At 30.8% G+C, this 72,089-nt stretch overlaps 4 protein-coding genes across 7 annotated transcripts in view; 2 read left to right on the forward strand and 2 right to left on the reverse strand.

The window, feature by feature from the left end:
- Window positions 1–5,298: 5,298 nt before the first annotated feature.
- LOC105206942 (probable cytosolic Fe-S cluster assembly factor CPIJ010948) lies at window positions 5,299–10,486 on the reverse strand. The gene is given in 5 exon segments (XM_039456500.1): window positions 5,299–6,175; window positions 6,245–6,365; window positions 6,368–6,492; window positions 6,556–6,826; window positions 10,400–10,486. Coding segments are annotated over 5 exon segments (993 nt in total). The 3' UTR covers window positions 5,299–5,786.
- On the forward strand, window positions 10,375–30,454 carry LOC105197021 (tyrosine--tRNA ligase, cytoplasmic). 4 transcript variants are annotated; one of them, XM_026139883.2, is made up of 8 exons: window positions 10,375–10,517; window positions 14,530–14,948; window positions 19,974–20,236; window positions 20,328–20,543; window positions 23,573–23,767; window positions 25,259–25,526; window positions 27,080–27,221; window positions 29,332–30,454. In XM_026139883.2, the coding sequence occupies exons 2-8, from the start codon at window positions 14,575–14,577 to the stop codon at window positions 29,443–29,445; spliced, it is 1,572 nt and encodes a 523-aa protein (XP_025995668.1). In that variant the 5' UTR covers window positions 10,375–10,517; window positions 14,530–14,574; the 3' UTR covers window positions 29,446–30,454. The 4 variants fall into 4 exon arrangements, with proteins under 4 accessions (XP_025995668.1, XP_025995669.1, XP_039312889.1 ...); XM_026139884.2 differs by having other exon boundaries at window positions 10,394–10,509; XM_039456955.1 differs by lacking the exon at window positions 10,375–10,517 and adding an exon at window positions 10,681–10,701.
- Window positions 30,455–30,674: 220 nt separating this feature from the next.
- On the reverse strand, window positions 30,675–42,289 carry LOC105197030. The gene is made up of 4 exons (XM_039456956.1): window positions 42,037–42,289; window positions 37,721–37,833; window positions 36,451–36,696; window positions 30,675–31,149 (listed from the first exon to the last, which is right to left on the reverse strand). Exons 1-4 carry the CDS (start codon window positions 42,205–42,207, stop codon window positions 31,035–31,037), a joined length of 645 nt encoding a protein of 214 aa, XP_039312890.1. The 5' UTR covers window positions 42,208–42,289; the 3' UTR covers window positions 30,675–31,034.
- Window positions 42,290–69,205: 26,916 nt separating this feature from the next.
- The window catches only part of LOC105197022 (DAZ-associated protein 2), a 22,126-nt gene continuing 19,242 nt past the window's right edge, over window positions 69,206–72,089 (forward strand). The window contains exon 1 of the mRNA XM_026139894.2: window positions 69,206–69,360. Within this exon, the coding sequence (XP_025995679.1) occupies window positions 69,345–69,360 (16 nt within the window). The 5' untranslated portion in view covers window positions 69,206–69,344. The remainder of the gene's footprint in view (window positions 69,361–72,089) is intronic.

Consider the following 72,089-nt stretch of genomic DNA (forward strand, 5'->3'; position numbering starts at 1 on the left):
TTTGCTCTCTCTCTCTTTCTCCCACCCCCCCTTTCTCTCTCTCCGTGCCAAAAAAGTACTACTGTTTCTAAAAACTCGAGATATAAATATTTTTGTAGATTTCGTGCAATTCTTTGTTCGAGTCTTCGACTGTACAAAAAATTTCCTGGCACTTCTCTTATTAAAATCATTAAAATTAAGATGAAAATTAATTACATTTTTAAGTTAAAGCTAGCATTGTGATGTGACAAAGAGAAAAAGAGAGAGAGAGAGTGAGAAGGGAGAAATACTTGTGTGTTATATCAGCTGAGCGCAGCAGGCACCTCACGACACACCCGCGCGTAACGGTGAGTGCGCCGCCCCTGCGTACCATCTGTATTCGACCCTTGATACGCTAACTTAATCGGTTGATATTTTAAAATCTAAGCGTCTGACAAATTTTTGGCAAAGGAAAAATCGTCTTAGAATTCGACCAGGAATACGTCCCTTAAAAGACAACGGGTTATTCTGAATCACCCTGTATAATAATTATATAATTTTTTAAAATATGTCTTTAATAATAAAATGTGTATATTTTATATTTATTTCCTTTTACTTTAGTAAAATTAATTCTTATTTTACAGAAATATAATCGCATATTTTGGAGTAAACGTATAAATTCAAAGCGATATATTGTATTCCGTCTCTTTCTTTTCTGATCTACTATTGCTGTCTTGCTTTTTTGTTTCACATTTCTGCCACTTAGGAGATGGAAACGTTGCAGATCTTTCTTACACAAAAACAGGCCTATGGCCCGTATTCATAGTCGGAACTTATTCTTAAGATCACCTTAAGTTTAATCTTAAGGTGCCCTCTAGATTCATAGTCGAAAAACAAGGCAGGATTTAAGCAAATGCTCAAGGCTTACCTTGTTCAAGATGATCTTATTTGAGAATGTCTTAATGTGATTCATAAACACATCTAAGCATCTGCTTAAGGCTACCTTGTTAGTCATTAATTCATAGTCATTTAAGACTGTCTTATTTCACGCACACATTTATAAATAAGACGATCTTTGCGAAGACGTGTCCGAGGACGTATTAAGCAAGGCTTTTGGAGGTTAAATGGTTCGCGTGCTCCAGTCATAGGCCTAGTTTACATCGAGCACTTGATACGCGTACTAACTCGTAACTTTCTATTAATTTATCTTACTGTCGACAATACGTGTATACATAATACATATATTTAATTATCTTGATTCATATTATACCAACTTAATATACTATTTTTTAAATTTATTGCCAAAATCAAGACAATTTAATAGAAAATTATTAGTTAGTACGCGTATCAAGTGCTCGGTGTAAACAAGGGCCTAGTTTACACCGAGCACTTGATACGCGTACTAACTCGTAACTTTCTATTAAATTATCTTACTTTCGACGATGCATGTATACATGATACATATATTTAATTATCTCGATTTATATTGTACCAGCTTAGTATATTATTCTTTAAATTTATTGCCTAAATTAAAATAATTTAATAGAAAATTACTAGTTAGTACGTGTATCAAGTACTCGGTGTAAACTAGGCCAAGGTCATACTTTTAATTGATCTGAAGTAAAATCTGAGGGTCAATCATGAAACTTTTTCCCTAAGGCGGAAACGTGAAAAGTGAAAAATTTCTTCATTAACTTCAATGGTAAAAATGTTCACTTTTCACGTTTCAGCCCTAGGGAAAAAGTTTCATGATTGACCCCCTGTAGTGATAATAAAAAAGTTCTGCATTCTTAAGGCTGGTTTATAATTACTTAAAGTAGGTTTATAATAGCCGTAACCGTAAGAAATTGACCAATCATAGTTAATTTATAAGAAAATAATCGACGATTAACCAATTTCTTACGGTTACGGCTATTATAAACTTTAAGTGTAGTATTAAATTTTAAACTATTAATATCAATAATGACACAAATCAGAAAAAAACTGTTCTGCGGTACATTGCATTACAACAATAAATTTATTTTTCAGAAGGACGGTGTGAACATAAGCAGATATATATATATGTATATATATATATATATATATGTATATATATATATATATATATATATTTATACAGCTCAGCTAGTCAGCTAGTCGCTGAATTGTCATCATCACCTTGGTTTATCTTGAGCGCCTACTCATGCAGAAATAATATCGGCTAACTAGAAACGAATTGTGCTGGAGGCTATTTTATTGCCAATTTTATCAGGCAGTGTAAAATGTGGATCACTCGCAAAAACTGAGAGACATCACGGTGAAAGACGAATTTAAATATGCTTATCATAAGGATTTCTTTGTGCTCGAGCAAAATACTCTAGGCCATCCCTGGTATATTTGCAATATTTAATATTAATTAATAATACTTAACAATTACCTGCCGATTCCGTTAGGCTGATAGCAGAAAGCGAGATGTAAGTGCTTATGTCTAACGATAGTCTGATAATATTTAGTTATAACCCATTAAAATAATATTTTAATATTACTCATCTTGTCTGTTCGCGCATTTAATAAATGAAACATTCAACATAACACATGCCTCTTCAGTTCAAATAAAATTAAAATCATAGCTTAATAATATATAAGATAATATTACAGTATACAAAAATTACTTAAATGCAACGTTTCTATTGGAGGAGTCCTAGGGAATATTACGAAAATAGCCAAACGGCAAATAAGTAAAATCTTAAGATCAACTTCGCCAAGTCGATGTCAACTCAAATAAGAATTACTTGAGCAAAATCTTCTTCGCGAAGGTCACCTTATTTGGCGACTATGAATTCTTATGACTTAAGACGATCTTGATTGAATAAGATGGTCTTGGCCAAGACGATCTTAAGCGCTGCCTCTGGAGCTTGGACTATGAATACGGCCCATAGAAAAAGTGAGGGCTACTAGGGCCCGTATTCATAGTCGTGACTTATTTTCAAGATCGTCTTAAGTACGGTCTTAAGTTGCTCTCTAGATTCATAGTCATGAATCAAGCAAATGCTTGAGTAAAATCTCAAGTCAAGACTTGTCCAAAACGATCTTGTTTGGAAACGTCTTCTTCGGTCTCAACATGATTCATAGACAGATCTTATTCAAAATAAGAACAGACTTAAGACTATCTTATTAGTCATGAATTCATAGTCGTAATAAGACGTCTTGTATGACGTATGTACACCCAAGGACTTTGATTCTGTCCACGGGGAAATTTTCCAAACTGAGAAGTCACCACTTTCTACATACTCGCAGTTCATGGTTAATGAAACGACTAGAGCTTATTGGTCGTTACGTTAATCATGAACTGTAAGTATGTAGAAAAATAGCGACTTCTTAGTTTGGAAAATTTCCCCATGGACAGAATCAAAGTCGCTGGGTGTACACCCAAGGACTTTGATTCTGTCCATGGGGAAATTTTCCAAACTGAGAAGTCGCTATCTTTCTACATATTTACAGTTTATGATTAACGTAACGGCCAATAAGCTCTAGTTGTTTCATTAATCATGAACTGCGAGTATGTAGAAAGTGATGACTTCTCAGTTTGAAAAATTTCCCCATGGACAGAATCAAAGTCCTTGGGTGTACACCCAAGGACTTTGATTCTGTCCATGGGGAAATTTTTCAAACTGAAAAGTCGCTATCTTTCTACATACTTACAGTTTATGATTAACGTAACAACCAATAAGCTCTAGTTGTTTCATTAATCATGAACTGCGAGTATGTAGAAAGTGGTGACTTCTCAGTTTGGAAAATTTCCCCATGGACAGAATCAAAGTCCTTGGGTGTACAGCTAAACAAGACGATCTTCGCCAAGTCGAGGTCGAAGTAGACTTGAGCAAAGCTGTAGAGTACTATTCTAACCTCAAATTAATGTTTGCCGAAGTTGAAATACTTAAATTTTAAAGAATGACAGCAAAGACGAGACTAGGGCTGTGTTCCGTTTTTACTGGCAGTGCAGTAAATGTGACGTCATGACAGTACACTGTCACAACTGTTCCAATATTACTGCATTACTGCCAGCACTGCTATAGCATCGTATTTCGGAACAGCATAGTAGCCATATTGCACTGTAGCTACCTCACCTTGGAAGCTGCAGTAGTCACAGTGGCAATATGGCTACCATTCATGACGTCATTGATGTTACTAGATGCTGTCGCAGTGCGCTGCGTACCAATAACGGAACGGATTTTTCATCACTGCCAGTACTGGCAGTTATATCGGAACACAGCCTAGTTACTCGTAGATTTTTAATTCCTTTATTCTTGTAAAAACATGACTGGTATTAGAAAAAAATATAAAAAATATAAAAGATATTTTTAGTTTTTTTACACCACTTACATTAATATACTCTTTATGCAGTTCTTCGGTCTGTGCAAAAATTGCATAAAATAGCTGTTAAAATTTATAAATTATCTGTAATTTTTATTATGTAAATTTTTACTACTTAAAATATAAGAGTGATTTAATTGAAATAATATAAATGTATTTATATAATCAATAATATTCTTTGATAGGAAGAAATATATTAAAAATGTTAAATATATTAAAAATTACCGCGGACACGCAATTTCGGCAGCGGACAATAACATTTTATTGATTTATCGAGACGATAAATATCTATCAGTATTAAGTAATATTTGAATTAAACATTAATGGATATTAAGTAAATATTAAATAAATGTAAAATAAATATGCAATTAATGTTAAATTAATGTTTTTAAAATTATTGTTTCAAATAAAAGATTAATGCAAAATAAATATTAAATTAATTAAAAAGAATGTTAAATATATATTTCTAATTATTCTTAATTAAATATTATTATTGCAATTAAATTATTAATGTAATATAAATATTAAATAAATGTTGAATAAACGTTAAATAAACGTTAAATAAACATTTTCCCAAATCATTATTTTAAATAAGTAATTAATGAAATATAAATGTTAAATAAATATTTAATAAATTTTTAATAAATATTATTGTTATAATGAATTGTACAATGAATAATTAATAAATATTAAAAAAAGCATTTAAAAATTATTGTGTGCTGATTAAGATATACTTTAATAATCAAAAAACTCAACTTTAATAAATAATCTTACATTTTATAACGTTCTTCCTATTTTCAATCATATTTTTTAAGGATTTTATCCTTCATTACTTTTAATTTATATGATCCTGCATTGTAGAATTTTTGGAGATAATTAGTTGTATCTTATTTTCTATTAAATAAATAAAATTTTTTGATTATTATTTTAATTGTTTACAATTAATGTAAGCTATGTATATATAAGGTGATATTAAATAGACATATATAAGAACATAAAATTTATTTATATAACATGCTGGTATATATTTTAAGTCATGGCTTTAAGTGGGCGTCAAATAATTAATTAGTAATTTATTTATTTTTGTTATATTGCAAAAATAGAGTCAATCAGCCAATGAACTTACTGTACAAAAAAATATAGATTATACAAGTAATGATATATATAACATAGTTTACATCACCACTTTATTGCGAGTGCTGTGTTCATTTTTTATATTTCGTAATATCGTGTATTAAAATACGCGTAAACTTTGTACGTTCTTCTAACCAAGTTTTGTACAAATTCTGTACAACTGTATTTTCTTCAGAGATTTACTTAGCGGGAGTTTACGATACATATTTTCCAATGCCAATGCAAGTTCTTGGGGTTGAATGTTTCCATCGGGTCTCACTTGCGCCTCGCCGTTTAGGCAACCCAATAAAAGTAATTATATTAAATTTAATTATTTATTACATGCATCGTGTTAATACATTTTAAATAAAACAATTACTACACGGGCATGTTTCGACATGGTCGTAAACGCACTTGCCGTTTTTCATTTTTTGAACTATGTTCTGTATATTCCTGAAGCCATTAATAATAGCAAATTTTAATAACACTTGGTCATTTCTCTTCAATTCTGCTTCCTGGAAGTAGAGATTTCTAAGACTTTTAAAATCCACTGTGACATCTTCATCGAAAAGATTCTTCGCTGCGTAACAAAAAGTGAAGTCTGAGTAACCATCTGATCCTGAGCCACTATGACTGCATAATTTAGTTCCAATTTCCTCACTGTAGGAACGAAATGGTTGTTTAATTTCACCTTCGTTTATTTTATTTAATACTAATTAACCGTCTTCATTCAGCATCTGTTCCAATTCAACTGAAAATTGATACCATAATTTATATTTAAATGTTAATTCTAAGGTTTAATATGGATATATGTATATACTTGACGTTATGACAGAATCTACGTCTCTCGTTTTTCTCTGCTGATTGTAAAAATCTTTGGAAACTTCCAACTGTTTGTCATAGCAGGGCATTACAGTTACGTGATATATCTGTTCTGTTGCAATAGACCCATAATTTTAGCTAAGTAGTACTTTACTAATGACCCCATAATTTGTTGAGGTGATTTTGTAACGCTTATATGTGGCAATATAAAATTTCCATGAGTTTTCTCAGCGTAACACACCCAACCTGATATAGAAACAAGAACATTATAAATTTTTAATTGATTGTTTTCATAAATATTTATTTTACCTAGACACAAAGAGGACAGCAATGGTAATTGATTTTTCGTGCCCTCCTTACTAGCTTTATAACGCTCAATAAATTCTTTGACGGTGTCCAATAGAACAAAATCATCAGCCATTATCATATCTAATACTGCATCAGCTCCCAATCGATAAAAAAATCTTGTCAATTTAGAAAGAGTTTGCTCGAGGGTAAATTCATAATGTTGTACCAGAGACAATACAGGTTGCACCGATAGAATAACTATTATATATTTGGAATTTGTACTTCCTATATTCTGCAACAATATAAAATATACATTTTCAATTAACAAACAAGATAAATTAATCCTATATGCATACAATGAAGTAATTTGCATATTTGTTTTCTTTAAAAAACTAAGTAATTAGTTATAACATTTAAATACAATTTTTTAAATAAACAATTATACAAATACTTTCTAGAGATGTCAAAGTATATATAAGAATTATTGAAAATTTTTTTTATATTTGCATATAAAATTATTATATGCATGTAAGCTTTGTGTAATAAAATTTCTACTTTTCAATTAGCCAAATAACATATAATTATAAATATATGATTTTAAGACTAGATAAAATAAAAACAAATCTTTCTTTTTTAACTTGTTTGTTACTTTTAAAAATAAACCAACTCAAGCTCAAATACCTGTATTTATTATAACCTCAATAATAAACTTAAGAATTTCGATTATCTAACGAAGTTCGTAATTCTGATTCTCTTGCGCAATGTAAAAAGCGCAATGTAAAAATTAATTCTACTGAATCTCCAGAATTAATTTTTATGATTTTTACACTGTGTGAAAGAATCAGGATAACAAACTTCGTTAGACAGTCGAGATTCTCGTATCTACTGTTGAGGTTATAATATAAAAGCAGGTATAATACTTAAGTTTGTTGTTTTTAGTAATTTTATAAAAATTAGCAATTTCCGAATATGTTGTTTTCTAATTAATATTACATACCTGAGTATTTTTCTTTTAATCTTTATGCTAAATTAATGTAATTAATTCGTTGCACTGATTGACAGAATGTTACAGATACAATAGAATATTGAGTCTGTTCCATTTAGCTCAATGTATGCAATATTCCCATTGGAAGATTCAAAAGAAATATCACGGAACAGCCGATTCATAAATAAGCATTGGGTGTTTACGATAACTAATCGGATCTCGGATTGGATTGAACAATGGTACTCAACGTAAGTATAGAAAATTTCCCTAGGCTAATCGGATTGACGATCTCTGTCTCAAATGTGATCCGATTGATGACGAAAGCGTGGAGACGCAGAAGCATGCTTGAAAAGTAAGTCTCTTTATTTTTTTAAATAATAACACAAAAAATCAAAGATACAGTTAAAAAAAATGATTTGAATTTAGATTTATTGTAATTTATTTTGTCTAAACACTGGATTTCGTTTAAATTTCTGTTTGTAAAAATTAATTAATCTATTCTAAAGTTTGTGGTTATATCGGAAACAAATCAAAATTAATAAAACAATTATTAATTGTTAGATACAAATTAAAACATAATATTTTAAGCATATCATATAAAATTTCTGTTTATTATAAACTTAGTAAAAATAACTTTGAAATCATTCAACTACATTACACATTAATCAATATTAATTTATATGTTAAAAATTAATAATGTTTCTAAAAATGTTCTTTTTATTCTTTTCCAGATCGTAAATAAACTTCAATTCCATGAATAAATAAAAATTACTGGAAAATGGATTTATATGAAGAGGGCATTATTGAACAATATCAATTTGTGCTAACTTAAAATTTGTAAAATCTACTTTTCTTTATTAGTTGTTTATTAGAGAGTAATAATATAAAAATGGAATATACGCATCATATATGCATACAATTATTTGAATTTTATTTATGTATATTCCGTTCTTATATTATTACTCTCTAATGAACAACTAACAAGGAATAGCAGATTTTACAAATTTTAAGTTAGCACAAATTAATATTGTTCAATAATGTCCTTTTCATGTCAATCCATTTTCCAATAATTTTTATTTATTCTTGGAGTTGAAGTTCATTTACGATCTGGAAAAGAATAAAAAAAACATTTTCAGAGACATTATTGATTTTTAACATATAAATTAATATTGATTAATGTGTAATATAGTTGAATAATTTCAAAGTTATGTTTACTAAGTTTATAATAAACAGGAATTCTATATGATATGCTTGAAATATTATATGCTTTAATATGTACCTAACAATTAATAATTGTTTTATTAATTTTGATTTGTTTCCGATATAACCACAAACTTTAGAATAGATTTATTAATTTTTACAAACAGAAATTTAAACGAAATCCAGTGTTTAGACAAAAAAAATTACAATAAATCTAAATTCAAATCATTCTTTTTAACTTTATCTTTGATTTTTTGTGTTATTATTTAAAAAAATAAAGAGACTTACTTTTCAAGCATGCTTCTCGGTCTTCACGCTTTCGTCATCAATCGGATTACATTTGAGACAGCAATCGTCAATCCGATTAGCCTAGGGAAATTTTCTATACCTACGTTGAGTACCATTGTTTAATCCAATCCGAGATCCGATTAGTTATCGTAAATACCCAGCTTGAGCATTGCTTCGCGAAGACGATCTTATATCAAATAAGCACAACTTGAGCAAGAACTTCTTCGCCAAGCTCGCCTCAAGTCATGACTATGAAATGTACTACTATTGAGACGATCTTATTCGAAGGGGTGCGCACGATTGGACACCACCACTCACAGCGGCCGATGCCTAGAGTTTTTCCGTTGGTTTGGTTAGATAAGTCAAGATGATTGGTTGGTGTCCAATCGTGCTGTGTCCAAAAGAGTGTCACCCTTATTCGAACAAGACGATCTTCGCCAAGACGGTCTTAAGTGCTGACTTGAGACTCGACTATGAATACCGGCCTAGCAGTCCATATTTATATAGTCAAAGTACTACGCTGTGTTCCGTAATGCAAGTTGAATTTGTAATTATCCTTGGCTTCCAAAGATCAACAGAGAGGTTAGTTTAATATCTTGTATTTTAATTATTTATAAAATAATTGTCATTATGTATTATTGATTAAAATATTATTTACTGACAATAATTTTGATTTTAAAATAGGAATTGAAGAGCACAAGAACTTTCAAAGACTGAAAATTGACTGCAAAGTTTGTAGGATAAATTTTTTTATATTGCCAATATTGATATTATTTTTTTATAATCTTACTTTTATTTGATTTTGTATGAAATAAGTATGAAATTATATTATGATAATATTTAATAAAAGTCTAACATTTATAAGCATGCCAGCTATAAGCTACTGTAGGTTCTCCGACTACTTAAATAGAATAAATTTTATCATGCACTATTAGTGTACACAACGGATATAATTTAATTTACTTACAATTAATAATTTAAAATTAATCAGAACTTGCAATTTTTAGCTTCACGGAATTTTTGGAAATCCATTTTTTGCTTAATTCCTATTTTGAAATAAAAATAATTGTTAGTAATTATTATTTTAATAATACATAATTAGAATTATTTTAATAAATAATACGTCATTAAAATTATTTTATAAATAATTAAATTACAAGAAATTAAACTAATTTCTCCGATGGTCTTTGCAAGCTAACAAAATCACAAACTCAACTTTTATTACGGAACACAACGTAGTTATTTACAGTGTGACCAACTTTATTATTAAAAGGGATATTTTCGATAGAACTTTCGGAATACATTTCGTATATTGTTCTGGGGTGTGCATATGCAGGTTTGCGGAACGCCGTCTTGAATGCATATTTGCGATCTGCGCGATGTGCACATTACGGGAAGCAACCACTGTAATACGGTTTTGGAACGCAGTCCGGAGGGATGAGTACCGGGTTCGGACCGTGGTGGAAGGATTCCTTCCATTCCTTCCGAGTATCACACTATTGGTGAGTAGGTGAGTGTTGATCAAGAAAGTTAATTTTTATCATGTTAGGTGGACTAAACGTCTTGAAATAAGTTTTAAACGTAAACTGACTTGTAAAAATATGTTTTTGGACTAATTTGATTTTAACTTCTCGCACAATATTGTAAGCAAATGGCGAAAAGAAATTACGAAAATGAATCCATATGATGTTAAGGTTACTTCATGTTTAATGTTTCACTATTAAAAAGTTTGACAGATGTTTCTTGTATGTGAGAAAAAGTAGATTTATAAATTATATTAGACACACTTTTAATAGTAATTTAGTTTACGGATTTTACCGCATATGTTGAAAATATTAAAAATAATTTCTCTTTTGCATTAAAACGCAAAGTTGCATGAAATTTCAAAGAAAATATGTTAAAAAAGCAATTATTTAGAATGCGGCCTTCACCGGAAATATTGATAAATATTATATTTATTTGACGCGTTTGAAACAAAATCTGGCAGAAAGAAACGCGATGTGCTTCGCGAGGCAAATTATTAAGTGTTAATTTTAAGCTTTTTGAAGATCAAGATATCGAGCAAATCGACAAAATGTGACATGCCTGAATGATGAAGGAATTTCAATTTTAGTTTCAAATCAGAAATCGCGACATGATGCATGCCAACGTGGTCAATCTAAAATTGAGTTTGGGTTAGGTTGGGTTATATTTTTCGAATGTAATCCTGACGCACAAGAAAGAGGGATGGAACCTTCACATGTACTTTACAAATTTACATGATTTTTTTTAATACTTTAATTTGCTTGTTGTTTTTTTTGACAGATTTTATTGTTTTATATCAAAACAATGATTTTTTCAGTGAAATATATATTCTAAATACTACTTTAATATTTTTTTTTATTTTATGTAACTTTGCAATTTTAATATAAAATAGGATAAATATTTAGTTTACAGTTTTTCTTTTATATTTTGGTAAAAATGTAATCTATCAATGCGTTATTGTACAAAATGAAAAAATTTGTCAGAGTGTCAAATTTGTTCATTTTGTACAATAACATATTGATAGATTACATTTTTACCAAAATTTTTTCATTTAGAGAAATCACTATTAGTGTTATTTGTGTTTTTTTATCTTTATTATTCATTAGATATAGACAAGGATAGAATGATGCAAATAATATTAATAACGTTTCCCTGAGAAAAGCATCACTCTGCTTTGGGAAGCAATATATATATATATATATATATATATATATATATATATATATATTAATGCTTAAAGTTAATAGTTATCCCAATTAGGATATTTGTCAATTGAATGAAATCTAATGATATTTAAACAAGCTCCATGGCCATTTGCACATGCTTTACAATCACATATGGTTGTGAAAAGTGAGCAAATTTGAAAAGTATACTTATAATATATCATTTGGATTTTAATATAAATAATTAATACATCTATTATAAATCTTTGCCTCAAATAAATGAGTCTACAATACTAAAAATGGTTACTAAAAAGATTAGCAAAACTTCTACACAAAGGTGTGAACTTAAAACAAAAACATATATGTTAAATTATATCTAGTAAAGCTTTGCCTTACTAATGGATGAGTCTACAATATATTAAAAGTAATGGATGCTGAAAAGATTATTAATTTTTATGCAAAGAATGATGTATTATAAATCATGAGCAAAAGCATCATATGCTACATTTACACAGCCCGATTTACACTTAAATTGTAACATTAGTGTTATGTTACTTGTCAATCATAACTATTCTTTTGAAGATTGGAAAGATTGTGATTGGCTAGTTTCATAATATGTTATAACTTTGACATAAATCAAACCATATAAATGTAGACATAGTCACTTTAACTTGTTGGACTTTTTTTTTATTTATTTCTGGGTTATGACCAATATTGATATTTGTACTGTTTAGGAGTTTTCTATTTCTATAATAAACATTAGTTCTATGATGGATGAGAGAAAGGATAAAAAGCAGCTCTTGGACAGTGTAAGTATTAATATTGTCATAATCCAAAAACAAATAATGGGAGAAACAAGAAAGATTTTATAATTAAAGTAATATGTGATATGATGCTTTTATTTATGTATTTTTTTAGTCGCAATTTTTTTGCGCTCCTGTAGTACAAATCATACATTTTTTGTCCGATTGGATGATTTTTATTTTTTTCAATATAAAAAGAAAAGTGTCTAGTTATCAGACGTAAAAGATGAAATAATTGAGGTCTACAGATTTACCATGATATTTACAATAATATTTTTAATTAGTTGTACTTTGAAATCAGAAAACGATGGATTTAGATTTCTTATTTTGAATAGAAGCATCAAAAACGAAAATAATGTTTCAAATTCTATGAGCTTTAAATGAGTTTCAAATGACTATAAGCGAATGCGACTCTAAAAAGTTGAAAACCGCCACTAAGTATGATGAAAATGAGTGATCATATACTAGGTGACCCATTTTAAAGAATCCCTAAGAATATCTCGAAAACTAAGCATTTTAGGAAAAAGTGTTTTAGATAAAAGTTGTAGGGTTTCAAAAGATCTATTTACTGATCTTATCAGTTTGACCTTGGATAGCATCGCCAAGATCAGATCGAAGTCACATCAACTTTTTTAAATGGAACACCCTATTTTTGATTCCAGAATTTAATAGCTGGTGTCAAGAGCTTTTCAAAACACTGTAATAAAGTTATTTTTTTCTTTTTAAGTACTTTTTGATTTATGAGGTTTGAAAGTTAATTTCTCAAGAAATACATTTTAGATAAAGAAATTAAAAAACAGGTATTTGATATTTTTTGAAAAGCAGTCTAATGATGGCTATATTTTTTCATCATACCGCCGGCTTTAGCGTTGCCCGATGTACACCGCGAAGAGGTAGCACGGTCGGATTTTGTACATCATGTAGCCTTTAAAAGGACTGATGTTATAGTTGATGTTTTTAAGCAATATGGTGCTCAAAAGTGGCACCGTTAACCTGTTAACAAAGCTGGATTCAGCGTTTAAAGTGCGTAACAGTATGCAAAAGTGTGTCGCGTGTAATATTATTGCACGCTATTCAAATTCTTTGAATCATGTCGACTCTGGTGATTGGTCTTTCTCGATAAACAGAATCTTTGAGGAAGCCTCCCAAGTAGAAGTCAGGAGTCAAGCCAAAAAATATGGCTATTAGTTTTTTAAAAATATTAAACGCTTGTTTTTTAATTTTTTTATCTAAAGTATATTTTTTGAGAAATTTAACTTTCAAACCTCATAAATCGAAAAGTACTTAAAAAAAAACTTTATTATAGTGTTTTGAAAAGCTCTTGACACCAGCTATTACATTCTAGAATCAAAAATAGGGTGTTTTACTTCAAAAAGTTAATGTGATTTTGATCTGACCTTGGCGACGCCATCTAAGGTCAAACTGATAATATTAGTAAATAGATCTTTTAAAACCCTACAACTTTTATCTGAAACACTTTTTCCTAAAATGTTTAGTTTTCGAGATATTCTTGGGAATTCTTTAAAATGGGTCACTATATATAGGGTATATCAAAATGTAGAGCGTAAAATCAAATTAATATTTTTTAATAAATAAAATATTTAAAATAATACTTTATTAAAAAATATTAATTTGTCCTTGAGATATTCAAGTTGCTATATATGTATAGTACGATGGTCATTAACCGGTTAAGTCAATTATTGTGTCTAATTTCTGCTAGAAGAAATGGCATAATTTAAATAACTTTACCTGCTAATTTTTATAAATTTAATTAAATAATGTTTTCTTATATGTACACACGAACAAGTGTTGGCTCTGAATTGGCATTATTCTATATTCTGAAGTATTTTTATATTTCATGTTGAAATATACATAGAATAAAATATAAAATATCTCGTGAACTATAGATTATTCTATATTCTAATATTTTTATTTCTATTTCATATTTTTATATTTTTCGAAATTTTTGCTTAGAGCAAAATAGGATATCTTATATGCAAAATAGCTTAAGTTGTTTTAATGATTTATTTAGGTAATTTCAAAGAATAGTTAACTGCACATACAAAAAAGAGCAATAATGGCTTTAGCATGGACCGAGAAGTATAAGCTTATTACCAGAAATCTAGCCGAATGGTTAGGAGATGAGAAACTGAAGAATATTTTAAAAGAACGTGATCTAAGACTGTATTGGGGTACAGCTACAACAGGAAAACCTCATATTGGCTATTTTGCTCCTATGTCTAAGATAGCTGATTTCTTACGGGCCAGCACCGAGGTGACAATTCTCTTTGCAGACCTTCATGCATATTTAGATAACATGAAAGCACCTTGGGAGCTTTTAGAGCTTCGTACTCAATATTATGAGGCTATGATCAAAGCGATGTTGAAATCAATCGATGTACCATTAGATAAATTAAAATTTGTTAAAGGCACAGACTACCAATTAACTAAGTAAGTATTAAATAAACTTATTATTTTATTATCTTGTGTTTATCTTTATCCTTTTGGTTTGATATATTGTCTACACAACACATTGAAAGAACATCGCTGAAACGTAATAATGTTAAATTAAAGTGTTTCAACAGATGATATTTGATTACCCACGTCGCTAATTGGCTAAATTAATATAAATAATATATTCCCACCAAACACAAATTTACATGTAACGTAAATGTTAGTTGTAATTTTCCACTCAACAATGTAACTGTTATATAACGAGTGTATTATATAACAGTTATATTATTGAGTGGGAAATTACAACTAACATTTACGTTACATGTAACGTGGTGTTTGCTGGATTCTGATTAGTTGTTTCAAGAGAAAAATTGCACTGTAAGTGGCTGTAGTCAATTGCAATGTGGTTAAACGGGACGCTCATGTTTCATCAAGAGGTATAGAATTTATTTTTTTAATAAAACAAGAATTGCAATGATTAAGATTTGTTTATTTCGTTATAGAGTAGAAACACATAGATCATGTGTGGAATAGTATATTATCCAAATGTCGTTTCTTCTTGCAGCCTCTCATTCTTTTTTTGAAGTTTTTGATAATTTTTTTTTGCAAATAAAACTGATCATTTTTTTGATCAGTTTTATTTGCAAAGATGCGGTTATATTTCAGCGGCTTTGATTTTACCATATCTGGTGCTTCGAAAATCTGCGTGTGATTTAGGACAAGCTAATGCATCCGGAACATACGAGTTTAGTGCGGATTTTGATTGAGTGTTATTTGACCTTACTTTTTTGAAAACGATGCTGAAAGAGCTGTTACAGTGAATGGAGTATGCTATAGAGATATATTGACTGACTTTTTATAGTCTGAGAATATGGACACGATAAACTTCTATTTCCAACAAGATGGGACCACATGCTATATAATCGTTTTATTGCGTTTTAAGTTTTCTAGTTATTTAATTTTGTAAAATAGCGACAACAATTGGCCATCAAGATCATGCGATTTAACACTGTTATGTCTTTCTTTTTGGCTACGTTAAAGGGAAAATCTGCGTTAATAATTCATAGATAATTAATGATTTTGAAGTCAACATCAAGATTGCCGTTGCTAAAATACAGCTGCATTTTTGCGAAAAATTAATCTTCGAGTAAAGAGGTCGAATTTGCAAGAAGAGCCCAAACGACCATGTGGATGTAGTACAATTAGTACTATTTCACAGGTAATCTTAATGTTGCTACTCTAAAAGTGGAATGAGAAAATTTTAATTATCGCAATTCTTCGTTGTTTTGTTAAAAAAATAAATCTTACACCTTTTGTTAAAACATTCTGAATGTTTTATTAATTGAATTTATATTAATTGTTCTCCATCGATTGTTAATGTTGCTGCAATGTTAAAACAATATTGAACAAATTATTTTTTGAAAATTGAAAAGAAAGTATATACAGGGTATCCCGTAAGGCTTCATAAATATTTCAGGGAGCGAAAGAGGACGAAATTTTGAACTAAATGTTTTTTTGCCAATTTTGGTTCAGATTATTATTTACTGAGTTATTAACGGTTAAAGTTGATCAATCAGATTGCGCTCAGCCGGAACGCCCAGAAGCGTAACTTGCCGTGGGACTCCTCGCGCTTACTGTAAACATTCTTCCGATTAAAATTTTATTCTAATTCTTTATATTAATAAATAAATCAGTCAATCAATAAATGGGTAAATAAATAATCAAATAAATAGGTAAATGAGTAAGAATATATTACAATTGGAAATGTATTCAATTTTTGATTATTTTTTATTCTTATTTACTATTTATTTATTTGTAGTTTAATTCAATTATTTAATTAATTTGTTCATTCAGTTACTTAATTTCCATGGCTAACCTTGTAGCGATGGGGAAAAATTAACTACGAGATGTTTGTCATGGGTATAAAAGAAGATTATTGAAAAAAAAGTTATCATAATAAATTGTATAATAAATAATTTGTTAAACATCTTCTTCAAAAAATGTTTTGACATGTATCACGCATGATTATTTTGTTTTATTGTCGTAGAAACCGATGAAGCTATCCGTTTTTATTTAAAGTCTTTTTTTTTTAAGAAATTGTTTAATTTGTTTGAAGAGAAATTGTTTAACAAATTGCTGTAAACTATTTATTTTGATTATTTTTTGTTAGCATTCTAATATTGGTATGTAACGTAGAATTCTATCTTCTTTTTCTTTACAATTTGATCACATTATTAACGTACAATTCTATCTTTTTTTCTTTACAATCACGTTATTATTTTAAATCAAAAATTAAAATTTACAAATACGTAATTAATTCCATTCTTGTCATTTACATAGTAAACAATTTTTTTCTAAATTTAACATACATATTTTATTGTATACGAAACAGTTCACCCAAATTTTTTTGTTAATTGAACTCAAGATAAATACATATGTTAAGGCTCCTGAGTACTCGCCGCGGCCATATTGAAGTCGTGACGTCAGAAGCGAGAAATTGCGTGAAATGACACGTAATTTTGTCAAACGTGCCATTTGTAAATAAAATCAATTTCAATAAAACAGACTAAGCAGATGACTTTAAAACACTTCTAAATATCGGTCACGACTATCCTCTTTTCGCCTAGCAGTCAGTAAATAGTCGTAAAAAGCACGTAAAGTAACGTCTATTCAGACAAGAAAACACACGGATAGCTATTGAAAGGAATGAAAAATGTACTTTTATGTATAAAATTCAAAGAAATTTTACTTGCCGTCTATTTTTACGAATTTGATAAATACAAGACAAGTCATATTTTCACAATGAAACACATAATAACAAAATGACATGCACAACATCTTATCGTAATCTGTTACGTTTCACATGTATTAGTTCTAATTTTGTCTGCGAGGGAATGTCGCTACCGTCAGTTCTCGGCTGAGGAGTCAGGAGCCTTAAAAATGCGGAGTTTTTGGCTGAGGAGTCAGGAGCCTTAAAAAGTAACACAAATATTATGTAAAAAATTAACACAAAGAAAATATAGTAATGACATAATTTGGAAACAAATTGTGGAAACATATTTCTTCAGTAAAATTAACAATAATGTCAACAGGTGTTTTTTATTAATTTATCTTACAATTTACATTTTAAAGCTACATTATTTTAATATTATTTGTTCATTTATCTGTAAATGTTATTTTAGTTTTAAGAAATGTAAAATACCAAACACAAAGTATAACACAATTTTAATACAAAATATTCAAATAATATAGTTACAAAATGTTAAATTATTGTTAATTTTACTGAAGAAATGCGTTTCCAAAATTTGTTTCTAAATTATGTCATTGCTATATTTTCTTTGTATTAATTTTTTACATAATATTTGTGTTATTTTTTAACATATGTATTTATCTTGAGTTCAATTAACAAAAAAATTTGGGTGAACTGTTTGGTACACAATAAAATATGTATGTTAAATTTAGCCAAAAATTGTTTACTGTGTAAATGACATTCAAGAATTTAATTAATTACGTATTTGTATATTTTAATTTTTGATTTAAAATAATAACGTAATTATGAGGAAAAGAGATAGAATTATACGTTAATAACATGATTGAATTGTAAGGAAAAAGATGGAATTCTACGTTACATACTAATATTAGGATGCTAACAAGAAATAATCAAAATAAATAGGTTACAAGCAATTTGTTAAACAGTTTCTCTTCAAACAAATTAAACAGTTTCTTAAAAAAGTGATTTTAAATAAAAACGGATAGCTTCATTGGTTTCTAAGACAATAAAACGAAATAATCATGCGTGATACATGTCAAAACATTTTTTGAAGAAGATGTTTAATAAATTATTTATTATACAATTTATTTTGATGTTTTTTTTTTAATAATCTTTTATACCCATGACAAACATCTCGTAGTTAATTTTTCCCTATCGCTACGAGGTTAGCCATAAAAATTAAGTAACTGAATGAACAAATCAATTAAATAATTTAATTAAACTACAAATAAATAAATAGTAAATAAGAATAAAAAATAATCAAATATTGAATACATTTCCAATTGTAATATATTCTTACTCGTTTATCTATTTATTTGATTATTTATTTACCTATTTATTGATTGATTGACTAATTTATTTATTATGAAGATTTATTAATATGAAGAATTAGAATAAAATTTTAATTGGGAGAATGTTTACAGTAAGCGCGAGGAGTCCCACAACACCTTACGCTTTTGGGCGCTCCGGTTGAGCGCAATCTGATTGATCAACTTTAATTGTTAATAACTCGGTAAATAATGATCTGAGCCAAAATTGGCAAAGAAACTTTTAGTTTAAAACTTCATCTTCTTTCGCTACCTGAAATATTTATGAAGCGTTACGAGACACTCTGTGTACATATACAATAAGTATCTTAAATAACGTTTACTAATTATACATATAGCATTATTCTTTGTGAAAAACTGAGTTAAAAATTTTATTTTTTTTTATAATGCATAATAAAGTAGTAATTATTGAATAAACTAATCCAATCAATGCGGTCCTTTAGATAAGCTTAGTGAGCTGCGCAATTGATAGTGTGCGTGCGCGTGCGAGTGCTCCATTACTACGTCATTGTTTACCCAAATGGTATACAATATTTATAAATATTTGTTGAAATATTTTATAGATATTTTTATGATTTTAGATTAAACAGATCATAAATATTTATCATAAATGTTATGATAAATATTGTATAAAATATTTAGTTTACATTTTAATATTTTATACAATATTTGTGATAAATATTTATAATCTGTTTATGTTTGTGAATGCTGAACTGCAATGTCTGCAAGATATTCGTTAGGCGTACAACGAACATTTGACATTTCTACAATGTTTTTTCAACGTTAAATTTATATTTTTATAATTATATTAAAATTTAATTTAATATTTGCAATGTTGTAATTTAACATTTTTAAGTTAATGTTTGTGTGTTGTATATGTATCTAGATATTATAATTAATTAAAATAATTTTTTTTTTTTTAAGGGAATATACCTTAGATGTATATCGTTTGAGCTCGTTGGTAACTGAGCATGATGCGAAGAAAGCTGGTGCCGAAGTCGTTAAACAAGTCGCTAATCCACTGTTATCAGGTCTTCTCTACCCGGGCTTACAAGCGCTTGATGAACATCACTTAAAGGTGGACGCGCAATTTGGTGGTGTAGATCAGAGAAAGATTTTCACTTTCTCAGAGAAATATCTACCTATGTTAGGTTACGAAAAACACATCCATCTGATGAATCCAATGAGTCAGTATTGAGCAGAGAAATGGATTTAATTTTTTTGCACTTAAATACAACGCAATTATTTGCAACATTTTTACGTTTGTCTTTTATTTAGTTCCCGGTTTGGCAGGTGCTAAAATGTCTTCATCGGAAGAAGATTCAAAGATTGATTTATTAGATAATCCTGCGGCAGTGAAAAAGAAGCTAAAGAAAGCGTTTTGCGAACCTGGAAACATCACAGATAATGGAGTTTTAGCATTCACCAAACACGTTATATTCCCATTATTCAAAGATGGCGAAGTTTTCAACGTACCAAGAACTGCAGAATTTGGTATATGGTTTACTTTATGCAAGGTGTTTTATTTAAATTTCTTCAGGCAGATATTTTGGAAACTACGCAAGATGCGAAAAAAATGTTTGCAACAAAAGTTGTATGGCGCAGAAGAGCTCAGAAAATAGTAACCATTGATTTGATCTTATGTGGCATGATCAAGGTCAAGTCAAGGTCATATTGATTTTTTTTAAATATTAGGAGTACAAATTGAAAACCGCCGTTTTCCAGTAGATGGCGCCAGCGGTAAATGCTGGCGCCAAACGTTAGATCAAAAATTTTAAATGTAAGGTTGGGTATCTGGCAACAATTCCTTATAATTGCAGTTGTGAATTTTTATCGGCGTTATATATTTTTTTGTGATCGAAAATGTCGAAATTTGTGCCCAATAAGCGTCATTTGCGGGAAGTTTTGCTTTTTGCCTTCAATTCGAAAAAATCTGCGGCTGAGGCGCGTCGAATGATTGTAAAAACTTATGGTGAGGCTTCCATTAGTGAAAGAACGTGTCGAGAATGGTTCCAACGCTTCAAAAGTGGTGATTTCGGCGTAGAAGACAAGGAGCGTCCCGGACAGGTGAAAAAGTTTGAAGACGCACAATTGGAAACATTACTGAATGAAGATTCATCTCAAACGCAACAGGAGCTTGCAGATTTATTGGGCATGACTCAACAAGCTATTTCACATCGTTTGAAAACCATGGGAATGATCCAAAAGCATGGACACTGGGTGCCATACGAATTAAAGCCGAGAGACGTCGAACGGCGTTTTTTCGCGTGCGAACAGCTGCTCCAACGGCAAAAACGGAAGGGTTTTCTGCATCGCATTGTAACCGGCGATGAAAAGTGGATCCATTATGATAATCCAAAGCGAAAAAATCGTGGGGCTACCGCGGCCATACATCAACATCGACGGCCAAGCCAAACATCCATGGCTCGAAGCTCATGCTGTGTATTTGGTGGGACCAGCTCGGCGTGATTTATTATGAGTTGGTGCAACCGGGTGAAACCATCACAGGAGCTCGCTACCGAACACAACTAATGCGTTTGAGCCGAGCATTGCAGGAAAAACGGCCACAATACGAGCAAAGACACGAAAAAGTGATGTTGCTGCACGACAACGCTCGGCCACATGTTGCTCAGGTCGTTAAAACCTATCTGGAAACATTGAAATGGGACGTCTTACCTCATCCGCCGTATTCTCCTGACATCGCCCCTTCAGATTACCACTTGTTCCGATCAATGGCGCATGGCCTGGCTGAGCAACACTTCCATTATTACGAAGAGGCCAAAAACTGGGTCGATTCGTGGATCGCCGCAAAAGACGAGCAGTTTTTTCGACGCGGGATTCGTATGCTGCCCGAAAGGTGGGAGAAAGTAGTGGCCAGCGATGGACAATACTTTCAAGAATAAGTATGTAACCATTTTTCAACAATCAATCCTCAAATTTTGACAAAAAACGGCGGTTTTCAATTTGTACTCCTAATAGGACACCCTACTTTTGATTCTAATAATTAGTGTCACAAGTTTTTCAAAACATAATTTTATTTTATTAAGCACTTTCTGAATTATGAGACTCGAAAGTTGCAGTATTTTGACCTAATTCAAAATATCTTATAAAACATTCAGTTTTCGATAATCTTACCTTAATACTTTTATTTACAGAATAGTATGAATCAATTGATGTTGAGAAAACATATTTGCTTTGATATTTTATATTTTATGTCACAACACTGTAATTTTGAGTCTTATAACTCAAAAAGAACTTAATGAAAATAAACTTTATTATAGTGTTTTTAAAAGTTCTTGACACTAGCTATTAAATTCTGAAATAAAAAATTGATATTTCATTTAAAAAATTAATATTTTCTCGCCATCGTAATTTTTTGTTCCGCACTAGTGGAATCACTTGCGTTTTATGCTTTTATTAAAGGATATAATAAGATAATTTTTGACCGTAATTTTACTTAATTTTAATCTTTTAGTGCACGAATAAAAAGTGAAATGGCAAAAACAATTGGTGAAACTATGTATTTTGTCCAATAAGTGAACAAAGGTACGACAAATGCAGAGTAATTTTTGAAAAATCATAACTTGTTTAAAAATTATTGTAAAGTTAAAAAAAGAAATTAAAGTTGAAGAATCATATTTTTATTTTAAAAAATATTCCGTAGGTTTGAATTTATAATTTAAAGTTAAATTTACAACATGAATAATGCTTATTTTTATGATATCAAATTAGCGGATAATATGGAACTTTTGATAGATGTAGCTTCAATTTTGTAAGTTTATTGAATTTTAATACGAATTTAGTGTTGGAAAGTAAAAATTACATCTTTATATTTTTTTTATACTACATATATGTTATACATATGATGCGACATTTCTATAATAACATAAAGATCAAATACTTTTATTAATAAGAAGTTAAAAACTGGAAATATTGTGCAAATATATTGATAAAATGCAATATTGTAAAAAATTTAAAAATTCCAATTTTAGCCCCTTCACCAACCAAGCTCCCCAGATAGAAGTGATAATGGAATCGACGTTAAATCGACATCGAAATCATCATTTTGATGTCGATTTGACGTCGATTCCATTATTATTTCTTGCTGGAAGCTGCTAGTTGTGCACTGTGAATTTTTCATACTGACCTAACTATTGAAATAACGGCTATTAAAAAGCGCCACTGTGGCACCGCATTTCCCCACCAACGAAGTTTTTTTTAGGCGGTGTATAGGCGTGTGCAGCACATATGAAATTTTGCTCGGACGTGAGTGACCCCACAATGGCTAGTAAGGGTTAATGTGACCTTGACCTGACCTTGACCACGTTACTCAAGGTTAAATCATTAGTTCTTATGTTCCCCTTTGAGCCGTATAACTTTGGTTTGAAACATTTTTTTGTATTTTGCGTAGTTTCTAAAATATCCGCTTGGGAAAATTAAAATAAAATATCTTATATTGTACAGATAATTTAAAGGAAAAAGAAATATATTTTATTACATTTTTTGTACTTTTGTGATTTCAGGCGGTGATGTGTGCTTCTCTAAATATGCGGATTTAGAAGTTGCCTATGCGAACCAAGAAATACATCCTGGTGACTTAAAAAATGCCGTAGAGGTGCACATCAATAAACTTCTTGATCCAATAAGAAAGGAATTTGAATCAAATTCGAAACTGAAATCGCTTGCAAACAAAGCATATCCTCCTCCACAGAAACAAAGTAATTTAGCTTTGTAGAGTTATTTGTACCATTTAATGAACAAATAAGAAACCAGTCAGTTGAATTAGTCAATGAACAAATAAGAACAATTTAATATAATTACATTTTCAATAAAAAATATTTTAATATCTATATAAAAATTAGATTTAAAAAAATATTAATTTGCAATTAGTTTGAAATTTAATTATTTTAATATTTTTTTTAAATACTTATTAGTGAGTTAGCGACTGATGCTGTGACTCATATTTAATCTACTTAAGTATATATTTAACAGAATTAGGAAGTTACGCAATTTGTAACCTTGTTACCATAATTTTTTTTTGTAATAGTTATTTTTTTTTATTTATGAAGGTAACTGTAACGAATCGTTTCTTTCAACGTACAATATGTATAGACTATATAGTAATTGATTAAAACTATTCTAGATTTCGTGTTGAACTAATCAAATATACTCAATTCATTGAAAGAAAACTCCAGGCGTTGGAGAAAAATTTGTGCAGGTTTTGCCCATAGAACGATTGCGAAACTTTCTCCATTGCTAGCTCAGGCCCGTATAAACTTGTAATACTAGCAGGTTCTTTTTGATGCGGGTGGTATCAGAATATATCATTGCGATTATTGATTCACATTATAAATACCGTCAAATAATTTGATTTAATATTTTTGAGGGAAGTGAGCAATTTAAATATATTAAGATTTCGATTTAATATTACATTGAAATGTAGAAATTACTTCATCCTCTCAATTTTCTAAACCTGGGTCTGAACGTGCCGTATTTACGTACACGGTACTGGGTAATAACACGCTACGCTCTTCCTACTATGCTGAACTCTAACCATATGCGCGACCATGGAGTTTCCTCTCAGTGAATTGGATATAGTAACATAGACAGTTGCATGCCATTTAAAAAGAGATCATCAAAATTTCATGAAAAAATAATGGAAACAGTAACAAATCGTTACTTTCTAAGTAACGAAAATGTATAACTTTTATGAACTAATATTTTCAATCCTGTTAACAATAAATTATTTTATCATTTGTTGCCGTTAACAAGCAGGAATGGAAAGTTATTACTTTACCGTTACTTTACTGTTTTATTTTTTAAATAACAATTTGGTAATAATGTTACAATTTTTCATAACAGTAATAGTAATGTCAAAGTAAGAAATAATTACTTGTGACAAGCAACTCGTTATTATACATTACTCATTGAATAAAGTAACTCGTTGATTTGTTACGTAATGAGTAAAGTTAAAGTTACAAATTTTAGTATTTTTCAATGAGTAACGTATAAGTTGATTGTCAAAAGTGATTATTCTAATCCTAGCCTTATTATTACTATTATAAAAAATTGTAATATTATTACCAAATTATAAAAAAATATAAAAAAAAATAACGATTAATGACGTTAGTTATTGTAACTTGCCATTTCGCTTAAGAGGTATACAAGAATTGTTTTGTATTGCAATTGCGATTCTTGTTATTATCCAGAAGTTGCGGAAGTGGAAATTGTTCCTTCAAGGCTAGATATTCGAGTGGGCAAAATAGTCGAAGTGAAGAAACATCCCGATGCCGACTCATTATACGTTGAAAAAATAGATTTAGGTGAATCAAATGGTCCACGTACTATAGTCAGCGGCTTAGTTAATTTTGTGCCTCTGAACGAGATGGAAAATAGGATGGTAGTAGTTCTTGCTAATCTGAAGCCAGCAAATCTCAGAGGAATCTCATCACATGGAATGGTTCTCTGTGCCTCAGTGTAAGTGTCACGTTATATAAGTATCATTTTCAAGTTTATATCCACTATCGCTTAAAAGATTCAGCATAATTGAAATTTTTTTATTGATAGGAGAGACTATAGACATTTGAAGATTTTCTGTTCATTCAAATTTTGGCTAAAATACTAAAACATTATGCTATCATTCGTAAACTGAAACATCTTTAGTAATTCGTTATTTGTTTTTGAAAAAAAACCAAGTAAAATAAAAATTTATTCTAATATTACTCGAAATGTATTATAGTGCATTTGAGATTATTTTATTTATATAGATTATTTTATTTATTATAATGTTTTAAAGATTAAATTGCAAAATTTGACTCTATAGCAGGTTTTTTAGCTTTATAAAATATACAACCAAGAAAGAGCTCGTGAATATAACTTGTATGAGACAAAAGATGAGCAAATATTAATGTATTTGCACTACAAGTAAGGAACAAATAATGTTATTGTTTATATTTTAAAAACGAAATTGTAAAATTTAGTTTCAAAAACAGGTTCTGTAGCTTCATAAAACATAAGTCAAAAAGTTTGTGACAAAATATTGTTTCTATGAGATAAACATTTTTCTCTTTTTTTTTATAAATATTTTACTTGTTAATAAATGTGCGTCACGATAACGTTGCGACGTCAAATACATAAAAAAGGCGACGTGTGGCATGATAATACAATATTGTTGCTCAGGCAATTATGTCGTAACACGATCCAGCCTATCTAGAATTCCCATGTCAAACAAACTTTCAATTAAAATATCTTGGAAATTAAAACCCTAATTAAAAATCTAATTATAAGTTTATCATATAATATTAATACGAGCTTTTAATTGCAACTAATCCTATTAAAATTGTTACACTCAGCCCTGTAATTTCGAAATCTTTTACTTGAGAAAGAGCATTTAATTTTTTCCCCAAGTATAAATTAATGCCATAAAAGCCAACACTGGATGTTAGCGTGTAACATAATATATTACCAGAAATTACAAATAAATGTTTCAATCCTCAGTTTTGGATTATCAGTATAAATAAAAAAAGAGACTTATTGAATAAATATATATTGCAAATTAAAGCATGCTATATTGAGAACTTGGAGTTTATGTTTTTGAGCTCTAATAAATTTATTTAATTTATTTAAGCCTATATATAAAATGCAAATAGTGGGGTCATTTTTAGAAAGATTTTTAAATTTTTTGGAGATTATATTGATGTAATGCATAATAAAAAAAAAAAACAGGAACTTTCTTAATTGTATCTTGTTGTATATTGTTATTAACATTGCCCAAATTTTTGTGTTTTTAATGTACAAAACATTAACTGAAATTTTTTTTAAAACTTTTTTAAGGTATTTTGGTCTTTCCATAAAAATGTTACTCTGTATATGTATTATATATCTTCAATGTGTAGACATTTTTGTGATAAGTCTTGCTCTTTATTATTTAATTCAACAAAAATTAAATATGAACAAATTGCACAAATAAAAATAAAAATATTGTGTGATAAGATTAATAACTATTACAATAAACGATATATTTTATACAGTGAAGAACCAATTAGGCAAGTGGAGCCTTTAAGGCCTCCTCTAGATAGCAAGCCTGGCGATAAAATTGTTATCGACGGACACGAAAATGGAGTTGCGGATGAAGTGCTAAATCCAAAGAAAAAAGTGTGGGAGAAATTGCAGGTATGTTTAAAGATTAATTACTTAAATTAATAAATAGCTTGTACTAATTGTAAGTCTTTGTGCGTACATCCGCTCATATTTTGGTAACGTTTATTTAATTAACTCTTAAACACTACATTTCTGGCTAACTGTAAACTGCATTACACTAGGTGTTTTTTAGGAAATTTATGCGTAGTGTAACTTTGAGAAGTTAGTTTTGGTTTTAATTAATATTTTTCAACAAATTTAAAAAAAAATAAAAGTTTAATCTCAGAAATGTAATAGTATAAACAGCATTACCGAAATAGATCATTTGTGAAATTATTAAGGATATGATATTAAGGCTCTTGACTCCTGCCGAGAGCCGAGAACTCCGCATTGACGGTAGCGACATTCCGTCGCAGACAAAATTAGAACTAATACACGTGAAACGTGACAGATTGACGATAAGATGTTGTGCATGTCATTTTGTTATTATGTGTTTCATTGTGAAAATATGACTTGTCTTGTATTTATCAAATTCGTAAAAATAGACGGCAAGTAAAATTTCTTTGAATTTTATACATAAAAGTACATTTTTCACTTCTTTCAATAGCTATCCGTGTATTTTTCTGTCTGAATAGACGTCACTTTATATGCTTTTTACGACTATTTACTGACTGCTAAGCGAAAACAGGATAATTGTGACCGATATTTAGAAGTGTTTTAAAGCCATTTAATTAGTCTGTTTTATCCAAATTGGCATTATTTAGAAATGGCACGTCGGATAAAATTACGTGCCCATGTGTTTTTCTGTTTCAGTAGCTTCACTTTACATGCTTTTTACAACTATTTACTGATTGTTAGGCGGAAAAAGAATAGTCGTGACCGATATTTAGTCTTAAAGTCATCTGCTTAGTCTGTTTTATTCATAATGGCTTTATTTACAAATGACATGTTGGACAAAATTACGTGTTATTTTACGCAATTTCTCGTTTCTGACGTCATGACTTCAATATGGCCGCGGCGAGTACTTAGAAGCCTTAAGCGAAAAAAAGATTTGTAAAAAATTTATTTTTAAATTAAATCGTATTTTTGCAACAAAAAACTTAAGGACTTTATAATACGGCATTTTAAAATAAAGATATTTTTTAGAAAAAGTTATGGCATTTTTATTCCTTTTATATATTACACATATACGTATGTATATACATATATACAGGGTAGGGAAAAAGTACCAGAACAAAATATCTCGAAAACTAAGCATTTTAGAAAAAAGTGTTTCAGATAAAAGTTGTAGGGTTTTAAAAGATCTATTTACTAATATTATTACCTTTGACCTTGAATGGCGTCGCCAAGGTCAGATCAAAATCACATTAACTTTGTAAATAGAACACCCGATTTTTGATTCCAGAATCTAATAGCTGGTGTTAAAATCTTTTCAAAACCCTACAAAAAAGTTTATTTTCGTTAAGTACTTTGTGAGGCTTGAAAGCTACAGTACACTGTAGATTTCAAACCTCACAACGTAATAATATTAGTAAATAGGTCTTTTAAAACTCTACAACTTTTATCTGAAACACTTTTTTCTAAAATGCTTAGTTTTCGAGATATTTTGCTGTTCCTGTACTTTTCCCCTACTCTGTACACACACGCACGCACGCACGCACGCACGCACGCACGCACGCACGCACGCACGCACGCACGCACGCACGCACGCACGCACGCGCACGCACGCCCGCCCGCCCGCCCGCCCGCACGCCCGCACGCACGCACGCACGCCCGCACGCCCGCCCGCCCGCCCGCACGCCCGCCCGCCCGCCCGCTCGCACGCACGCACGCACGCACGCACGCACGCACGCACGCACGCACGCACGCACGCACGCACGCACGCACGCACGCACGCACGCACGCACGCACGCACGCACGCACGAACGCCCGCACGCACGCACACACACACACACACACACACACACGTATTATATTTTATAAAATATAATTATGTAACAATGAAAATATGATGATATAATAAACCTTTACTTTCATGCTGTTTGAATTTTTAGGACAGGGTTTTTCAAACTCAGTGTAGTGTTTAGGAGTTGAAGAAGTGAAAATAAAAAGTATACTTTGTAATAAAATAATATGTTATTAGGTGGATCTTCTAGTGAATGGAAATGGTATCGCTTGTTGGAATGGAAATCCACTGCTTACCTCAACGAACGGCAAAATAACATGTGACACATTAAAAAATGTTCCGATTAAATAATGCATTTATATTTAATTTTATTGTTTATAATATTTAATTAGACTGCTAATGTTTATATTTTTGCGAAATATCTTGTTTTTTTCATATTTTTTCAACATTTAACGAATATGAACATAATAGAAATATCAATAAAAAAATTTGACCAAATTAGAAAATATTTTAATAGATTTAATAAATAGTTGCTTTCATTGTCATTTTTTAAAATACAAAAAATGTTGGCCTTATCATATAATACAAATTTTTCAATTAATTTTCAAATTGCAATCAACATTCAATGTTGTATAGTGGCTTTTGTTCTTTGATAACTTTCTTGTAACTTTCCTTTCAATTAAAAGCTTTAAATGACGAAATTTTCAAAATCAACCGAATTTGCTTGAAACATTGTTACCCGTGAGTTTTGAAGATTGTTGATTACGAATCCGATTTAAAATAGAAAATTTAAAATGGCGAATCCAATAATGGAGGCCATAATTTTCAAGCAAATTCGGACAATTTTGAAAATTACGTTTGTCATGTAAGTCCGCCATATTATATCTGGCATTTTTAATTTTGTATTTTTGATTGAATTCGTAATTAGCAACCGTCAAAATTCTCGAGTAACAAGTTTTAACTCAAGCAGAACAACAAGTCAAAATGACATCAAAGTGATTCACAATTGTGTCAAAATGATATCAAAGTGAATCGTAAAGTGATCAAAAAGTGATTTTTAATGATCATTTTGCAGTCATTTTGACTTTATTTTGACGTCGTGATGACTCTCTGTTCTGCTTGGGAATCGAATTCGGTTGATTTTGAAAATTTTGTTTGTTATATTGAATCCGCGATTTTGAATTTTGTATTTTTTACACCGGATTCATACTCGGCGACCTCAAAAACTCCCAGATAATAAGTTTCACAACATTATCTTCATTATTTCTTCACCAGAAGATATAACAGTGTTGTTAATGGATAATGATATAAAATAAACTTTTTAAAACTCTTAAAAAAATAAAATAGTAATTATAAATAATCAAAGTTTTCTTTCCTTTATCCAAGTACTTACTATCGATTTAGAATATTTTTGAGACTTATGACAGGAAAAGGGAAAGGTTTATCCAGGATGTCTTTAAAATAGTTTTTGTTTATTTTGTCTGGGCTGGTTACCTACATATTAATATAAATGTGTAATATAATGTATAATATTAATATAAAAAACGTTCAACGTCAGTGAACATCATTTTATTTTTAAGTGAATTACATAACAAATTTTGTTTTATATTGTTTTACATAAGGGGACGTATCCTGTTTGGACACATACGATTAAACACTATATTATTGAATAACGTTCGAATAAACGTCTTTTGCTGTACAAATTGATTTGAGTTAGGTTAGATTATATTTTTTGAATGCAATCCGCCCGTAAGAGGGAGAGGAAGGGGATAAATGTGTACATTCATGCATGTATTTTGCAATGCAAGGTATATAATCATGCGTTGTTATGCGTTTAATGATTATGTGTCCAAACGGAGGTCATATAACAAATATGTTTGTAATGTAATTGTTCTTCATACATTTTGTTGTTACACTATTTTTTCACTAAAATCTAATTATTACGCCACTATGCGAATGTCAGAGCAAGTTTTGAAAGTTTCTTGTGGTCCGCAACCCATCTTGTGACTGCCATCTTCACACTTGCCCCAATTATTTGCAGCAACATATTCCCACCTAAAAATAAAATAAATATATACAGGAATTATATAACATAAGAATTATAAATAATTAAAAAATGGAACATTTACAAAAAAAAATTTTAAACAAAAATTATGCAATTTTATGGGGGAAGTAAAATGGGTTTGAATTAATTTTGATGATGTCATTTTTTGATTATCTATACAGCACCGAAATTTTTTAGAGACGTCTCAGAAGTATTTATGTGAAAAAATGAAACATTTCAGAAATGTTTCGAAATATCTCTGCAACATTTCAGAGAAATCTCTGGCATAATAAAATGTCCGCGATTCTTGCACTTGAAACCTTTTAGAAATATTGCTGAAAGGTTATTAAAAATATTTGAAACTTTTCTGAAATTTTTCTAAAATATTATATCAAAAAGTTGAACAAGTTAGTAAAAATTTTCTGAAATATTACTGCTTGTGTGTAATCCTCTGAATATAATAAATTTAAATATTACTTCTGAAGTACTTTTAAATCTAAAGCATACTTTAAAGTACTTCAAAACATTATTTAAATTAATTATGTTCCAACTACGATTCCAATCAATAATATTTCAAAAATATTTTAGTAACTTTTCTTTATTTTTAATTTAAAGTAGTTTAGAAACAATATTTAAATTTATTATATTTATAGGATTACATTTATAAAAAGATTATATAATATATATATATATATATATATATATACAATAAAAATTATATATTGAACTTGAGAAAAGGATATAAAATTACACAAACAATACAAGCACGAAGCTGACCGTAGAAAGCATTCTTGTTCAATTTGTATTGATACAGCAACGGTCAAAATATCTCTCTCTACTACTTTGAAAGTCACGCTGCCTTGGAAAGCGTTGTAACTCGATTATTGCAAAATATCATCACAGCCTCAGTGGTCGAGTTGGCTAAGCCACCCGTACCGGAGATTCGGAAGGTTCCAGATTCAAACCCTGGCTAAGGTGATATTTTTCGCAATAATTTCTTTATAGTTTTTTCAGGGAGGAAAAAGGTTAATATTTAATAATACGTGATATTACTTAATCTTGTTCAATTTAGAATTGTGTTATAACTGAAAATTAATTCGGCGCGCATTGAACTTGAGGAAAGTACATAAAATCACACAAACAATACAAGCACGAAGACCTAGCTGCGACCGTTGAAGGAATTTTTGTTCAATTTGTGAAAATTATATATATAATTAGTGTTTTTATTATTTACAAATTGATTAATATAACAAATGTAAATACGATTTCTGAAATATTTAATAAAACATAATATACAGGGTACGGTCAGGTGTTTTGTGCTATAGATGTTTTGTACAACTCTAATTTTTCTAGTCGATGTAGTAGATAGAATGTAGTAGATAGAAGCTGCTGTCGTTCTGTCTAGTATGTTAGGTTGTCATTCTAATATGCATTAGATTACGAAGTAGGGCTTTTGTAATTACTTTTAACTAAGAAGATTTGAAGCTTCGAAAGAATTTGAAGCTTCGAAAGAATTTGAAGCTTCGAAAGAATTTGAAGCTTCGAAGTTAACTTTGATCTTTTAAAGTTTAAGGCGTCTTCGAAGCTTTGAAGTTAACTTCGAAGCTTTGAGGTTAACTTCGAAGCTTCGAAGTTTCAAAAAATATGTTTGTGCAAATTAAACGATTAGTACAATTACAATGTAGTAGAACATGTTTTAAAAACTTGCATTATATAACATATATTCTAAAAAAATATATATTTCAATTTGTTTTCAATCGCACCGTAACATTGAAATTTTTCATAAAATTATTGTTAAAATCTTTCTTTACTAAATTGATGAGTATAAAACACATTAAATTCAAGCAGGCAACAAATGTCTGCTTTACAACAAAATTAACTTTTACTAACAAGGAAACACAGGGAAGTGTCCGCCTCAGATTAAAACGAGCTTTTAATATGTTGTAGTACAGATAAAAATAAGAGACACGTATTTTTTTATACGTGCCCATACGCACTTTAAGGGGGTGAAACACCCCTTTGAAGAAAATCGGTTTTTTTCTTTTAAAGCGTATACCATCGAAATTATAAAAGATAGAAAAAAATGTTTTAAATGAAAGTTGCTCGAAGAGTTTATAACAGCAGAAAAAAAATTAAAAAAAAATTTTTTTTATTACTTCCCCCACTACTTACTTATTTTTTTCAAAATTTTTGTTTCTTTATAAGCAAAATAAAGCTTATTTTATTACGAATTCAACGGTATATGATAAAGTTACAATAAAACATTCTAATTTTCTAAAAATAATTAAAAACCTCTCTATACGCACGGTACGCGCACCTGTCCGCGCGTTTGTGCGCTACGGAAGTGACTCCCTCCGATTTCGACGTGCCTTGAACATGTTGTACAGATTAAAATAAGGGATACGTATTTTTTTACGCGTGCCCTAAAACACTTTTAAGGGTAAAACACCCCTTTGAAGAAAATCGGGTTGTTTCTTTCGAAGCGTGTATCGTCGAAATTATAAGAAATAAAGAAAAATGTTCTCAATGAAAATTGAATGCATGTATTTCTTGCGTAAGATGACAAAAACATTTCGAGGACAGTCTGTGTCTAACAACGCGGATTCCGATAGCACACCACCACTCACAGCGGTCGATGACTAGAGTTTTTCCGTTAGTTGGGTTAGATAAGTCAAGATGATTGGTTGGTGGGCTATTGCAACGTGCGCTATCGGATCTCGTAGGTGTCTAACATGAAAACGTAGACATCGAGAAAAACATTAACGTAACTCTTGAATTTATACACGTCAATACTGCCGAGACGTAAACATTCTATTTCAAGATAAGAAATGACCCAAAGTGCACGCGATAAGAAAATTGACTTTAATAATTTTTCTACATTTGCTTGACAAATTGAATTCAATATATACTGAATTGACTAAAACATTTTTGTCGCATTAAATAAAAGACAACGTAATAGCAATTAACACACGCGCACGCACGCACGCACGCACGCGCGCGCGCACACACACACACACACACACACACACACACACACACACACACACACACGCTTTAATCATAATTAGTTCCAATCCTCAGGTTCTGACTTGCAAAGGCGAAGCTCAGATGAATAATGCAATTCGAATATAATGAACACATTCAATTGTTATGTAAATGTGCAGTTTCGTCGAAATTGCATTATCGAGGAAAATATTTTCACGACTAGACATATCAGTATATAAATAGAATCTGTTATATCGAGACATATCAATAGTGTCGAAACGTGGAAGATTAAACTCTAAAGTATAATTTCCTATCTTGAAATAGAATGTTTACGTCTCGGCAGTATTGACATGTATAGATTCAAGAGTTACGTATGTAAGGAAATGACCCAAAGTGCACGCGCCAGTAGCGTGGTTATGCATATTTTTACACTAATTGAATTTAATAAATACATTAATTGAATAGTATAAATACAGTTTAAAAGATGAAATTTTTAACTAATTTTCTAATTAGTTTCATGTTAGTTCTCTTGTTATTAGTTGGTGAGTTGACGTTAGATAGTGAAGGTATGAAATGTGTGAGTAAAAATTTTTTGTAAGTCTCCTTATCTGTAAAATGTTGAAGAGAACAAATATTCTAGTCGAATCATGTAGACCAGTAAATAAATGTTTAACTTATATTAATTACATATTATTTTCTAAACAAGATATTAATGTCTTACAACACCGTAATTGTTGTTCTTCAGTGTAGTATCATTTTATTTTGTAGTAAATGTTTTTCTTGATATTTGCGTTTTCATGTTAGACAGACTGTCCTCGAAATGTTTTTGTCATCTTATGCGAGAAAAACATGCATTCAACTTTCATTGAGAACATTTTTCTCTATCTTTTATAATTTCGACGATACATGCTTCGAAAGAAAAAACCCGACTTTCTTCAAAGGAGTGTTTCACCCTTAAAAGTGTTTTAGGGCACGTGTAAAAAAATACGTATCTCTTATTTTAATCTGTACAACATATTAAAGGCACGTCAAAATCGGAGGGAGTTACTTCCGTAGGGACGGGTGCGCGTACCGTGCGTATAGAGAAGTTTTTAATTATTTTTAGAAAATGGGAATGTTGTATCGTAACTTTATCATATACCGTTTAATTCGTAATAAAATAAGCTTTATTTTGCTTATAAAAAAATTTGAAAAAAATAAGTAAGTGGTGGGGAAAAGTAATAAAAAAATTTAAAAAAAATTTTTGTTCTCTTGTTATAAATTACTCTTTAAGCCATTCAACCTTTATTTAAAACATTTTTTTCTATCTCTTATAATTTCGACGGTATACGCTTTAAAAGAAAAAAAACGGTTTTCTTCAAAGGGGTGTTTTACCCCTTTAAAGTGCGTATGGGCACGTATAAAAAAATACGTGTCTCTTATTTTTATCTGTACTACAACATATTAAAAGCTCGTTTTAATCTGAGGCGGACACTTCCCTGTGTTTCCTTGTAAGTTTTCTTTTTTAGTATCTGATGGACTCATAAATTTTATGTAAAATATACTATATTTAAAATATAATAATGTTGAAATTTTTTGCCTTACTAAATTTATAAGTATTATATACTAAAGAAAAATATAGTAAAAATTAATTTTGTTGTAAAGTAGATATCTATTACCTGCTTTAATTTAACATGTTTATACTTATCAGTTTAGTAAAGCGAAAAATTTTAGCAATAATTTTATGAAATGTATTGTTCTATTCCACATAGATTTGTAACTTTCCATACAAACGAGATCTATAATTGTACTATTCCACATGAGTTGATAAAATTATTGTTAAAATATTCGCTTTACTAAACTGACAATTATAAAACAGTTTAAAACAGGTAATAGATGTCTGCTATAATTTAATCTATTTTATACTCGTCAATTTAATAAAGCGAAAGATTTTAGGAATAATTTTATGAAATGTTATTTCACAACGATATCTTGCGTAGTGGCCTTTGCAAATTTTTACTAACAAGGAACGTTTGGCAACTAGCATATTCAAAAAATTCTTGAACTTTGGGTACAAATAGAGGAGTTTTTCATAACACAAAAATATTTTTTGTTCGTGCTCGTTTTCAGTTTTAGGGGGTGAAACACCCTTTTGAAAAAATCGGTTTTTTTTCCAAGCAAACATCGTCGAATAAGAAATAGAAAAAAATGTTCTAAATGAAGATTGAATGGCTCGAAAAGTACTTTATAACAATGAAAAAATTTGTTTTTTTAATTATTAATTATTATTAAATATTATTAATTTTAAAAAATGTTTGTTCTTCTCGGATAATAAAACGTCTTCTTACCTGAGTACACAGTGTTCACAAATAAGATTCTGTGGCAAATAAGCTTTCATCTTATAAGTTCCACTATCAGAACTTTTCAGTACATATTTGTTGTTGCCATCTGTTAGTTTCAATGGATATTGAGCGAAACATTCTTCAGTTTCTAATTCTTTACCGGAGTTTAGAACACAAATTGTGTACTGAAAATGACCCATATGATTCGCAGTTAGTTTAGCTTCCAGTTCAATTATTTGTCCTGCTTTGTAACTGTAAATATAAAAGTTTTTAGTTATTATTTATTAGTTATAAAAGAAATTTTATTAATATTTTTCAGAGTATCAAAAATAAACTAAAAATTAAATCAAAAGAAATAATAATTAATTATGAGTAAAGTAAATACTTGTTTTTAATATACATATGTATAAATGATCATTATATATATATGAGTGTGACACAATAAATAAATGTACTATAAAAGTTTATACTATATCCGACAAACTTCTATTTATAGGGTGATTGGTAGAACTATACTAATAAACAGGTTTGATTAGAATTATGTTTGGTTGATATTTACTGAATTATTGTAAAAAAAAAAAAAAAAACAATGGTATTCCACAACCCCCTCCTTTTCTCTATATGACATAATTATAATATGAATTATAATTATAATTTTAACTTTGCATTCGTTGCGTCAGCAACGCATTTGTTGTTTGTTTCATTCCTTTTTTTTATAAGAAGCGTAATTAAGAAATTTGCAGTCAGTTTTCGTCATTTATCATCTTTGTCATCAGTTAGCAGCATTAATATTCTGAAACAAGAATTTTTTCTCAAATTCTTGTTTTAAAACATTAATGCCGATCTAAAAGTAAAAGAGAATTTTTAAGTATATTACAGCAGTTTTTAATTATTGCACTGTATTAATATGTCACAAAGTATATGAAGAAAGCGAATATTTCATATATGTAACAAGTCTTTCTTTAACAACATTCTGCTGTAGGAAATAAAAATTTAATGCATTTATTATAGCTTTATGCAATTTTAAGTTTCTTAAAACAGATTTAAGGTGACTAACGGGATTGTAGTGAAGTAAAAATTTAGTATGGGTCGTATTATCCATTGAAAAATGATCTATCAAATTGACGTAAAAACGATATCAGTTTGATGATTTCGATGTCGATTTAACAACGATTCCAATATCATTTCTCATTGGCTAAGATGCAATAACTTATACAATGTTTTGCAATTTCAACTTATTCAATACAGAAATTATTTGCATGAGTTAATCACTTACGTTTTAACGATAGTACCAGTTCCATATGTTCCACCATTTTCATTTGGTCTAGGCTGCGGCATTGTATAATCGTCACCACAGAGACCACATTTACCACCATTCTTTATTTGCTCCTGTATAAATTAAAAAATAATTTTAGTTTGAATACAATATCTTACATGTTAAAAGTATAATAAGTTGTATTATTGCAAATTATGATAGAAAAAAAATTACGTAGTATAAATAAGTTCTTTTCTTATGGTTAATAATATAGAAAACTGATAGAGAGAAAGAAACTTAAAATTATAATAACGAATACGGCAATACTAATCAAAACCAGTTCTTAACGCTCAATAATTTTTTAAAGTGAATTTACAAACATTTACAAGATTCTCGCAAACTGCGCGTTGCATGTTTGCCGGACTTAAAACACAGCTTTTTTAAAAGAATCCCGAACGTAATACCACGAAATTAAATTGTTAATCAATTTAATTATTTTTTTTTATGCTTTTACGCATCTCTATTTTCCTCTCTAATCCCAAAAAAATTATTACAAAAAATATTATTTTGACTAGGGTTTGAACTTAAATCTCTCATCTATCTGGGAAGGATGTCTTAGCCAATTCGACCACTGAAACACTTGATAATGTTTATTGCAATAAACAGTGATGTTACATGAGCGTCATTTTCAGGCAACGCGTATATACGATAAATCTTAATATGATCGGGAAGTGTAACAAATTAAAATAACTTTTGATCAGTATTGCCATATTTGTTATTTTAAGTTTCTTGAAAGTAAAAACGACTTACAGCATTAGCACTGATTGTGAGATTTTTAACAATATCTCGAAGAGGGAATAGATTTTGAAGGAAAGTGTTACGAATAAAAAAAGTTTTTAAATATTGAAAGAGCTATCTGATAGGTCAACTAGATTTTGAAACCGAAACCTAATTTGAACAGTAAGGTCTAAGTCGATAAGACCTAGCTGATATAAAAAATTCATTGTGTTTCATATCAGAAACCTCTTTTTTTTAAATTAGCAAAATCGGCAATTTTGACAAAAAAATTTTATGTACAACAAAGTGTAATTATTATACTCATGTAGCAGACAATCGTCATTTTGACGTCTTTTTCTGGTCATAATTGGTCACTAATTTCATATGTCCATTAAGTGACGTGTATTTAACGTCAATTTTAACACGTCAAAAAGACTTTGCAATAATGATGTAATAATAACGTGAAATTTATCTTAAATTTATTTGTACATGCAAACAACTTTCCCCAAGTAGCATTCATTATTATCGAGTGCTACTTTTGGCGATAAAACTTAAATATATTTACTATAATTTGAATATAAAAAATAGGATTTAATTGTACAAATTAAATAAATTATAAACCTTAACCCATACAGCACAGAAAATCCCAACAACATTGCAGCAACGTTGCAATGTTGCAGATTGCAATGCAATATTACGGAGACATTGCAGAAACATAAATTAACAATATGCTTGCAACATCGCATGGCATATGCCAGTAATATTCCGGAAACATTGCAATATTATAATTTTTTAATAAAGTAGTGGCAATAAAGAGACAAAGCAGAATATTCGCGTATAATAATATATTAATTTAACTCATCTATAATTATTCATCCGCGTTTAGCAAACTAAGGTCGGGCGACGTTACTAAATTTTCCGCTGAATCTCTACATTCTCTAAGAGTACAACCGTCCATATATTGACTGTAAGTCGACTCATCCAAGGCTTTCAAAATTGATTGCAAATCGACTTTGTATAGACGTTTGCAGATATCCTTCAAATGTTAATTCTAAGACGTCTAGAAAAAAGCATGCGGTCCCGTGGTGCTGTGTGCATCATAGTATTGTTAAGAAACATAAATATTTATATCAATAGATGAAATAGGTTCATATATGAAGAAACCTCGATCTACAGCCCAATGAACAAACAATATTTTTTAATTGTTTTTTTAATAAAAGTTTTTTTATATTTAATTTAATTATTGTATTATATTGATATATATTTTCTAATTGCATCTTATTTAAACAAATAACAGAAAAGTTATTCCAGATACTATTCTGCATTTGCAAAATTAATAAAAAAAACTATAATTTTATATTTGTTTATATAAATATTGTGCTTTAATTATATATATTTCATTTTTTCGATAACGTATATTGACCTGATCTACCAGTTATATACACATATCAGCATAAAGTATTTATAGGTCATCATGAAAGATTAGTTCGCAGCGATCATGGAGGTCAAGCAACGTTAGGGATGTTCGATTCTCTTATAAAAATCGATTCTTAAATAGATTCTGCATCGAATCATAAAAATCGATTCTGCAAAAAAATTGGAATCAAAAAATCGATCTTGCTAGAATCGATCTAAAAAGTCGTAAAAATTTATATATATAATTAAAACGTACATTAATATTTAATTAATTATTAACGTTTTATCAATTTTAAATTAACTATTATTAGTTCTAAGATTTTAATTTTAAAAATTTTAACCAATTAATAAAATAGGTAATTATGTAATTAAGCATTAAGTTTTTGAAAAAATAAAAAATATTTGTTAAAAAATATAGGTTGCTTTCACATCATTTTTTATTTACATACGTTTCTTTCATGTACTTTTATATGTTTTATTTATAATATAAAATTACACAATATTTTTATAATTACTAATCTTTAATAGACATTGAATTCAAATATAACAGCATGGCCGCGTCCAGAATATCATATGTAACCTCAATTTTAGTCTTTATTGTAGACGATGCTTTAAGGGCAATAGGTAAAGAAAAAAATAATTTTTAAAAATAAGAATCGGTTTTTTGATTCTTAGGGTAAATAATCGATTTGCAAAAAAATCGAATACCAGAAATCCGATTTAAAAAATCGATTTTTAAATAAAAAAAATCGATCTTGTAAAGAATCGAATCGGAATCGAACATCCCTAAGCAACGTTCACCGGAGTCGTGACTTGGATGGGTGACCGCTTGGAAATTTCCGAAAAAATATTCTCGAGATTTTTTTTTGCGAAAAATGTTTTTTAAAATGTTACACAAATATTGTTTTGTTTATTGGAATTATGTAATGTAATAATATTTATGTGAATATTTTGGAAAAATGGGATGTTTCAATGCAATATTTCAAAAAACGGACATCGTAATGTTGCTGCAATCTTCCAGCAATGTTGCAGCAATGTTTCGCAATCAAAATGCAATATTACAATGTTTCAATAAAATCATTCTGCAATGTTCCTGCAATCTCTCTGTGCTGTATGGGAAAAAAAAGTATTTTATAATAGGCGACATTATATTTTTATTTTTTAGAATTTTGTAGAATTTTTTTTTGCCAAAGAGCATAACCCAAGCAGAACAGGGAGTCATCACGACGTCAAAATGATGTCAAAGTGACTGCAAAATGATCATTAAAAGTCACTTTTCAATCAATTACGATTCATTTTAATGTCATTTTGAAACAATTGTGAATCACTTTGATGTCATTTTGACTTATTGTTCTGCTTGGGAAGGGCCCACATTGCCAAAATCCTATATTATTTAACTTTGTAGAACTCGAAATGTATGTAGCCGAGTTAAGTAAAAGTTAAGTAACAAAAAAAGTTAAGTAAAAAAAGTATATGTATATACATATATTTGTGTGATAGATATATAATTAAGTTTCAAAAGAATGTGGAAATATGTGTGTGTGTGTGTGTGTGTGTGTGTGTGTGTGTGTGTGTGTGTGTGTGTGTGTGTGTGTGTGTGTAAAATGTACCTTAAAAATGTATCTTAAAAAAAGTTTTGAAATGTTGAAAAATAACAATATTTATAGTAAGTTGGCTAATGCGCATTATCACCATTACGTGGCAATTGTTAATAAGCAAATAATCCCATAGTAATGAATTATAAAGTTCGTCAATAACGGAGATAATATAAAGGGCCTATATACATGGCTTATAATATCATCTTCTGCTCTATTACTTTCTGAACTAGATTTATGCCAATACATTTTTAAAATTTAATCTATACGATTACTAGAAAATAATGAATTTAATAATGGACCTGAGGGGATAGTTTTCACGGCTGAAGATCCATCTATGGCACGCAGACTACAATCCATTGTGCCTCAGATTGTAGAAAAAAAATTTTTAATAATTTTGTCAAAAACTTTTATTATGTTCAAAGTAGAATTTATTTGTATAAAAGTATAGATCTGTTTAAAAATAGAAATAATTGAAGAAAGATGATCTAACTTATAATCAAGAATAATGTTCTTAATTTTATATTTAATGATGCATATTGAACTTACAAATAGACCACCGCAATAATTTCCATCATCGTCATAATTGATAGGTGTTTTAAAACCTTTTCTCCAAGCACTTCCTCTATTCACAGGTTCCATAAGCATTCCATGTCCATGTATTTCTTTAAGAGAAAAGGTTGCAAGAGTAAAGATAAATAAAAACTTAGTATATGCCATAATTTTAAATATGTATTTTTTTTGTTAAAGTTAAGTAAGTAACTGCGCGCGAGTCACAGTTAAGTGTATTTTAAACTGTAGTTACTTACTTTTTATAAGATTAAAACAAGTGATAAGAAAATTACTTTATGTATTATTAATTGATTTATGATAAGATAAGCAACGTTTCAGTAAATAAATTTATGATAAATTTATTCACCTTGAATTATTAACTTTTTCATGCTTAGTTTAGCGACACTGAATGATCAAAACATCTGGAATATAAAAGAGCAAATATTTTATTATTTTATATCATTATTAGTTGTTTTTACGTTTTTTAGTCAACAAGTAATACAATATAAATGATTATATATATTTAAAATATTATATCTTATATGACCTAAGTTTTGCGATTTTTTCTAATTTTTTTGCAGAGTCTAAAATTAAAGATGAAGGTCAAATTCAAAGTAGGAAACATTTCTAAATATTAATTAAAAATGTTGTATTTCAAATATTTACATAGGTGCAATGAAGATTTGTAGGAATAGATTCTATGAAGTCGTATTTGGTACATATATATGTATTCAATATAGTCTACGTTTGTTTTCTTCATTTTCACAAAATGTGTCAGAAAAATAGATAAGAAAGATCTAATGTTATAATTATATAATTTATAAGTTTATTAACATATTGACATATTAACATATAAGAATATACAAAGAACTATTTTTGTCAACAATTCATTAAGTACCCAGATAGCACAAAATATTTATAAAATATTTACTAAATATTTATAATATTTATTTTAATATTTTATAAACATTTATCAAAACATTTAATAAATGTTTTTATGGCCGTAGATTAGACTGATCATAAATATTTATCATAAATGTTTTAAAAATGATTTATGATAATTATTTTGAAAATGTTCGAAATATCCGCATAAATATTATATTACACCACATAATCCCAATGAGTAAAACAATATTTTTATATTTTAAAAAACAATTTTCGCAAAAATTCCATTTTTAGGAATTTTTTTTGGAAATTCCGAAGCGGTTACCCATCCAAGTCGCAACCAATATTTTAGAAAATATTTTAACAATATTTTTGATAAAGATTTTTATAATCTTTTTCCGTCATATATATAAAATATTTATAAAATATTTCTATAATATTTATAAAAAATATTTATAATAAATATTTATTAATATTTATCATAAATATTGTGTGCTATCTGGGTAAATAATTGACTTATCTTAATTGTTTCCCTTTTGGGAGAAACCATGGGAAAAAACTATGGTTTATGAATCGAAGTTTACTAGGTAGATTGAAATTTATGATCTGAAGTGATAAAAATACTGAAAAAAATATTTCAATCGATATGCTTATTTACTTATTATTGATCTAGGCCATATTAATTCTATCTTACAAAGAGTTTTCTTTCTTTGATTATAAAGAGAATGTTATGATGAAAATATAAATTAAATACAGCATTGTAAAATATAAATATAGAGCTACAATAATATAAACTTCAGAAATTAATAATCATCACTTGATAATTATAGAAAGCAGTAACTTTCTCTCGAAATGTTCGATCATAATAAACATAGTTAACAAAATTCTACTTTAGACTTTACTGTCAATAATGGAATACACAAACTAAAAAATGAACTGTTACAGACAAGTCGTACAGATAGCCTGTATGACATTATTAGCATTAATTGTTCAAGTCATCATATAACTATTTAAAACTAACAAAGCCATATTGAATACACATATCTTAATACATATTATTATATTTTTAATATTGTTATTTATAATATATGTAGAATGCTTCATAATTTTGCATATTAATCTTGTAGAAATGTAACATGAAATAATTTATTTTAATATAATGTAATTATATTGTTACATAATATAGTTATATTTTAACCGCAATATGTATCATAAAGTATATCACGTTATTAATGATTTTATTTTTGCAGATTACATAAATATTTTTTGTTCTGTTTACATTTTTCTTTAAATACATTATAATATCAAACAGTATAGAAATTATTAGATTATAATTAATCTTTTTTATTCATAAGAGAACATATTGTTAACTATATTTAATTGTTTTTCATCTTACTCATTATGAAAAGTTATTTTACCCACTGCATGACAAAATTGACATGTTCTCAAAAAATCTAAATACAAAATTCTAGTTTATTTAACAGTTTCTAATTTTTATTGATGATAAACAAGACTTTACTGAATCTAAAAAGTAATAGATTGTTATTCTTACATTATCACAAAAATTAGGAAAATTTGACAAATCTTAAGGTCATCATTTTATTCCTCTTTCTTTTACATTACCAACTTTAATGACCTTGACAGATAAATATCCCGGATTTAAAGCGGTAACTAAATAGCACAAAACATTTTTATATTCATTTCAGGTCGTACATATATCTTATAAGCTATCTATAGAATATATACACCCAGCAAACGGAAATGGATTGAAATGAATAGAAATTATTGCCGAATCTAAATTCTTGATTTGTTGAATTTATTTCAATTCAATTAAAGTTTAACAATTTCTTGAATCTATTTTATTCCATGAAGTGGAATTGAAAGTACGAGACTTCTATTCTTCCAATTAAAAAAAAATTTTGCGGCTCATGTTATCTTTTTAATCCATGTAACGGCAAAATCAAGTGATTGCTACTCTTTCAAAAAGAAATTTTTATAAGTCACAGTTTATTTTAATCTATGACATAGAATTGAAATGACGTATTTGTTATTCTTTAATCCAAAATGTATTTAAGTGAATGAAAATGAATCACAAATTTTTAATCCATTTAAATCCATTTTTGTTTACTGGGTTCTTGTGAACACTCTTTAGACATAAAAAATATCAACATAATTTTTTACAAATGCATCTTATGTTCCTTCTTCATTGGCATTAATCATTGTTATGTTTGATTATTTCTGTAAAAAAAAACAACTATAAGATTTTCAGGATGAATAAAAAAATTCTTGGAAAAGCTGCCATTTTGTCAAATTTAGATATTTCTATTTAGTTCTATTCTGGAAAAATAAATTTTACAAAATTCTTAAGAAAAGCAAAAATATACTACAAAATATTTAAAAAAGATTTGAGTTCTATAAATGAATTCTATAAATTCGGACATTAGACCTTTTTTTGTTTTTAAACGTAAAATATACATGAATAATTTCAGGTTTGTCGCGCTGCATGCTTTAACATGCACCTACTCACTTCAATGCACCCCAATATGTTTGTGGCAAACGTATTGCAGCACGAATATATCTTATAACAATTCTTTTGTATCATTTTTAAAAATTTGCTTTACATTTGCCTTATAATACATTGTTTACAATATAAACTTTTTTACTGGTTAAATAGCACAAGCACAATTCTAACTGATATGATATCAATGTATTAAGAATTGTGACGCACGTTTGTTAAAGATGGCTGGAATTATTCCAACTAAATATATGACTCTGAATCCTAACAAGTGCATATTTATGTGTGGAATTATCAATATTTAAACACGGTTTATAAATGTGAATTGAAGTATTAATGTTTTATAATAAGTCTTTAATGAGGAGCTGAGCAATATGTTTGCATTAAAGAATAAATTTACTTTTCACAGATATATATATTTTAAAAATAAACTTTAAATAAAAATGACCTTGAGTTCCAAGTAATTTATCATCCCTTACGAAAAGGGCTAGGAATTGTAATCCCTGTGATTATTGTAATCTTGTAATATTTTTCTGTGATATATTGGCCGTATCACGAAAAAAAAACAGAAGTTTATTGTAATGTTTACACGTTATTGTAATATTCGTGTGTGACTATTGTTGTATTTTTCTGTAGTTTACTGTATTTTACTGTAGTATAAGATTATAATTTCTGGCTAGTGCATCTTTTTCATAAGGGGTGACAAGTTACAAAAAAATGCTTAAAATAACATGTAGTTGTATTAAAAAATTTTGATACATCTTATCCTAACTAATTTTACCTTTACAAAAATTATTTTGATTATATTTACTTCGAAGTTACATATTAGGTAAAGTGTATACTGTGTGGTTTCACGTTGTGAAAAATGACTCCATAAAGAATCAAAAAGGAACAGGGGTGGTAATATGATACACCATAAGAATAAATTTAAAAAATTGGTTTTAATTGAAAAACACAGTGTTTTGTTATAAAGTTATATATTACTCAAAATAAAAATATTACAAAATGCATGTACGTATATATAAATCTTCCGTATATAGACTGTAGTACTAAAAATTTGTACATATGCATAATATAAACTATAGGTTACCAGTAAAACTACAGTCAACTTATTGAAAAACTACTAAGGTAAAAGTACCTATTATGGAATACCTTCGTAACTGTCCCCTATTTTGAACAGTACCCAGATAACAATTTGTGACGGCTCACGTCACCCTCACAGCGTGATATCACGTATGCTTGCAACATCGCAGTCATATTGCCCTATCAATGTGATAGCGGCACGTGTGCGTGCATGGAAGGTGGCATTATGAAGTCATGCGTGAGAAGATATATGAGTGATCGAAAAGAATATTTTATATATTCTATCGTTGTGTATGATTGTATATTTATCATGGTGTATTTTTCATGGTGAGAATTTATATCACCCTCACGTGTGATACTCACATGTGCATGCACCAATGCAATCACTTTGCCTGCACAACGTGACGAAGTAAAAAATGATCAAAATATTAAATCGTCATGCATTTTACAATTTTATATAATGTTCTTATTAATATAACAATATATAAAAAATATATATTTTAGTATCATAGGAAACATTTTATGTATGATTTTTTTGTAATTTTTATTGCTGATTAATCAGAAATTATAGGACAAATACAGTTTCTTTTTTACTATAATTTTTAAATAATTTTCAATATGAAATTTATATATAACAGACATAATTTATATATAATAAAGTTTTATATTATATACACATAATACATATAACTTTTTATTTAATATATTAAATTATTTATCTATTTATTTATCTATTTTAAGTATTTTCAATTTTAATTATGAATTTAAAAATATTACGTATTATATGTAATTTACAAAATTGTGCTTCCTTTTTTAACTTTTAAATTTTATCCCATTTTATTGTAAGGCAATATTACAATCCAGTTTCTAAGTTTAAACTTGCGCGCACATTTATTCTGAACGCACCGCACTGACTGTGAAAAAAAAGTTCCATTCGCCGGTTGGCTGCGTGTACAGTACATACATACACTGATTGTGCTTAGGATTTTGCTCATGCAATCCTATTATAATTTGTTAAGTTAACTATATTGCAGAGTGGAAGGTTGAACGAGTCCGTATCAATTAAGAAAAAGAATAAAGTAATTAGAGGGATAATTAAATCATTTGGATGTATGTAGATACATGTTTATTATTGTATGTTCGGGAAACCCTTATGGAAATGAACTATTGGAAAGCCAATAATCACTATTGACTTACAATAGTGATTATTCATTCTCTAATAGTGATTATGTAGCATCTCATGATTGGATTATTCGCAATAATCATTTCCTAATAGTTTTTGAATGAGTGATTATTGATTTCATAATGAGATTATTTGCAATAATCATTCCCCAATAGTTCTTTTATGGAATGATTATTGATTTCATAATCAGGTTATTTGGAATAATCACCAGCACACTATTTTTAATAGTTAATATATAAATGATTATTAGTCGACTATTCACAATAAATCCAATAAGAACTGGATTATTTTATACGTTTATTAAACGCAAGTATGGTATAAAACAGGTATAGGTATGTAGCAGATATATATATATATATATATATATATATATATATATATATATATAGGTAAAACGGTTTTTATACGTTAGTGCAATATACGTTTATAATAATCGTTCTTATTACGTATGTATAATACGGAACATATTTTATACGTTGAAAAATGGTTTATAAAATGCCAGAAATGTATTTACGTTTATAACACGTATAAAAATACTATAAAATACTATCATATACTAATTAAACGTTTCTTAAATACGTTTATGATTTGTAAAAGTTGTCCCTTTAAATAACGTATCAAAAATAGGATTTAATATCCAGGTATGATATACTTTTTAAATATGTTAATAAAATTTAAGCGTAAATTGTATTTATACGTTTTTATTGCAGCAATATTTAAACGAATAATAAACGTATTTTATACACATTCGGTATAGCTAATTAAAAATTTATTGAAAACGTATATTATTTATGAAATGAAAAACATTTATAAATCATTTCAGAAATACCGAATACGGTTAAAATCCAAGACATTCAATTATTAATAGTTATTTTACACGTAAAAACATATTACGACGGTGCTTTCAAAAATCGAGCGATTTGCTTTGGTTTTGAGTCTCAGACATAGACTTTGTACTATGTCTATGGTCTCAAAGCTTTTACGCGACGCCAGTCTTTGCGCCTTCGCGGCTTGCGCGGCTTCCACTAGGTGGCCATGACGCAGAGAATTTTCTCGTGAGTCAAGTGCGGCCACAGGCATTATATCTAGGCGCCACCGTGACCATCATTCTAAATCAAACTTGTTGAGTGAAACTTTTGGAAACTAGTTGTAACCTCGAGACGAAATTTGCTCTCGTTTTTTTTCAAATGTGATGTGTATGTGGTGTAAAATTTTATATTTTTACATGTAAAAATAACAATTTGTATTGTTATTAGATCTTGTATATAAATATTTAATTCAGACTTAATCTTTACTTAATCCTTTTGAACGAAAAAAAAGAAATATTTTTTTGGAAACTATAATTTATTACATTTAATTTATTGATTTATCAATAAATATTTTATATGACTATATAAATTGTAGTGACTATTGGGCTCAAATATTTTTTTCAATAGTTCTGTGTAATAGTTCGTCCCAATAATCCGAAAAAACTATGACGAATAATCCAAGTTTTATTAATAGCTTTACTAATAGTTACAATAGTTCATTTCCGTAAGGGTCATGTGTGTACACGATATGAATCTCAATTATTGCACTCATATCAGATTCATGTCGCCCGCATGCGTGCGGCATTCACACGTGCGGGCGATATGAGCCTCAAATGCGGACATATCTACATGGTGCTGTGCAGGTACACTGTGACGATTATTACGCACACTTGCGCGCACCGTGCACTCACTATGCAGGCATTTTGTTATCTGGGTATGGTAAATATAAAGATAAGGAAAAAAGTATGTATTTTTAAAAAAATATAAAAATTTTATTAAATTTACAAACATTTTTATACGCAAATTAAAAAAAATTAGTTGATTAATGAAATTTTCAAAATAAAAAGAAATGTTTAATCGTAGGCGCCTAAAGAATCGCAGAAATTTCCTTCTAAATAATGGAAAATCAGCGTACATCACGACTATTCTTTCATGCACAAAAACAGACTAAAATTATTTTAGACTGCATTTTTGAGATATTAATGATTTAAGTATAAGTTGCAGGTATTATCTCGACCAACCCAGATAGCACACAATATATATGATAAATATTAATAAACGTTTAACATAAATATTTTTTATAAATATTATAGAAATATTTTATAAATATTTTATATATATGACGGAAAAGATTATAAAAATCTTTATCTAAAATATTGTTAAAATATTTATTAAATATTTTTCAAAATATTTATGATAAATAAGGAATAAATATTTACAAAAATATTTATGTAAATATTTATGATAAATACAAATAAAATAATTAGTAGTATCGTTGCGTAGCTTTTCTTATTCTTTTTTATACTGTTTTGATGTATGTATATACTATCGGTTCTTCTTTACTGTCCTAGTTTATACCAAGCACTTGATACGCGTATTATTATAGTAATTTTCTATTAAATTATCTTAATTTCGGCAATGAATTTAAAAAATAGTATATTAAACTGGTACAATATGAATCGAGATTATTAAATATATGTATCATGTATACACGCATCGTCAAAAGTAAGATTTAATAGAAAAAATTTAATAGAAAGTTACGAGTATAGTAGGCGTATCAAGTGCTCGTAGAGTCCTATATAAAGAGAGAAGCGACATCGAACCCCCACCACAACCTTCAGTATCCAATTAAGTCTTCCACCGCCATTTTGGGACCGCTCTAACGTCATCAAACACCATTCGTATCATTCTGCAAACAGCTGTGGTCACAATATGGCTGCTCGCTTAGCCAATCAAGTAGCAATCAGATTACCAATCAGAGCTTCGGACATCAATGTCGCTTCTCTCTTTATATAGGACTCTAAGTGCTCGATGTAAGCTAGGCCACTATCGTAAGTTCCTGGTCTGTTCTTTTCAACTGTATTTGAAGTGAAACTGAAAAGAACATACCAACAGCGTCACGTGAACGATCTGTGGCCGACCGGCGACCGGCGACTGAGCAGCTACTTCCTGTTCCTGTTGAGCCACGTTGAGCGAGCCATACCGAGGTGTGTCTATATCTATAGAATAGATCTGAAAGCCCTTGAGACCCTTAAGTAAATTGAGTATAATCTATTAGTAATCCTTGAGAAGGTTTAGTACATTAAATAGGCGGTGTATGTCGGGTATATATATTCCTCAAAAAATAAATTTAAGAGTTGTGGCGCCTGAACTTTGTCTGCCGGCGGCGTTTTTATTGATATCTACGCACGAATTAAGTCCCAAAACATGTGGAAGGAATCTTTGAATACCTTTCTCCGCTAACGTCTAACCGAGAATGATAAGAATTGTCTAATATTAATATTGTAATTATTAAATAATAAATAAAATTAAAATTAATTCATAATTTTTAGTTGGATTCTATTATTCCCAATCAGTAGACAATGTTTTTTTTAAATATTTAAAATACACAACAATAAATATTTAGAAAATATTGTTTGCTGATGCAATTTTTAATACTAAAAATTTTATATAAATTTAATAAAAAAAGTAAAATTTTACAAATGTTTATCATAATAATTAATAAACATTTTCAAAATATTTACCATAATATTTATCATAATAATTAATAAACATTTTCAAAATATTTATCATAATATTTATCATAATAATTAATAAACATTTTCAAAATATTTATCATAATATTTATCATAATAATTAATAAACGTGTTCAAAACATTTACCATAATATTTATCATAAATATTTTTGTTTATGATAAATATTTATGATCAGTCCAATCTAAGGCCATAAAAACATTTATTAAATGTTTATGATAAATGTTTATAAAATATTAAAATAAATATTATAAATATTTAGTAAATGTTTTATAAATATTTTGTGCTATTTGGGAATATTTCGATATTTTATTCATTTCGATAACAATTCTTTTTTTAATTATTGTTCCACATTGTGTACACGAATTTTTTTGTCTCCCATGATGGAACAGTTTAAAGACGCGTTTCAAGTTCACGAGCACGTCATTATGTGCCGCTCATGAAACACGCTTACGAAAGTTGTTAATCACGACATTTCTTGCTTCAATTATTAGTTTTTTCCAGAACAATTAATAATTTTAAAATCTTAATATTGTAATTACTGATAAGTATACGCAATTTCTATATATGAACTAAAAATGAAAAACATAACTTATGTATCAATGTATCAGTAAATCTCTTGAAGCTTTGGACTTAAATCTTATATTTTCAAACCTGTATTTACACTGAAATAATTAAAAATAAAGAAGGAGAGAAAAAATAATAGTGGAAAAAGCAAGGACAAGAAATAAAACACCAGGAGAGCTAAGAAAAAGAGTTTCAAAAAGAAACCTTTATGAAGTTAGTCCAACTTTTTCAAAATTTGAAAAAAAATAAACACAGTTCTGGTTGCCCCCCCCCCCCGAAGAGTTCTAGAGTTCTCGATTGATTAAAAAAAAAATTCTGTTGATTAAAGCGATCAAACATTTAAACATTTGGGGGGGGGAGGGGCAAACTTCACAAATCTCCAACTTCACAGGGCTGTAACTTCTATGTTATCAACTTTAGCACAATTTTTCACTAAGCATAATCAATAGAACTCTTTAAGGGGGGCTATCAGAACTCTAACAAAATTGCAGAAATTCCAAAATAAATTTTTTTAATTTTACTTTTTTTGAAAATCTGGTTTTCTGCAACGAGTTCTGGAAGTACCCCAAAGAGTTAAAATTCGCAAAAAAATTTTTGATCAGCAGAACTTAGATATTAACAACCTATAATATGTAAAACACCAAAAATTTTTGTTTTTGACTTTAACAATTTGATCCTTAATAATAAAAAATAGAACTCTTGAGGACAAGGGGGCTACCAGAACTCCCGAGAAATTGGCGAAAATTGCAAAAAAATTTTTAACTTAGAAAATTTCAAAATTTTAACGTGGTAAAACTTTTTTGTTTTCGACTTTAGCAATTCGATCTTTAATGATAAAAGATAGAACTCTTGGGGGGGGGGGGGCTATCAAAACTCCAGAGAAATTAGAAAAATTCGCGAAAAAGATTCAAAATTCAAAGCTCCAAAACTTTTTTGTTTTTGACTTTAGCGCTTCGATCCTTAGGGATAAAAGTTAGTACTCTTAGAGGGGGTACCAGAACTTCCAAGAAATTGGCGAAATTCGCGAAAAAATTTTTGACTTAAAAAATTTCAAAAATTTAACGTGGTAGAACTTTTTTGCTTTTGACTTTAACACTTTGATACTTAAGGATAAAAGTTAGAACTCTTTGGGAGGCTACCAAAACTTTCGAGAAATTAGCGAAATTTGCGAAAAAATTTTCAACTTAGAAAATTTCAAAACTTTAACGTGATAGAACTTTTTTGTTTTTGACTTTAGTAATTTGATCCTTAATGATAAAAGACAAAACTCTTGGGAATGCTACCAGAACTCTAAAGAAATTGACGAAATTCGCGAAAAAATTTTGGACTTAAAAAATTTTAAAGATTTAACGTAATAAAACTTTTTTGTTTTCCATTTTAGCGCTTTGATCTTTAATAATAAAAGATAGAGCTTTTAGGGGGGCTACTAGAACTCTCCTAAAATTGGCGAAATTTGTGAAAAAATTTTCAACTTAGAAAATTCCAAAATTTTAACGTGGTAGAACATTTTTGTTTTTGACTTTAGCAATTTGATTCTTAATGATAAAAAGTAGAACTCTTAGGGGTGCTATCAGAACTCCAGAGAAATTGGGGAAATTTGCAAAAAAAATTCAAAATTCAAAGCTCCAGAACTTTTTTGTTTTCAACTTTATCGCTTCGATCCTTGAAAATAAACGTTAGAAATTTTAGGGGGGCTATCAGAACTTCCGAAAAATTGGCAAAATTCGCGAAAAACATTTTGACTTAGAAAATTTCAAAGCTTTAACGTGGTAGAACTTTTTTGTTTTTGACTTTAGCGCTTCAATACTTAAGAATAAATGTTAAAACTCTTTAGGGGCTACCAGAACTCCCAAGAAATTGGCGAAATTTGCGAAAAAATTTTCAACTTGGAAAATTTCAAAACTTTAACGTGATAGAACTTTTTTGTTGTTGACTTTAACGCTTCGATACTTAATGATAAAAAATAGAACTCTTAATGGCGTTACCAGAACTCCCAAGAAATTGGCAAAATTAGCGAAATAATTTTTGACTTACAAAATTTCAAAATTTTAACGTGGTAGAACATTTTTGTTTTTGACTTTAGCGATTTAATAATAAAAGATAGAATACTTGGGGGGTGCAACCAGAACTCCAGAGAAATTGGCAAAATTTGCAAAAAAATTTTTGACTTACAATTAGAAAATTTCAAAACTTTAACTTGGTAGAACTTTTTCTTTTCAACTTTAGCGCTTCAATACTTAAAGATAAAAGTTAGAACTTTTTGGGGGGTTACCAGAACTCCCGATAAATTAGCGAAATACGCAAAAAAAATTTAAACAGAAAATTTCAAAGTTTAAATGTGGTACAACTTTTTTGTTTTCCACTTTAGCGCTTCGATTCTTAAGCATAATATTTAGAATTCTTGGGGGGGGGGGGGGTTACTAGACTCCCGAGAAATTCGCAAAATTTGCGAAAAAAGTTTCGACCAATGGAAAAGTTCCGATTTTCAAAATTTAAAGCGTTAGAATTTTTTCTAAGTCAAAAATTTGTTTGCAAATTTTGCCAATTTCACGGGAGTTTCCCCCAAAGAGTTTTATCGATTATGTTTAGTAAAAAAATGAGCTAAAGTTCTGTTATGTCCTGAGTCCTCAAGTAAATCTCAACGTTAATTTATATTACGAGAGAATATGGAGAGGCTTGGGGTACGACGGAACAAACCGTTAGTCTCGAGCACACATGTATAAGGCGTATGCGTCGAGTCGAACGTAGCAAGTGAACTCGATTTAAAGGTCAGTGTCACAGTGTGACTCTATGACCTTGTTTACACCGAGCACTTGATACGCGTATTAACTAATAATTTTCTATTAAATTGTCTTGATTTCGGCAATAAATTTAAAAAATAGTATATTAAGGTTGGTACAATATGAATCAAGATAATTAAATATATGTATTATGTATACACGCATTGTCGACAATAAGATAAATTAATAGAAAGTTACGAGTTAGTACGCGTATTAAGTGCTCGGTGTAAACTAGGCCAATGACGCTTAGTTGAACTTGTACAGTTGTGTTCATTATAGTTGCGACACTTTTTCTTAGATGCGTCTCTGAACAAGCAACTATAACACGAGCTGAGAACATGATTGGTTCTTACTTGTGGATCCAACCAATTACGTTCGCCGCTCGATGAGCAAGGCTACATTCCAAAAACCATCGAAAAAAAAGTGTCGCAACTATAATGAACACAACTGTACACCCATGGCATTTGATTCTGTCCATGGGGAAATTTTTCAAACTGAAAAGTCGCTATCTTTCTACATACTTACAGTTCATAATTAACGTAACGACCAATAAGCTCTAGTCGTTACATTAATCATGAACTGCGAGTATGTAGAAAGTGGTGACTTCTTAGTTTAGAAAATTTTCCCATGAACAGAATCAAATTCCATGGGTGTACAGTGCGTTGCATTGATGCCTGGGGTACCGATTTTAGGGACCATGTTTCTTTCTTTGTTATTTTTATATTCATGATCGAATGCTGCGTCAACGATTACCGCAGCATTCGTTCATGAACGTAAAAATAACCAAGAAAGAAACGTGGTCTCTAAAATCGGTACCCCAAGCATCAATGCAACGCACTGTACGTTTGTCTTAGAGTTCTATATAAAGAGAGAAGCGACATCGAACCCCCACCACAACCTTCAGTATCCAATTGAGTCCTCCACCGCCATTTTGGGACCGCTAACGTCATCAAACACCATTCGTATCATTCTGTTAACAGCTGTGGTCACAATATGGCTGCTCACTTAGCCAATCAAGTATCAATCAGATTACCAATTAGAGCTTTGGACATCAATGTTGCTTCTCTCTTTATATAGGACTCTCGGTCGTCTGGGGGTCGATCATGAAACTTTTTCTCTAAGGCGAAAACGTGAAAAGTGAAAAATTTCTCCATTAACTTCAATGGTAAAAATTTTCACTTTTCACGTTTCCGCCCTAGGGAAAAAGTTTCATGATTGACTCTCTGGTCCTTATTTTGTGTAAGCGAATCGAATCGCTTTTACACGGGATTGAACCTAGTGCTAATCCCTTTTTAAGAGCGAGGGATCGGAGGTAGTTAAAGTAAATTAAGTAGAATGATTAAAGATAAAAATTACATTTTGTTTTAGTATAATAAAAACAAGTCAATTACAATGCTTATGAAGTAATAGGCCTGTTCGTGTTGCTGCCCTTTTTGAATTAATTTCTTTGTCGTCTCTCTCTTTCTTACGATTGAATATATATTTATCTCATCTCGAGTGCAAAAATTTTTGGGGATTTCAAGCAACTCGAACAAACCTAATATAATCGGTCGGCGGGTCCCGATAGCGCATATCCCGATAGCACACAAACCACTCACAATGGCAGACGCCTAGAGATTTTCCGTAGGTTGGGTTAGATAAGTCACGATGCTTAGTTGGTGGGCTATCGGGATGTGCGCTATCGGAACCCTCCCATAATCGGTTATTAAAAGTTCAACATTTCTATCCTAACTGCTATGAGTGATTGAATAAAAGTTTTACCGTAAATTAAAAAGATTTAGATGTAAAGAAAACATTTGATAATAAAAACTTAAACTGTACTCGATTACATTGAAATTTGTTCATTAAAGTTTATAAAAATTTATGTGTGTATGTGTGAGTGTGTGGTACGAGATGGTCATGGTTCAGGAGGTCGATCATGAAACTTTTTCCCTAAGGCGGAAACGTGAAAAGTGAAAAATTTCTCCATTAACGTCAATGGTAAAGATTTTCACTTTTCACGTTTCCGCCCTAGGGAAAAAGTTTCATGATCGATCCCCAGGTTTAAACGACTCAAATATCTCGACTATTTCGTCGAGTATTTGTAGATCGAGATTATTCACAAAATTCTCTGCTTTTTCGGAAATAGTGGGAGAAAATGAAGGCGTTTTGAAAGGAAATTCTAGGGGAGGAAATTAGGGATCTTCCGGCGGTCTTTGGACCGAGAAATCGAGATTTCGATAAAAGAAATCAACGGGGGAAGGTGTGAGAAGGAAAATGGTGGGGGAAGGACTCGGTTCTTGACAGCGTTTAAAAGGCCCTTCAGGGATGCGTTCAGATTTCCCGGGTGCACACAGATGTCATTTCATCTTTTTTGTTTACCGAATGTTAAACAAGAATGAAATGATGCTTGGGTGTACCCGGGTGAGGAATCTGAACGCAGCCTAGGAGAGTCAAAATAGAGGATTTTGCCTGAGCCAAATGACCTAGAAGATGGTACAGGACTCAAACGAGGGTAGGATACAGGGGAGTAAGAAAGAGAAAGAAGAGGAGGAGTAGATTGTACACCCACGGAATTTGATTCTGTCCATGGGGACATTTTCTAATTTGAAAAGTCACCACTTTCTACATACTCGCAGTTTATGATTAATGTAACGACTAGATTTTATTGGTCGTTACGTTAATCATAAACTGTAAGTATGTAGAAAGATAGCGACTTCTTAGTTTGGAAAATTTCCCTATGGACAGAATCAAATTCCATGGGTGTACAGTCGTTTTCATTATAGTTGCGACATTTTTTTTTGGATGCATTTCTGAACGCGCAACTATAACAAGAGCTGAGAACATGATTGGTTCTTACTTATGGATCCAACCAATTACGTTTGCCGCTCGATGAGCAAGGCTACATTCCAAAAACCATCAAAGAAAAAGTGTCGCAACTATAATGAACACGACTGTACAGGTGAAGGTTCGGAAGGACAAAGAGAGGGAGGGGGAGAAGATGTTGAATTTGCAATTAGTCGGAGCCGATAAACAGGTTGGCTGCGGATTCGCCTGTTCCGGTGATTGCGTCGACGCTTCGCGGCAACCCGGGATTCATGTTTGTGTGGGTCTCGCTGACCTTTCACTATAATTAACGCGGTTTAATTTTGACGTTTTTAGACAAAACTACCGTTTCTTTCTTTCTCTCTTTACTTAAGAAATAAATAGATAAAAATTATCATGGAACTACCCGTGAGTGAGGGAGGAGGAACGAGTTTTAATCGGATTACAAAATGAATGTGATCAAGTTATTAAAGAAAAGGGGGGAAGGGAAGTGGAATCCCTTGAGTCGAATCGACACCAAAGCTCAATCAGACCCGAAAAGGGTTAAAACAGGATACCGTGTTGAATCCCTTGAGTCAGATCGACACAAGAGCTCGATCGAACCCGAAAAGGGTTAAAGGGAAAGAAAAAGAGGAGAGTAGTTAATTAAATCACGTAAGATCTAGATAAGCAAGAAAGAAGTGGAGGGGGGGGGCTTGTATGCCGCTTAGATAATTTGGTCACTTATTTTTCGATTGAGTCGGTTTTAGGAGATGGTCTTATTGGTTCCAGATAGGCTGGCGACACAGATAATCAAACTTGGCTTCTTGATACTCGTCAAAGTTTTTGTGAACGGGATTAAGATGACCGCGACCACTAGGTGGTGTACCAAAACTTAGGAAAAATGAGCAGCAAGTTGTGCTCCGGGCTCTGTGCAGCCCTTTTTATATCAAAAGGCGTGGGTGAATCAAAACTTTTTGATGCCCCATCAGCTCGGCCAAGTCCAATCAAAATCTTTTTAGTTTTTTTAATCACATTTTGATTGGTCAAGAGGTGTCGGTGTCGTCAAGGGATGGCAGTAGGATATTTGAGTCACGACTTCTATATGTGGTCTTGGCAGCAAGACCAATTCTCAGATGGAGTATGTCAATCGCCAAATTTATGATTCTGTGAGTGAGAAGTGTTTGGTTCAATATGACAGTCTGCATGACTACCTGTCACGTTGAGGCCACACTTCCTTCGCTAGCCGGTACGAAGTTTTTGCATCGGGCCGTTGCAAATTCCAAGACCTTGTGCCGACATTCGCCGGCAACGCGTCGATCTTCAAAGTCGCAATCGTGTGCGAATAAGAAGTGTTTACTTTATCCTGGCATTGGATATGACAGCTTCTCATATTGCACTTTTTGCTGCGCTTGCTGACGGTACCCGTCACAGGTTTCCAGTGCAAATTCGGTGCGAGAGCATACGCGAGTTTTGTATCAAACGCATCGAGCCGTCCCGAGATTTTCTACTGACAATATGAGTGAAAAAAAAAAATCGTGGAGCTCGGTCGTAACAGTTCATAACAAAAAAGTTACAGCCCTTTGAAGTGGGAGATTTGTGAAGTTGGCCCCCTTAAATCTTCACATGATTTTTGATCGCTTTAATTAACAGATCTCTTTTTTTAATCGATCGAGAACTCTAGAACTCTTTGAGAGACAACCAAAACAGTGCTTATTTTTTTCAAATTTCGAAAAAGTGGGGCCAATTTCACTTAAATATTATTCTATATGAGTTCTATTGGCTTTGTTTACACCGAATACTTGATACGCGTAATATTTAGTAACTTTCTATTCAATTATCTTAATTTCGGTAATAAATTTAATGAATAGTATATTAAGGTACAATATGAATGAAGATAATTAATTAAATATAGATATCACGTATACATTTACACGTATTATCGAAATTAAGACAATTTAATAGAAAGTTACTTGTTAGTATGCGTGTCAAGTGTTCGGTGTAAACTAGGTCATTAACTGTCAATCTGCTCAGTTATTAATTTTGAAATATTATATTATTTGTTTAAAAAACGTTCTAAATAAAAGTTTTAAACAAAAAATAAATATAAAAAAAATTGTGTACTTTGTATTTCACTGATTACCGTTTGCTTTTATTTATTTTTATGAAAAAATTTCATAGTTATACAATTATTTTATATTAATTGTTTACTTAAGTGAGTTTTTATTCTCAGATTTATCTTTTTTAGCAAGATACATACTTGTTTCAAAAAGGGGACGAATATAGACCACCGGGACGTAGTGCGAAAACGATGTTTCATACGTGCATGCTCATTTTTTACGTTTTAGCATTTATATTTTTTTATATGTTATAAATAGACGTTTCACGACTTATAATTTTATAAAGAAATATTAGTCTGTCGAAATACGTTTAAATTTTTACCCACAGACCTTTTAATTATTTACAGTCAACGATAATTTTTTCCTGTTACGGAAAAACATTCCATAATAGGTACCTTTACCTTACGGTATAAAAAATTTAAAAAAAGCCATATTAAGTTTGCTTAGATGTTAGTATTGACCATATTGTATTGGTATACTATGGTTAAAGTAGTCCTTGTTGAAATAGATAAATAATTCTTATTTAATTCTAAATATATTTATATAATCTATATATATTTATAGATAAATATTTACTTAAATATATAAGATAGAATTAAATTTAGTTAAATATGTTATTGAAATAAATTAATAAAACTTAGAACGTCTTCATTGATCGCTCATTTTTTTTACGAATCTTCAACGAAGCCGTAATATTAGCGTGCAGTTTATAAAGCAAGGAGACATACATACGAGGTGTGTTCAAAAAATACCGGGAATTTTCGTTTTTTGAAAAAAATATTTATTCGTCTACATTAATGTTGTCGCCTTCAAAATAGTCACCATTAGATATTATGCACTTATGCCAGCGCTTCTTCCAATCCCCGAAACACTTCTCAAACTCGATCTTTGGGATAGCCTTTAGCTCTTTCAGCGATGCGCTTTTAATGTCATCTATGCTTGTAAAACGACGGCCTTTTAAGGTTCTCTTTATTTTTGGAAATAGGAAAAAGTCACACGGAGCCATGTCTGGCGAATATGGAGGCTGGGGCATCATTACAGTATTGTTTTTGGCCAAAAATTCACGAACAAGCAATGAAGTGTGAGCAGATGCTTTATCGTGGTGAAAAAGCCATGAATTGTTTTTCCATTGATATGTCAATTGATATGCTAACATCATCAGCGACTTCTCTGATTGTGATTCGGCGATTGTTCATAACCATTTCTTTCACTTTTTCGACGTTTTCATCGGTTGATGTGCTGGGGCGTCCTTGGCGTTCGTCATCTTCAACGTTTTCACCCGGCCATCTTGGAAACGATTATACCACTCGTAAACTCTTGTTTTACTCATAGCAGACTCACCATAGGCCTTTGTTAACATTTCACACACTTTGTTACACTTTATGTTATTTTTTACGCAAAATTTAATACAAATTCTTTGATCCATTTTTTTTCAGAAACGAAAATCGCCGAGCTCATAAAAACACGTGTAACCTTAGTGGCTGCCACAGACAAAGTAAACAATGAATACAGCTCAACATTTCAGCATACTTCAGGGGCATGTATACCAACATAAACAAAAAAAAAATTTGACTGTCGGACTCTCCAAACCCGCGAAATTTAAAAATTCCCGTTACTTTTTGAACACACCTCGTAGGTGTAAAATAGATAAGTCTCAAAACTAGACATAGAAGTAGACAGTTAATTTGTCGGAAAAAATTTATTATTATTAATTTGAATATTTTAAGTAATTATTTCATATTGGTTAATATATAAGATAATGTGACGTTCCTTGTTTATATAATATAGCAGCGTAATGACGCTTGCATTCCGAGTTCTAGTTTTCGAGGAGGTCAAATGGCGTACAATGCCAGTATTTTTTTATCTTATCTCGAAATAAAAAATTGAACAAATCTGTCTTCCCACGCAACAAAGGACGTCTTTTGGACGTCCAATGGACGTCGCGGTCCGATATGTTTTGACGTCCAGTGACATACCAATTGTGTCTTGCAGACGTCTAGGAGACGTCTTTCGAATGTACACCCAAGGACTTTGATTCTGTCCATGGGGAAATTTTTCAAATTGAGAAGTCATCACTTTCTACATACTCGCAGTTCATGATTAATGAAACGACTAGAGCTTATTGGTCGTTACGTTAATCATAAACTGTAAGTATGTAGAAAGATAGTGACTTCTCAGTTGGGAAAATTTCCCCATGGATAGAATCAAAGTTCTTGGGTGTACGTGTGCGTTTAAAAAGCAGGAGCTACGTCGCAAGATTCAAAATTATATGTATTATACAACATTGCAATTAAAAATGAAAAAATAAAAGAAAACGACAATTTTGGGTGCAACCTATATTTAACGCTGAAAGGAGATTGCAACAAGGAGCAAGCAATGATCTTGTTAAGGAAATGGTGGCCGAAAACATAGAAAAATATATAGATTATTTTAGAATGCCACATCAACTATTTGAAACACTATTATCACACATACAACAAGTAACCGGCGTAACCGATAAGCGTTGCGCATAAAATAAAAACTTGCGAATAAAATTCGGCAGAACGGACGTAAAACTGATCGGACCAATCACGAGCGTTCCGCCAATTCCGCATTGCGCACGTTCCGCATTCATGGGACTTCAGCATGGTGGAAGTATTACATGGTGTGTGCAAAATCCGCAAACCACGCTCCTTTTTTGCTTCGGATACCGCTCAGACCCCAGGTGTATCAACTTCAAAAAATTAAATGTTTGATAATATCAGGTTACTACAACTGTTATGATTGCATCTTTGTCGCACTCTGCTATATGTTCGTTGTGTCCTTTTCTCTGAAAGAATTGCATTTGTACCGTTTGTAGTACGCGTGATTTCGAGAGAAATACGTAATTCGAAAGATTTTATGTGAAATTTAGTGAATGATGGTGCGTCGGTGCATCGTAAAATAAATAAGAAGCAATACTTAAAAAATAATGAAAGGAGAAAAAATAAAAAAATGAAAAAATTATTTTCGCAACAAAAACATAATTTTTGCAACAAAAAATAAACATAGACCAACTTTTGCTGACTTAAGCCTGCCGCAGACAATACGTTTTTTCTTACGAGATTGCTTACGTGCTCCTATACTGGCAGTCTTACGTGCTCCCGTATTGGAAATGGGTAGCTTACAGGCTACGCTACTGGCTCGCGTACTGGATTTTCGTAATAGATCATGTCCTATTTTTCTTACGTGATTCTGTACTGGTTTATTGTGAAAGCCAATCAGGACAAAGTCTTATAGGTTATACTGGGTTATACCAGGTTATACTATCGAAGTGTTGTCAAAGTTCAAACGTGAATTCACTTCGCAAACATAACATCGTGCAGAAATGAAAAAACTTTAAAATAGTCCAAAGAAAGTATTTTTGCTTTAATAGAGGCCTACTAATAAGAACTATGTTTATATGCGATAAACACACCAAATTACCATAATAAACACAGTAAAAGTGAGGCATTAAAGAATGTATTGACTGTCGACTCCATAAATGTCGCCGATATTTATTTCGTTGTCGCAATTTTTCAATAATTAAAAATAATGCAATAGCAATTTTACGACAATGTACAACTGTTGCAATAATTTCATCCATCTCATCTATCTCATCCATATTTAAGCGTGCCGCTTCTATGAAACAAATTTCAGTTGCTTAGCCCGTACGAAAACTCGCACCGTGTGAAGCCACGGCCAGTAGCACTGCCAGTACCATTGCCCGTACGGTAGCAAGTAAGAAAATCCAATTAGAAATCCAGTAAGAAAAAACGTATCGTCTGCGGCAGGCTTTAGTCAACGATTTGCGAAAATTTTTAAAGAAAGACTGATCCTGTTTCCTTTAGAATGTTATTATACAGGGTGTCCCAGACCAATGTATAAAGATTATCACGATGAGGTAGAAGAGATCGAGATAAATGAAAAAGTCTAATACCATTTTACGATATTTGCAATAATTTTTGAGTAATAAAATATTAAGGTCAGCCGAATAAGAGCGCGCGGAGAGACAAGCGGTCGCTTGTCTCAGCCGTAGGACCGCCCACTGCGGCCCGTTTGTAGGCGACGGTAAGTGGCGCGCGGCGAGGGAAAGGATAGCTTGGCACCGCACCGTGTCGAGCCGGGCGGTCTCACGGCTCAGGCGACCAACTGTTTGCCTCTCCGCGCGCTCTTATTCGGCTGACTTTAATATTTTATTACACGAAAATTATTGCAAATATCGAAAACTGTTATTAGACTTTTTGATTTATCTTGATCCCTTCTACCTTATTGTAGTAATATTTATACATTGGTCTGGGATACCCTGTATATCTCAACAAGACTGCATCGACTTTTGTGGTAGATGAGCAACCTATACTAGTCAAATTTCCACAAAAATTAATCAAAGTTTGTAAAATATCAATTTTACATTTACTCGCGGCATTTTATGCGGATCGAGTAAAACGATCGCGGCTTTTCAAACGGAACGATCTTAAAAATTTTATACATTTACTCGCGGCATTTTGTGCGGATCGAGTAAAAAGATCGTGGCTTTTCAAGCGGAACGATCTTAAGAATTTTATACATTACTCGCAGCATTTTATGCGGATTGAGTAAAAAAATTGCGACTTTTCAAGCGGAGCGATCTAATTTGGGAGATAATTAGCTGAGAATTCTTTAAAATTAAATTTTTGCATTTGTTTTTTCTTTTTATATATTGAAAGAGACCTTCAAAAAGTCATTTCATTGAATTTTATGTAATTTTATTTGAAGCCTTTCCAGTTTAATTTATGTTAATATATGAACAAACTTCTTCAATTATTGTAAAATATTAAAAAATATTACTTACATGCAAATCACATTCTTCCTTCTGCTCGAGGCTCTCGTACGATATTCACGTATGCGATAAAAAAAGACCGAGAGAATACAACATGATGTGCGTGCAACGAAGACAACTACATTCAGTTGTAACAACTTTGTGGAGTTAAATAAGATTGGTACACCTGGGGTCTGAACGGTCAGAAAAGGGGTGCGCACGATTGGACACCGCACGATTGGACACCACCACTCACAGCGGCCGATGCCTAGAGTTTTTCCGTTGGTTTGGTTAGATAAGTCAAGATGATTGGTTGGTGTCCAATGGTGCTGTGTCCAAAAGAGTGTCACCCGTTAGAAAACAAGCGAGAGGGCAAAGAATTAGAGAGAGATGCTTGCAAACTGCACACACCATGTTACTTCCACCATGGACTCCAGCCTGAGATTCCAGCATTAAGGTACACCCAAGGCCTTTGATTCTGTCCATGGGGAAATTTTCCAAACTGAGAAGTCACCACTTTCTACATACTCGCAGTTCATGATTAATGAAACGACTAGAGCTTATTGGTCGTTACGTTAATCATGAACTGTAAGTATGTAGAAAGATAGCGACTTCTCAGTTTGGAAAATTTCCCCATGGACAGAATCAAAGTCCTTGGGTGTACAATTTCACGCAGCGAGTAAAAGCTGGCGTTTTACCCCCACTCAATCGCAACGCAAAGCAGCGTTAAAAAGCTAAACGCTATCGCCTCTATCCTTTTCATGTAGCAAATAAAAGCTGGCGTTTTACCCTTACTCCACCCAACTCCACCGCATCGCAAAGCAGCGTTAAAAGCGGCAATTGCTAAGTACATAATCTGACATAACCGCAAAAATAGAGTTGGAATATTATAATCAATATATCGAGTTTGTAAAATATTATAAACACACAGTGGCGGTTATAGCTGAAATTAGAAGACGACGTATAGCTGCTGCAATTGCTGCAATGTATTTGTTAAAAAAAGAAAAAAAATAGATAAAAAAAAAGTTTTTGGTAGCTCCGATTTTTGTAAATCGTAATGAACACAGTTCCTTTTTTGCATCGGGCCAAAATTGTTACTAATGTATTTACCGCTTTTAGAATAAAAATAATATGAATTTTTGTCTATGTAACATTCATTATATCCCTCCATACAAGAGTGCCGATATATTTCTTCACTTTCTTGTATGGTACAAACAATTGTTTTGCACACACCACAAGTATATGAGGGTATAACAGAAGTATAACAGAATTTCCTACAATATAAAAAAACACAGTTATTAACACAATATAACAAATAAAGCTATCTAACATAAATAAATAAAAAACAGAAAGCAACCTAGCCTGAAAGTATGCTTTCTATATGTATATAATATATATTAAATTTGTTTGTATTTTCAGATGATGTCGAATGATTTAACCTTTCAGTCATAATTTTTTTCTTATATATTTACTTTTGGAAGGTAATTAATTTGGAATGTAATATTTAAATTTCAGCGTCGTTTTGCTAAAAGTTGGACTGTGTCGAACTTTGAACGTTTATCCTCTAAATTTGCCAAATTGATGAAAATTGATGGAGAAGGGGTAAACGCCAGCGTTTAATCGCTAAAAGTTGAACTGTGTCGAACTTTGAGCGTTTATTTGCTGGATTTGCCAAATTGATGGAGAGGGGGTAAAACGCCAGCTTTTATTCGCTGCGTGAACTTGCGCCTTTAGGCTATTATAAACCAACTTTTACTCGGGAGGATTCTAGTTGCACACCATTGAACTATACTCTAACTGGAATGGGCACTGCCATATAACGTCCGTAAGTGGAAAACGTGATAGAAATAGCATGATGCGAGGGGCCACCTCTCTTTTTTTAAGCGTTCTCTGCGCATGCGTCAGCATTCACCTTACATTCCTACTCAAAAGTTAAATTTCTTCTTTGTTTTCATTTTGATACAGCATGTAACGGAATTCGTGGAAATGAGGAAGAAATTAACTTTTACTTAAAAAGTTACTTAAATACTTAAAAAAATATAATACAATTTTGCTTTTGTTTTATTTATGTATCACTCAAGTCGCTCGTTTATCTATTCTCATGTGCCGGTACTGCAAAACTTTCTAACGTGACTGTACTGACAAAGAGAGGTGGCCCTTCGAAATGGCTCTCTCTCGTCACGTTTTCTGGCGGCTAGTGCCCGTTCCAGTTAGAGTATAGTTCAATGTTGCACACAGACCCACTGGGGTGAAACTAATAGCGTTTTTCATTGAGAAAACTAGTGCGCACTGAATGTGCACTTGCTGCAGGTAATTGGGCGTTTTCGTTGGCACCGTCATCGCGCGAACCGAAACGTCCAATTGCCAGCGGCGAGTGCACACTCAGTGCGCACTAACTAGTTTTCCCAATGAAAAACGCTATAATATAGCGGTTTCCGGTAACACGGAAAAAGTGGGGCCCACTTGAAAGTGGGAGTTAAAATGACCAATCAGAAAACGCCTTGATGTAAGTTGGTAAGAGTGAGCATCTGCTCACTCGATTTTCGTGTGGTAGCATTGATGAACTGGTCTCTCCAATAATGCAGAGTAAAGGGCCTCGCACATGAAATGCATAACATAACTTAAGCACAACATAAGACTGATGGACCAATGACCATCCAACATAAAGTCGCCATATTAATTTACATAAGATTCCTATTGGTTCAGAAGCTTTATGCTACGTCTATGCTCTGTTATGCATTTTATGTGCGAGGCCCTTTACGGATGGTTTATGCAGGCAATAACATTTAACTTATGCAGGATCTGGTAAAGTTCAATACTAGAATTTCAAGGCTACTGTTTATTGAGACCTCGGTAAACAGAAGCATTGAAATCCTAATAATGAACTTTACCGGTTCCGGCATAAGTTAATGGTTATTGTCTGCATAAATAAGCTTCTTCTATTCTCTTTTCTGAAGACTCCCTTGACCCCCCTTCTACAATCCATTTAATTTCCCACTTCACTACCAGATGGCAGTGCTTTTTTGTTTCCCATAGAGTCCCTAGAAGTAGAGAGTCTGGACATCTGCCCCTAAAATGTCGGTGATGAATATGTCAGTGTATGTACACCCAAGGACTTTGATTCTGTCCATGGGGAAATTTTTCAAACTGAGAAGTCGCTATATTTCTACATACTTACAGTTCATGATTAACGTAACGACCAATAAACTCTAGTCGTTTCATTAATCATGAACTGCGAGTATGTAGAAAGTGGTGACTTCTTAGTTTAGAAAATTTCCCCATGTCGGTGATGAATATGTCAGTGTATGTACATGAGCTTTATGTGTGTGTATGTTTATCATTATGTGCACTTGAACGTGTTGTATGCTGTTATCGCATTGGCTAAAGAGGATTAAACAAGGATTCGTATTGGTGCTGCCATTTTAGGTGCACAATCACGTGCATCCAATCACGTAGAACCCCGAGATGTCCAGACTCTCTACTTCTAGGGACTCTAGTTTCCCATGTTAAGTACAGAGCTTTCATTTCTCATAGTATATGTTCTGTGCACAGACCCAATTGGACACCAATTATAGCGGCCGATGCCTAGAGTATTTCTGTTGGTTGGGTTAGATTAGGGGTGTATTCCGAAAGTTCTATCGAAAATATCTCTTTTGATAATAAAGTTGGTAACACTGTAATTAACTACGCTGTGTTCTGTAATAAAAGTTGAGCTTGTGATTTCGTTATCTTGCAGAGACCATCGGAGAAGTTAATTTAATTTCTTTTAATTTAATTATTTATAAAATAATTTTAATGACGTATTATTTATTAAAATAATTATAATCATGTAATATTAAAATAATATTTACTAACAATAATTTTATTTTAAAATAATAATTAAGCAAAAGATGGATTTCCAAAAATTCCGTAAAGCTAAAAATTGCAAGTTCTGATTAATTTTAAATTATTAATTGTAAGTAAATTAGATAATATCCGTTTGTGTGCTCTAATAGTGCATGATAAAATTGATTCTGTTTAAATAGTTGAAGAGACTACAGTAGCTGGCATGCTTATAAATGAGACTTTTATTAAATATTATTATAATATAATTTCATACTTATTTCAAACCAAATCAAATAAGTGTAAGTGATTATAAAATAATAATATCAATATTGCCAATATCAAAAAATTTATTTTACAAACAAACTTTGCAGTTAATTTTCAATCTTTGGAAGTTCTTGTGTTCTTCAATTCCTATTTTAAAATCAAAATTATTGTCAGTAAATAATATTTTGCAAACCAACAATAATCAACTTACATTACGGAACACAACGTAGTTAGTTACAGTGCTACCAACTTTATGATTAAAAAAACTATTTTCAATAGAATTTCGGAATACACTCTAGGGGGTCGATTATGAAACTTTTTCCCTAAAGGGGAAACGTGAAAAGTGAAAAATTTCTCCATTCACTTCAATAGTAAAGATTTTCACTTTTCACGTTTTCGCTCTAGAGAAAAAGTTTCATGATCGACCCCTAGATTACATGATTGGTGGTGTCCAATCGGGTCTGTGCGCATCTGGGTATCACCCCTTTTAGGCTCAATGCACACAGGACGCGTCAACGCGTTACGCGTGGCGAATAGCCAATCATTCTTTTGCTTTCTTATTTCTTGTCATAAAAACGAAAAAATGATTGGCTATTCGCCACGCGTAACGCGTTGACGCGTCCTGTGTGCATTGAGCCTTACTCTACCTTTACGAATAAATTTTTGAACGCACTTCTGTGAGTCACTACAATCGAATACATATCAATACGCCTTTAAGTGCTCTCTCATTGGTCAAATGTGTAGACCAATAGATGCACGGCGCAAGAGACAGCGCGCAACGTCGTCGCACCGCCACAGGCACGCTCAATAAACGGCGCTAGTGTCTGTCAAGTGTCACAGCCGTTCCCGTCGGCCGACAGTGTTGCGAGACTCAAATCGGTGATTTTAATTAGGAATAACGAATTTCTTTTTTTAGTAAATTTGTGAAACTTTAAGCAATAATGACCGACAAGAAAGGTAATTATATGCCGTAATCGTGCGTTACTACTAAATTGCGTGTAATGTACATTGACAGAAGAAGAGAAATATACACGCACCTATACAGACATACGTACAGACGCGCGTTCACACACACGTCGCGATGCATACGACGCGTACACATACGCACGCGGGCACCTACATATGTCGTACACACAGAATATACATATATATATATATACATACATGCACACACGTACACACGCACACATATGCTCGTTGAGATAAGCCGTACCTCACCACTTGTCACTTAGCGCGACGACCGGTCGTTGCCTGAGGCGACGTCGTCGATGCGACTCCTGGTGCGGACGGCCTACGATGCGGCATGGCGTCGATTGCCTTTCACGCGTTGGACCCCGAGCGTCAGTACGGGTCGCTCGAATACCTGGCCCGGATGGACAGGATAAATCAATACCGCGCATCGCGCTGGGAATACAAAATGGCTTCCGGAGAGTTCATTCTCTTTCTTACAAGAGAGAGAAAGAATGAAAGATAAACCTTTCATATTTACGTCCTGAATTTTTTTCTCGAATTTTCTTCAAATCTCTCATAAATCTTCAAATTTTTATCAATATATCTTTCAGCCAGTACTCAAAATTTTCATTCTAATTTTCGTGTTTCCAATTTTGTAAAATCTTGTGTGTTTTCGCGATTTCTCTCGCATTCACGAAATATTTCAATTTTCGTACATTTATGATTTTACCTGAAGATTATCAAATTACTTGGATTCTCAAATTTGTAGATTTGCGTGTTTGAATTCGTAGTTTCACGAAGTGATTAATTCTTTTGCATTCTCAAATTGTTGAATTTAGTTATATATTTATTATCCTTAATTCTTATATTTTTAGATATTGTTTTAGATGTTTCGTTTTTTATTCTTTTATATTTACTCCTAATTTTTTTATCTCTTCACTTCTGAAATTTAACTACTTCTCGTAAGACATTTTAATACTATAACTAATTAAAATGACATGAATTCATAGCCTATTCCCTTGTTTTAAGATCGTCTTAAGTCAAATGTTTTAAGATGCTAATTTGGATTTGTGATTGATTGACATCTTAAAGTAGTACTTAAGACACACACATATACAATCTTAAATATAAAAATCGATTATAAATAACATCTATGAATACTGGCCTTAGAATATCAAATTGTTAAATCTTTAATTTTTCTTTCTTTTGTTTAGTTATGTAAGGTGATTCTGGACAAATGTAACAAACAACTTTGACAGATTGTTCGGAAGATTATTCTATATAAAAAAGTATGAGCATAAGTTCTACTCTCAATACTTATGCTCCATGCAATATTCTAACAATGTTGTGGCAATTTTGCAATATTTTTGCAGTGTCGCAGAAATGTTATATTGTATTCTGTGCTACGTGAGCATAGTTATAAAAATTTGAAAATATTACTGTTACAATAAAATCACATACTTATTTAGAAATAATCTTTAGAGATCAGTACAAAATAATATGTTATTTACAATTAAAATGAGATTGATATTAATAATGTACTACATTGTGTATAAGATATACAATTTCTTGAGCCATCAGTACAATGTGTACATATTTTGAGTGTTTATCATTTAACTGAAATAATAAAGAAAAGTTGCCAATACCGACATATACATGCACAAGAAAGTTTTTCTTGTTTATAAAAAATTAAATTATTTAATCTTCAATTCATCATATTGCAAACATTTTGGCTCAAGTTTTCGCCATCTTCAGTACTTAGCTAATTAAACGTGTTATATTTCTTGCATGGTCAAATTTATTCAAGAGTCTCATGACAAGCATTCATCTTGATCTTGCGAGGATTTTCTTAACTAGATGGATATGACCAATTGTGTGCATCCTTTATTCAAGTTATTAAGAAAATAATTTTCCATAAAAGAAAAACAAAGATCTTTTCATTATATTATAAAGATGAGTTTAAAAAACCAATTTTTATTCCACATCGCAATCTTTTTAATCCAATTTATTCTAAACAATTTATATTATAGAAAGGGGGAGATAAGATTAATTTTTTTGATATCATAATAATGAAAAAAATGGTAATTTGATTATTACCAGAACCCATCATTTTCAGCATCCTATTTCCCCCAAAAAGAGGGAGAGTTGTTGGATTAGTGGCTAGGGCGTTTTTACTATAACATCCAAAATTTTATTTAAAAAATCTCAAGTTTATTATAAAAATTCTATTGGACAATAACTACTCTTTAGATTTTATTTGTAATACAACATAAAATAGAATAAAAAGCTTGATTTTGAAAACAATGAAACAGAACATGCCGAATATAAAAAAATTTTACAGGGAATGAGAAATCAATGGTTCACCATTCCATACATTAATTCCATTTCAGAAAGATTCTGACAAACTAAAAATACTGAAGTAAAAATGATTTTTTACAGTTAAATACGCTCAATATACTCATTAAAGGACACAAAGATCTATTTTCTGATTCTTTACGCAAGAATGTATAGATTGAACTATAATGATTGTAATGCATCTTATGTTGAACAAATAGGGCGTGGATTAAACAAATTTCAGAACATCATAATCACATAAGATGGTATACAATACATACATTCTGTGATCACGATTCATAGGATATATCGGGATCACGATCATGAATTTGATTGGGAAAATGTTGAAATTTAAGATTTAGGTAAAGTTATCAATGACAATCTTTTTTCATACTTTATTG

The sequence above is a fragment of the Solenopsis invicta genome, chromosome 13, assembly GCF_016802725.1.
Source record: "Solenopsis invicta isolate M01_SB chromosome 13, UNIL_Sinv_3.0, whole genome shotgun sequence".
NCBI lineage: Eukaryota > Metazoa > Arthropoda > Insecta > Hymenoptera > Formicidae > Solenopsis > Solenopsis invicta.

Coding starts and splice junctions, on each gene's coding strand:
- LOC105197021 (XM_026139883.2), top strand. CDS start 14,575: ATGGCTTTAGCATGGACCGAGAAGTATAAGCTTATTACCAGAAATCTA. Junction 14,949..19,973: donor ACAGACTACCAATTAACTAA/GTAAGTATTAAA, acceptor TTTTTTTTTAAG/GGAATATACCTTAGATGTAT. Junction 25,527..27,079: donor ATGGTTCTCTGTGCCTCAGT/GTAAGTGTCACG, acceptor TATTTTATACAG/TGAAGAACCAATTAGGCAAG.
- LOC105197030 (XM_039456956.1), bottom strand. CDS start 42,207: ATGGCATATACTAAGTTTTTATTTATCTTTACTCTTGCAACCTTTTCT. Junction 37,834..42,036: donor ATTATTGCGGTGGTCTATTT/GTAAGTTCAATA, acceptor TAATTTATACAG/GAGCAAATAAAGAATGGTGG. Junction 36,697..37,720: donor ACTGGTACTATCGTTAAAAC/GTAAGTGATTAA, acceptor TTATATTTACAG/TTACAAAGCAGGACAAATAA.